Source organism: Haliotis rufescens, unplaced genomic scaffold (genome assembly GCF_023055435.1).
Source record: "Haliotis rufescens isolate VD_foot unplaced genomic scaffold, xgHalRufe1.0.p SCAF_15, whole genome shotgun sequence".
NCBI classification, from domain to species: Eukaryota; Metazoa; Mollusca; class Gastropoda; order Lepetellida; family Haliotidae; genus Haliotis; species Haliotis rufescens.
The window spans coordinates 20,331,004-20,391,951 of record NW_025963835.1 but is presented as its reverse complement, the minus strand read 5'-3'; the positions used below and the strand labels follow the sequence as shown (position 1 = coordinate 20,391,951).

At 39.5% G+C, this 60,948-nt stretch overlaps 3 protein-coding genes across 6 annotated transcripts in view; all 3 read right to left on the bottom strand.

Annotated features, from left to right (window-relative positions):
- Nucleotides 1-236: 236 nt before the first annotated feature.
- LOC124135169 (coronin-1C-like) lies at nt 237-35,903 on the bottom strand. 4 transcript variants are annotated; one of them, XM_046500395.2, is made up of 13 exons: nt 35,540-35,903; nt 35,121-35,309; nt 20,928-21,180; nt 19,834-20,009; nt 18,923-19,039; nt 18,406-18,510; nt 16,643-16,788; nt 15,308-15,368; nt 13,903-14,004; nt 12,607-12,753; nt 12,405-12,440; nt 10,374-10,518; nt 237-5,007 (listed from the first exon to the last, which is right to left on the bottom strand). In XM_046500395.2, the coding sequence occupies exons 2-12, from the start codon at nt 35,307-35,309 to the stop codon at nt 10,375-10,377; spliced, it is 1,476 nt and encodes a 491-aa protein (XP_046356351.1). In that variant the 5' UTR covers nt 35,540-35,903; the 3' UTR covers nt 237-5,007; nt 10,374. The 4 variants fall into 4 exon arrangements, with proteins under 4 accessions (XP_046356351.1, XP_046356353.1, XP_046356350.1 ...); XM_046500397.2 differs by lacking the exon at nt 12,405-12,440; XM_046500394.2 differs by lacking the exon at nt 10,374-10,518 and having other exon boundaries at nt 35,540-35,902.
- An 8,880-nt stretch (nt 35,904-44,783) lies between these two features.
- LOC124135168 lies at nt 44,784-45,101 on the bottom strand. Its single transcript, XM_048395846.1, has one exon. It carries the CDS (start codon nt 45,099-45,101, stop codon nt 44,784-44,786), a length of 318 nt encoding a protein of 105 aa, XP_048251803.1.
- Nucleotides 45,102-51,772: 6,671 nt separating this feature from the next.
- The window catches only part of LOC124135240 (nascent polypeptide-associated complex subunit alpha, muscle-specific form-like), a 13,488-nt gene continuing 4,312 nt past the window's right edge, over nt 51,773-60,948 (bottom strand). The window contains exons 3-7 of the mRNA XM_046500507.2: nt 60,228-60,948; nt 59,605-59,782; nt 58,278-58,370; nt 53,138-53,248; nt 51,773-52,761 (exon numbers count right to left, since the gene is read on the bottom strand). The exon at nt 60,228-60,948 is cut by the window's right edge and continues 1,942 nt beyond it. Of these exons, the coding sequence (XP_046356463.2) occupies nt 52,685-52,761; nt 53,138-53,248; nt 58,278-58,370; nt 59,605-59,782; nt 60,228-60,948 (1,180 nt within the window). The 3' untranslated portion in view covers nt 51,773-52,684. The remainder of the gene's footprint in view (nt 52,762-53,137; nt 53,249-58,277; nt 58,371-59,604; nt 59,783-60,227) is intronic.

Here is a 60,948-nt window from a genome sequence, read left to right as displayed (position 1 = left end):
CAACTGTGATGTGTACCAGTCCACTACAACTGTAATGTGAACAAGGCTGCTACAACTGTGATGTGTACTAGGCTGCTACAACTGTGATGTGTACTAGGCTGCTACAACTGTGATGTGTACTAGGCTGCTACAACTGTGATGTGTACTAGGCTGCTACCCCATCTCGGACACACAGAAGCAGCACATCATCATAAACAGTATATTTATTGATATCAAAATAATCTGAGCAGAACGGATTAAGATGGAAATCTACAGCAGTTTATTGCCATACTTGTGATCATGAAAATTTACATCATTAGAAATAAAATAGCGGCAGAGTATTCGTCAAGTAACGTGGACAAGCAGCTGTACATTTGTCCTTACATTTATGCAGCAAAGGCGCAGTCTAAGATATCTATGCCAACAAGCAAAGTTAGTTAACATCAATTCTCATCTGGGGATATTGTCTAATGATACACTGTAATCTGATTGCACATGTTCAACACAGAAGTACATGAACATGTACATCAAGCACTACTTAACAAAAAAATCCAAACAATGGTTTACACTTCATTTTATCGTTTGCCTTGTAGGAGAAAATAACACTGAAATAAACAAATTTAATGACAGGGTTTCCATGGATAAAATACATCAGTAATAATTCTGAATGATTCCCTTCTTTCCAAAAAAGTATGCTCTCAATAGCATTTTTTCAAACCAAAGTGGCAACATGTATACCATTCACAGAAAATTGCACTTGGCTGTCTATTGTTGGTGAGTTTTCAGGAACATTGTCAAAGGGTTTTTAAGGCTGAGTACCTTACCATCACATGTGACATGACAACCAATTCCTGTAAATTTTATTTACCAGAACTTAAGTTATTAGTGATTACCTCGATTTTATTCTTTTTCTTACAAATACTTCTTGTGAAAACAGAATATGAGCACCAGGAAACATGTGGCTGTGATGATCGACGACTTTGACAATAAAGTCTAATGTTACATGAACATGTTTGTGATCACAAGACATGGATAATGCAAAAAGCCATGACAAATAGTGACACAGTTCGCTGCTCCATTAAACTCCAATCCTGGAAAATAGTGTAAACATTCAATTGTGGCTTGTTTGTTCCCTGTGGGATAGCAATGTTACATGAGAAGATGACATGATGACATTCTGGAACGCAACGTTCCACTATGTTCATACCAGAACCTTTCACTCTCTGTTCAATGCTAATTGCCTGTCTCAGAAACTCTTACTCAAGCACTTAATACCAGGTGCACTTCTGTTTGGCCTCATTTGAGAGATAATTTCCAGAATATTTACCCAGATTTCAAGAAATGTAAGAAGTCAAAATATAGAATTACTTTTACTTTCAATCCAAAAAACATTTATTAAATAAAAAAAAAATATTTTAAAAACCCAATGTGTTTCATTATTTGAAATTTTAAAACGGATCTGTGCTTCACTTTTTTACCTTGGCTAAATGGAAAATGAAAAACCTGTCAATCCATTCCCAATGAGACCTTACATTAACAATGGGCATGCTGCAAAATAAACTGCTAAGAAGCAAATTAAACATTAGCAAAAACATGCATCTGTAGCATGATAAGAGATCACTTCATATGAGCGTCCACTTCCACACTGACCATGTCCACACTCCCTGGTCCAAGCTCCACACATCCACGTCACCTACAGCAGCACACTGTTTCAACCTAAGACACAACACCTGCTGCCCTATTACAATTATCACATGACATCCTTCTGACAGATTTCATTGCAACCAGTTGAAAGACTGAACTGTCATGTATCATGGAGACCTACTACTTATAGGAATTCTAACCACCAAACAATGTAAATATCCTTTCACAAAGAAACAAGTAATCATTTTGTTGATTTTCCATGGAATGATCGTTTGAACAGAGTTAATTAAACGATTATTGTTGAACAGTGTTAACCCAACAATCAAAGGATTAATCTCAAGTCATCACAAGTTTCTTTTGAGTATTTCTTTCTAATTAAATTAATACAAAACAACAAGTTTTAAAATGAGGAAAATGAGTCATTTAAGTTTAATTAAATATGAAATGCACTGAATTAAAATCTCCATGAACTGTCTACTTACAAATTTTCAGATTTTCTAGCTTTTATCAGTCTCAGCAATGTTTGGTAAGCATATCTAAGCGTTATGGTACAAACCTCATACAAGGCAAGAATACTAAGCAAAAAGGCATACATGAACACATTAAACAGGCAACCGGTCCTGACGTGCTGAGGTATTATCTGTCTCATATGCATTCAAATAACATGCCTATGCATGAAAACAAAGCAGGACAAAACGATAAGCGACATGTTACTGTTAACACTGTGGCACATAGGAAGTAAAAGGATGGTTGGCATTGAGTTTTCCAAAATAGCTATCCCCTATGGTATATACACTGATCCCCACGACAACGTCAAAAATGGACATATTGGCATTCAGACAAGAAGTAGAAGGGATCATACTGTATTTTAAGATAATCTTATCTGTAGCATTGATTTGGAGTAGTTCCTTTAGGTTGAAGAACAGGGATTTAGCCATCATTCCAAACTGATTGTCCTTGGCAGGCAATTATATTTTTTGGAAAAGATATATTTTGATCAAATTGGTCAGAGAAATACAAGTCACTTCTGCAAAGCCATAACATGAATTGGGACATCTTGTAAATCCAATTTGAGAACTTTTACTGAAATTTGCTGCAGACCTTGGGCCGAACATCAGCCTCTAAGCAGGTCTAGCTAAATCCCTGAAATATCAGTAAAACTGTGTTCCAACTAAAAACCACATGCAGCTATCAACTATAGTATAACCAATGCTTGCCTTAAAAAGGATTTCATTTAACTGGGATAGGATCAGGGTGTTAGTGAAACTGCTGAAAACTACCAATAGTGACTAACTTGAGAAAAGGTGTTAATAGAAAATACACGGTGTTATAAATAAGTGTATATGATAAACAATGGCTGAATCATAGTGAAAGGTGCTTGATCTTTTTGACTATCAATAATTGTCACAAAATTACATTAATCCTCACGGAAGTATTTGAATGAGGGTAGATATTTACAATCATGAAAGATTCATTTAGTGGCAATCTGACATTGTTCTGGGTGCGATTAGCACTAATGATGAAAGGCACTTGGAAACAAAATCTGAGTGAAGTAGTCATAAAATCATAGTGAATAAACAAGTGAAAATGATACAATGTGCAAGAACAAAGGAAAAACAAAAACAGAGCATTAATAACATATGCAGACTGGCAACTTGGTATCGAGAACTGAGAAGTAGCAGAGAAGCATCATGTTACCCACTTGCATAGACAATGACACTGTCGTGTGGTACATCTCTGTCAAATATGCTGCCATACACACAACTGGGTAGTAGATATTATGAACGGTGACCTTCTCAAATGTGGCAACACAGCTACACATGCAGTCAGGCTGCTACAGGAATGATCAAACTCACGTTGTATCACTAAAACTCAATATAAATAAAAAAGACAAACAAAACAAACCTTTTTGGAAGGTATTGAATATGTGCTGTCAGTTCTTTTAACAGGATCCAATTAATCAGACCATACTTGCACAAAAATTCTATATGAAATATAAAATTTATTATCTAAATTACACTTCAAAAAGATTTCCATTACTTTTCCCATATACCAAAATAGACACTTTTTTTGCATGTTTTTTGTCTACCTAAATTAACCATGACCTCAATAGAAGCATTGTTAGGTCATAAATTGATCACTGTTCTTCGTGGTCTTGCACATCTGTTTCCCACTGGGGTGTGTAGTGATAGATGAAATCTAAGGATGATATCTCTATTTGATTTTGGTATACCAGAGTACAACATACAGGTTATATCTCACACAAACTATAAACATGCACCTTGTATATCTAGCATGTGAGGCTGACTTGACCGCGAACAGCACTGCCTAGGACTGTCAAGATAAAAGTGAAATCGAAAGACAAAACACGGGTTGCTGAATCAAACATACAGTCAGTTTGCAGCAAATATTGCAGGTTGCTGACGGACATGTTTGAGGCACCGGAGTTCTGTTCAAAACAAAATCAAACGATAACTTTAATTTGGGTCTAACCCCAAAACCTCCACTTAAAAATAATATTTGAAGTTTCAGGATTAATCGTTAAAAAATATTTTAATATGACAAAAATATCTTTTTTAGTTTGCAGCTCAAAATAACAAGGGAGATAATCAATGGCTATATACAGAGTTACCTCCCCTGGTAGTGATCCAGCACGTGTCTGGTTGTGTTTCTCCAATGGAAAGAGTAAGCAGTGGCAGTTGGTACATTTGCAGACCTAATCAGTCCATATTTAAACACTGTGTGTCCACTATAGAGTACAGGTTAATGGAAAAGATTGACCATTGGTCAATATATGATAAAATAGGCAATGAAGGATCTCGAGAAGCAACTGGATTTTTCACCTAAACATGAAGAGACTAAACCATATTCATTTCATCTTTCAAATTCCAATTAACAAATGAGTTCATAAACATGACAACTAGTCAAAAATGTCATAGAATCTCAAACAATTATACGAACATATGTATAGAGTTGTTCGGAAAGTAGGAGACGAAGCATGTCTCAGACTTGCAACATATTCATTTACATTTTAATTTCAATCAACAATTTACCTCAACATGACAAAAGGTCAAACATGTTGTCAAATATACACAGAAATGTGTAAAGAGTTTGAAAAGAAGTTAATGCTCGTGTCCATGTTTAGAGTACATCCACCAGTTGAAGTGAGTGTCCTCGTGGCCAGTAATGGAAGAAGCTGTGTTATGCTGCTGCTGATGCTGCTGCTAGTTAATCATCCTTGACCTCCTCCTCACTTGTCTGCGTCTCCAGCGTGGCAACCCGTTTTTCAAGACCACAAATTAGCTTCTCCTGACTCTTGACAGTTGCTTTCAGCTTCTTTAATTCTTCCATTACTTCCTTGGGGTCAAATCCTTCAGGCAGACTCTGCAACAAGATTTAGAATGATGATTAAAAATAAGATAAAAATAATTATTATACCCATTTATGATCTGTATTTTTAAGAGTTTTTATTTAAGGAAGGTGATGCTTATTACTGTCTGCGTATGTGGTGTATGATGACGACTTGATTTTCCTTGTAAACATTTAACAGAGAGACTTGTAGCAACTATTTAATGAAGTAAGTATGACCCCAAACCAAGCATTACCAGCCAGACTTAGCATGCTAAGCATGTGTTTGCCTTTACCATACATTTACATTAGTAATACAAAAGAATGAATTAAATATCTACTGAAGTAAATAAACAACAAAAACTTCAACTCTATGGAGCATAACTAAAACTATAAAGAATTACCAGAAACAAGAGACTCATCATTGCTCAAAGTCTTGTATTTATATCAAATACACATCACATTTCTTTTGGATGTGTACAAAAATGGAAAAAGGAATAAATAATAATAAAGTTTAAAAAAGATAATTACGTTTGTCTGAACTTTATGATTCACAAACGGTAAAAAATAATCCATAAATCATGTTTCATTTATAAACTTATAATTAAAATTAAAAAGTAAATTTTCATCTTCGTGACATGCAAACTTCCACAACAAAGGCTTCCTTTTTAACATATGTTCATGCAAGACTCAACAAAAATATATAAACATGCCACAATGTGATATAGGAAAAACCCTTTTGTAGCTTCTATGAGTAACAAACAGTTGAATGTCATGACTATTTAAAACAATGTGATGAGTAATTCAACTCGAAATCATATCATGCCAGCATTAATATTTCAATAAACAATATTGTATCAGTTCTACACTATTATATACTTCATTACATTTTCAAACGGAAGTATTTTAATTGACATCACGAAACACAAGACAGTTTCCCACAGTTCTATTTAACTCATTAGATACACTCAGCTAATTAAAATTAACAGTGATCAATATAAAGCATCACATTGGGTGACCAACACTCATTCTGAAAACAAACTACATGTAGTGTAGTTTAGGGTGAATCTATTGCGATGTTTTAGCCATTGACTTGTAGTGGTGAGTAGTTGGTTCAACGATGGTGGAAATCTGTCTTCCTTTATCGAAGAACCAGTGCAGGATATTGTGTCTACTATGGTGTCACGTCTCAGGAATGGCATGCCGCTCGTCTTGGAGTGAATGTGTCCTGATGAGTTGCCATAGTAACAGGTGAGTTTGCAACAGGGTCAGCTGCCCTCATGTCATCCGACTAGCCTTGCAAAAAATCAACCGAACTGTGGCCAGGAACAAAATACAACACTATGTCAACCTTCACTGGAAACACAATTTCTTTTTAAACTGCCATAAACTCTGCCTATGCCTACTGTTGTCACAAGATCTATATGTGAAATGAAGTAACGCTTTGACTTGTCCAACATATATATCCTGTATATATTTCACTACCCCTGTTGTCATATAAGGCTTTACTGACTTATCATATCCCACAGACACATGCACCAAATCAATGGCTAACTTCAAATACCTGTTTAACAATATCTAGGGATATTTATAAAGATGACATTTAGACAAACTGTTGATGTTCATAATAGTTTCCTGACTTTCACTGCTCAAGAATGATAGTTCTGAACAGAATCTGCCATGTCTTTGTCTAATAATGACGTAAGACCCCACCAGATCATAACCAATAATAATCCATATTGAGAATCATCTACACTTACTATTTGAAGATGTGTAAAATAATGTTAGGAAACTAGGCATTTTATACAAATGTAAGAACATCCGGATAACATTTCAGCAAACTCAAAGTGCCACCATCCACCGCCTTCTTCATCGGTACTGTGTTGGAAGTGCAAAGGAACAAAATTCAACCATCAAATTACGAAGGAAGAGGTGTACAAAGGAAAACGTACGATGACGACACTGCAGCAAGAGTTGGAATCACTGCATGAAAAGATGTGCAGTGGACACAGGTGCATCCAGTAGTGACAGAGATCACAAAGATCACAGTCTATCCAGAAACAGAACCACTTCTCATGCACTAAGGAAGTCAATGAACATGTCAGTCATGAAATTATCCAAATACTTCATTTTGTTTTTCCCCTTACATTTAGAGAGCATTACATGCAGCATTGGAGGACCAACTGTTTCATGAGGGTATAACATCCCAACACCATGCTGTCTGCCTACAGGAGCAGGGAACCATCAACCGACATGATGACGTTATGGACAGCAGTCCCTGTTTATTGTCCTTCAAGCAGAGCAGAACCAACTAAGCAGCAGACAAACGCAAACATGCAGAATTCAAACATACCCAGGAACAAACAGACAAAGCATGAAATCAAACAAACGGATATGATGAAAGCAAACAGAATTTCTTAAGTTCAAAGACTAAGGCTAAAAAATCAAAGGAAAATTTAATGCGAAACTTAAAGTAGAAATAAGGATTAAGGAGAAATAATGCTTTCAAATTCATTTACTGACTCTGCAAATACCGTGATAGTAAAGCCAACAAAAGGGACAGACTTCAGCAGATAACTAACAACTGTTTCAGTTCCTGGTATGCCTAAACTGTCTGACTGTCTGACTGACTGACTGACTTCCCAGTTCTTCTACAACACTAATCCAGGAGATTGATAGAAATATGAAAGCGAAAAAAATCTCACGAGAAAAGTCTTCATAGAGGCGCAGCTTAGAAGAAGCCTGCTTGAGAATTACGAAGCAGCAGTTTTCTCCCCTACACTGGATGTAAGTGCCTTCAGTGGCTGGGGTCTCTGTAGCTCACTTGATATATACAGACTTTCAACAACAAAGTGGTATCAGAATAAGCGCTGAAATATAGTGCTGAGTTAGGTACAGTCAAGTCTCGTTAATCCGACTCCGACACACCTAATTTGCAAGGAATTACCAAAATCACTCATTTATCTGTCTCATTAATCCGACACAGTGATCAGCGTACTCCGTGGTCATCTGCCTGCGAGTACACAGCCCTGTTTTTTGATGCAAGACGAGTCGGCTGGTAGCTGCATATTACAATGGCTGCAGAGATAAACTTGCTTAACAATAAACAATTACTGCTTTAAATAAAGAAAACAGGATTATTCACATGCCTAGATTACCTCCAACTCATAAAATCGGATGCAGGTTTTCGCTACTGGTGAGGATATCCCATTACAGGTCACGTCAGAACGACCTTTCCCGAACTTTGACCGACTAATGAAATTACTGACAGGAAGTCAACATTAGCCACTAAGAAAGCAGCTTTCTTAAGCATGGCGGCACTTGTTTCAAATTGGCGACTTCCATTCCAGACTGTGCTTTAAAAAGTATTTTGAATCAGTCATACATAGTGTTAAACTTTAGAGGTTGCATGATTAGAAAACATATTCCACTAACAATGTAACATTACAAAATGAATATTGCCTTTTTCCTCTTATTTATTACATGTTTGAATCGTTTTCTATCGTGTAGTTGTCTGATTTTCGATCACGAACGTTGATACTACCTAATTTCGTTTAACTGACATACTTGTTAATCCGACATAATCATTTGCAACCAACCATGTCGGATTAACGAGACTTGACTCTAGTTGTCCCAATACATTAATTTCATCAAAGATTGCATCATCATCACTTCACAGGTTTGTATACACTATGTTCTTTCATCATCTATGATTACATAGGGTTGTGTTGTGGTTTCAAGCAACGACTGCTTGGATTCAGTTTCTAATCAGGGAATGAATCCTGAAATCTGTCATTGAATATTATCATAGTTTGTTAATGAACTAGAGCTTTGCTATAAATGCAGCAATAGAAACTAACATTTTTAATCAACTAGTCCTCATAATGATAACATATGGCAACAAAACCTTAAAAATGGCACATTTCTACTAGCCCCATGAAAGCTTAAAACTTGGGCAGTTTGGCATGGACTATAGGACCTGTGCCATTTTCTATCGCTGTAAACGTATGTCAAACAAGAATAAAACAAGGGTTCTTTAATATTGTGCTCTTACTGAGGAGTTACATATCATTACAGGTTTTAAGTTTTTGTATTTCATAACTTACTCTACATAAAGAATAACAAATAAGAAAGAAAGCTTAAATTGAACATCGTTTCTATTCTTTTAATGAACCGTAGACAAAAGGTTATTGATGACCTTACTTTATTATCCCTCATGGAAGTAATTTACTTTTAGAAGTATAGACAGCATTACTACAGGTTTATAATTCCTTTACCATTTTACAACAATAAACACGATAAACTATAGCTAACCGTTTCTCTAAATGTTATTCTAAGTTTGTTGTTCTTATAAGTCCTGAATCTCGTCACATTATGTAGAAACAATAGTCAACTAGACATCTCTGGTCAGCCCTTGCTAAGTTCTGTACATATCATAATACATTCCTGATTAATAGAATCACTAAAGTCAGATTTTCTACCCACGTTCAGAGCCTCTTCAGGCTCTTCAGAGCCTCTTCAGACACGTTACATAGAAAACTTGATAGTACATAATTATAGCTAAGATGATTGGTCCCTTGAACATCTACTTGATGAAATTCTGATGAAAGATAAACAAAATTATATTATCAACATGGCTTCCATAACAGCCAAGTTGTATGTCTGCTAAATGTAGGAGGAAAGTCCAAAGTAATATAAGTCTCAGACGCTTACCACTTTGGTGAAACCATGAGCACATTTATGGCACTGACAAACCTAGAAACAGAATCTGTGCGAAATGGTATTCAAACCCACAATAAAAGGGTCCAAGTGTGCAGAAGGGACTTAACTCTAAATTGTTTGATAGGCATCACTTAGAAGTTGACGGATGACAAGGAAGACACGATCTTATGGATAACAACTTCTTTAATACTGTAAAAAGTGACATTTCGGTATAGATCCTTATACCATTGTCAAATAAGACTGAATGAGGGACATAGTACAGAACCTACTATAAATATATATATTCTGTACATTGTCCCTCATTCAGTCTTGTTTGACAACGGAATAAGGATCTATACCGAAATGCCCCTTTTTACAGTATTAAAGTTGTTATCCATATAATTGTGTCTACCTGGACTTAACTCTGCATATGAAAATGCAGCAACTTAGACGACTGGGCCATGTGCTCCCAGTAGATTCAGAGATCATATTGACATTTAGGACAGACAACAGACAACACACCATCTCACAAGCTGACATGAACCTTCAGTTCAGTTAGCCCAGAACACCATCCCCGGTTGAGTAGGATTAATGACAAGTTAGGCAACAATACAGCCATGCACATTCAACAAACGAGTAACACAAAAGAAAGCCATGAAACTGAACTAGCATGACAAAGTGAGAGGCTGAGACCGAAATACATTAAGCTTTTCCTTCATCCTCTTCCGACGTATTAACTTCATATTGGGACAGTTTCTCCTCTAGCGTTTTTATTCGTCGTTCATGAGCTTTCACTATCAGTTTGAGTTTGCGCATATCATCCAGAATGCCTTGGGGGTCAAATCCCTGTTCAGAGATAGAAACATAATAAACACATGCACAAAAAATAAACAACCATAATCACCAAAGCGAAACCAATATTCCCACACGAAGAATCATCTACGCCCTGGGAAATGTCTTGTGATCTTTAGATTCGGTTTTGATATTACCTTCTCAAATTCAAAATGAATTCACTGAACTTGTAATAAAGTAAACAAAAATGCATTCAGATAATGCAATCACGTAAAAAAATATACAACACAATATCCATTTCACACTGAAAAATAATCACACAGTTAAAGATACATAACATATTGTGTACATTGTATACTGGTATATATGCTGCTGGGAATATACATAATCACGGGAGGTTAGATCGGTGAAGGTTTAAATACTTGTGAGGGTTAAAGGGTTGGCAAAAAGGACACCACAATCCCTTAGTTGGTGAATAAAACATTTTAATTCAATGAGCATGCACATTTCTCCCTCCTGGTTGAGGAAAACATCCATAAAAATCACCAGAAAATTGGAACTTATCAGTGAAACCTGGCCTCGAACCATGCTAACGTGATGAATGCTGCTTCATATATCTCTCTGTGTTAATAGTTGGTGTATTACATCAATCTTATTGACATCAGATCTTAGTGCTCACACTGCTACACAAATATTTCAGGACATTCCATTAAGGCCACGCCAGAACTATCTTTCGCGAACTTTGACCAACCAATGAAACGACTAACAGGCAGTCGACATTAGCCAATCAGAAAGAAGTTCTCTGGAGCTTTATGACACTAGTTTCAAACTTTCGGTCCATTTAAGACTACGCCTTGAAAAATATTTTGACAAAGTTCTCCATTCAAATTGAAAAACTGAGCAAAAGAAAATTCAGGTATGTCTAATAGATGTCTGAGATTGTATGGCAGTACTTACCAGCGTTTGTGGAAAGTGTCTTTTGTTATAAATGTTTACCCAATTGAAGCATTAGATTTTGATGGAATTCTTTTCGAGGTTGCATTGCTAGAAAATACATTCAGACTTTCACTTTCTCGATCTCGTAAGTTATGCTCTGATTGGTTGGATGTAGGGTCATTCTGACGTGACCTGTAATGGGGTGTCCTTTAGATCAATGTGTAGCAGCAGCAAGTATCAAGATCTGATTTTAATGAGACTGACATCCTGAAAAAGTACACATTTCTCAGTCCTGTTAATACCGACATTTACTGTGCCCTATTCAAGACCCTTGCGAGTATTACTTACCTTGTCATACAATGTTCATGTCTTAATCCAATACGTATATTGTTGGATAAATCTTCATTAAGTCATCTATGATGACGAACTTGAGCTGTCGCTACATCGCTAAACCAGCATTGTTACTGGAAGTATTATCTATCTCAACATGAGTAAACAAGGAGTGGGTTGTTATTAAAGGTGACATAATAAAGATTACAATTTGATACAGATAGGATCATGAGGACAGGAAGTGTTATTAACCATATTATTCATGGAATCCATTACATTAACAATTATCTATCAATAATGACACTATTTTGAACTACCTTCAGTAGAAGCATTACAAAAAAAAGACTACATAGAAATTTCTTAAAACTGCTTTCCTGCACTCTGGCAAAACGTGCAATACTGATCAAGAAAATGAATTAAATGTTGAATAAACTTGAAACTTATTTCTCTTTAGTTTATTATACCCTAATCCAAAGTTAACAACTTTACCCTAGTTCATAGTTAACAACTTTACCTTAATTAACATCTTTACCCTACAGTAGGTTCAAAATGTGCCCAGCATTGCAGTAGGTGCAAAGGAAAACTGGAGGCAATTTTGTGAGGCATTTGGTTAGGCAAGGTTGTGAAGCGCTTCTTATTGAAAAAAGCATAATTTTCTTAAAAATTGTATCTACCACATGTTCATCTGGAGGAGTAGACGTGGTAGAAATCTAAAAAACAACAACAATTAAATGAGCTTATTCCACTTCCTAAACAAAGACTTCAACATTTCCTTATTTGCTACCTGTGCTCTTTGTAATTAGTCTTTCTGCTGAAACACACAGTGAATGTTAATATGGAACGCGAGGGCTGAACACGGAAGACCGGTCCACTCACCGGGGGGAGGACAGCAGCTGCTGCAGCCTCCGAGTTGGTCGACTGAGCCTGGGACGTTCTGGATGGCATCTTGTCCAAAACATTAGACCTGCGCACCACCTTCAAGGCATCCTTTCTTGTGGAAACAAAGCCTCCCTTCAGAGACACCTGAAACATCCATGGGGAACATTCTTAGTTAAAACAAAAAGAGGTTCATGTGAAGTTTAGGGTCGAGTTCAAGAATACTGTACTTAAAGCAATATCCACGCAGGTGTGGACCCCACTCTAACAGTATACTGACTAAGCCGACCAGTCCTTGTTTTATCCCCTTCATCAGCGATAGAAACTAACAGTTTCAGTCCATTAGTCCTTACAATAATAACATATAGCAAAACCCTTAAAAAGGGCGAATGTCTCCCAGTCCTTATGATACCTTAACTATTGGGTGAGGTGAAATGGGGTTTAGCGTCGCGATTATTGCACTTATTTAGCGACGTGCATGTACATGTTTGTGTGGTTGCTTGTATTGGTCCGGACTGATGCCGATTTATAGTGCTAGCTCACTGAGATACCATGCCGCAGTTTAACATGAATACCCCACTCAGACACAGTATACTGACTCCGAGCCGACCAGTCCTTGTTTTAGCCCCTTAATGCCGAGCGCCAGACAGGGTAACAACAACTACCATCTGATCTTTTAACGTCTCTTGGTATGACGCGGTCGGGGATCGAACACCGGACCTTCCGCTCTCCGGGCGGACGCTCTACCACTAGACCACGGAGGCGGTCCCTTAACTATTGGGAAGCTTGGCAAGGACTACAGGACTAGTGCCAATTTCTAACACTAACGCAATTTAATGCTAAATGTCGGGCAATTGTAACTACAAGATCGATCTTTTAACATCTCTTAATATCGAATCACTGACCTTCCGCTTTCCAGGAAGATGCAACATGCACAAGGCTACAGAGGCGGTCTTCAAAATTACAATAAGAGACGATCAGATTGACCCATCAGAATAAAATGCTTTCAAACTTCATGGCAGAATTGGGGATTAAATTGACAAAGAAAACAGCACATCGGGGAATAACAAAAAAAATAGATGAGCATTATCACCCTCATCAGAATCAAGTATTTCCAAATTAATGGTAGAATAAGGGATTAAATTGAAATAGTGAACAGCATGAACAATATACCGGTGAAGAATAACAAAACATATGTGCATTGTCACCCTCAGGCCCCTCCCTCACTACAATTGTACACAGTGCACATAAAGTCTCTCTATCAAAATACTATTGGTTACTGAGGGAATACTGTACCATTATAGGGTCAGCATCTTTGCCGGCAAACCAATCTTCTGCTGATAAAGCAGGCGTGTCAGATGGTGTGTCTGGGTACAGGTCATCCTGGAACAGCTCGGACTGCAAAAGGAAACAGTATTAATTATCCATTAAGGTCAATAAAGATGACCATTGCTGATATTAACACATTTGCAAATTACCAATTTTTGAAGTTTAACTGGAACAGTTCTTGCAAAAACAGAAGCAGCACCTTCATCATGTTCATGGCAATTTGGGGAAAATACCTGTCATTACAGTACAACATTAAAACAGAAAGTCCCATGCCACAAACTACCTCAATAACATAGCAATAGGCACTTCCAGTTAAATGATATCGCTTCCAGTTTCCGAAAACACAAGTCTTATCCAAGACAACTCTAAAACAGTAAGTCTTATGTTTCTAGCTACCCCAATAAGAGAGTTATTCTCACTTCTGGTTGAATGATGTCATATGCGATGTGCCTTTAATACAGAAAGTCACATGCCTCTAGCTACAGCAATAAGAAAGTTAAATGTACTTCCAGTATTATGACATCACTTCTGGTTTAGGAAAACAGGTCTAAAGAATAATTGATGAAGCACGGCTTTAAGACCGAAAGTCCCACGCCTACCTACCTCAAGGAGGTTTAAATGCACTTCCAGTTTAATCAAATGATCTTGACAATCAATTTCAGCCCCAAAAATGCATGGTTAACAAGGGTGAACTGAAATGTTTAACAACAGTTGTAAGTGTTTCAAAAAATTTCTAGTGCTATTCAACATATTACCCAAATTTTATGTCCCCAGCTGGAATTGAACGTAACAATGTAAAAATTGTACATGCTACTTATTGAAAGTCAGTAGCCAATGAACGGAGAGTAGGATCAAAACAAAGTTCATGGGACCTGTCAATCAAGACAAGAGGCGAGAAGAACTGCAACAGTCAGACTGTAACGAACCGGCACAATTATGTTCAGGAGAAGGCGGCTGTTTCAAATGATTGGTCAGATTCAAACCGTCAGATTCAAACATTAGTTCCCTGAGAATGGGAATACATAGTTGGAAAAAAGCGCATAAGAAATGAAACCCGAAGACATGAAATTTGTGGAACCCAGGCAAGCGGGTAAAATTATGTTAGCGAGCCTGCACACTTGCTGTTTCATTCCTTCTTGGCTTTTTGTCTCAAAGGGTAGTTTGGACAATGAATATTCATGAATGCCCTGTGCATGATGATACACGTGAGAAGAATGGGAATTGCTCGACTGTAATATTGTTATTCCTCAACATTCCGTAGTAATAAAAGTACACCTTGGTGGGCGTGACCAATTGAGCTAATCACAATGCAGGAATTACAATGAACGAAAATTTAATTATTTTCAAAACAGCATGGTGTTGGTGACATTACCTTTCTTGGTACTGTGAAGGGTATGACCTCGCAGAGACCACTGTTGTGTAGCTTGTATATCCTGACAAAACAAAACAATGACACAAAATTTACAGGAAATATGTCAAACTATGAAAAGGCAGGAAAGACTGATGATGATGCTGTAGCAGTCAGTGCTAAAACATTTGATTCTACAAACTAATATTTGGTATTATTTTCAGTATATTTTAGTTATCGAATAAGGACAAGACAAGAAGAAATACTAGACTCATGTTTCGAGCTAGTGGTTGGAGTTGCAGACTGCTATTGGAAAACATGACCCAAAAAACATTCATGGTTGCAGCTGTTTGTGTGACTTAAATTAAACAAAGACACATCAATACTCGAACATGCAACATGCTGAGTATAATACAATGGATTTAATACTACAATAAAATAGTATTGATCTTTGTTATATACAGAGATGAAGTTTTTTTACAATTTAGTCCTGCATGATGCACTCCCTCAGGGTATGATGAGACACAATCAGACCAAACATTGTAACTCACCAGATCCTCAATGATCAGTGACACAAGGAACTCAGCAAGCTAGGGCCAGACAAACCAGAGGTTGACAGCATGATGCTCTCCCTCAGGGTATGATGAGCTCACCAGATCCTCAATGATCAGTGACACAAGGAACTCATCAAGCTAGGGCCAGACAAACCAGAGGTTGACAGCATGATGCACTCCCTTAGAGTATGATGAACTCACCAGATCCTCAATGATCAGTGACACAAGGAACTGTTTGTTCAAGCTATATCATGTCAGCATGTAACTCATCAAGCTAGGGCCAGACAAACCAGAGGTTGACAGCATGATGCACTCCCTCAGGGTATGATGAGCTCACCAGATCCTCAATGATCAGGGACACAAGGAACTGTTTGTTCAAGCTATATCATGGCAGCATGTAACTATAAAGCTTGGGCCAGACAAACCAGAGGTTGACAGCATGATGCACTCCCTCAGGGTATGATGAGCTCACCAGATCCTCAATGATCAGGGACACAAGGAACTGTTTGTTCCAGCTATATCATGGCAGCATGTAACTATAAAGCGTGGGCCAGACAAACCAGTGGAGAGTTCATGAGATATGCCCCAAGAAGTTGTGGTATGACGACATGGAATAATCCAAGTCAGCAAATCTGACCACTTGACTGGCACTTGCCCCCATGGGACCGCAAAGATGTAAAGATTACTGTCAACACAGTGATTTTACACTTGTCTCAAGAGCATGAGTGAATCCAAAGGATTAGTAAAAATTACTTAATTTTGGACGGTTTACATCAACAACAAGAGACTGTATCAGTAAATATACCTGGCTATTTCACAGTTATTAACATTAAGTCCTCTCTTCGACATGAAGCCAACACCTCTACCGGCCTCCTTTGACTGGTATGTATTCAGGTAATGCACGTAAGGCTCTTCATCAGTCACCTCGAAATACCGGATCTGACTGTCCCCCTGTCAACATACAACTTTCCATTAACTATTGATGATTATTACCCACATGGGCAATCACATCAGGGAAATTGTTTCCATTAAGACTCACTGAGAAAAATAATTCACGCTTCATGCTGATTTGATGCCTTGTTTCATTGATTTAATTGTTTGCAACCCAGAATGCAGCTGTTTCAGTTCATTGGTGCAAATGATTAAACATTAAAATTATAAATTGCAAAATGGATAGGAAATGCTACAATCTGGTTGGCTGAAAAACATTCTACTTTGAGTTTGTTTCAAAATGGGGATTGAGAAAAAACAACCTATCAATCAGAATGACGAAATGAATACCACATTAAAAACCAGGGTTAGAAATAAACTCAAACGCTTTACGAGCCCAGGTAAATATAAAATGCCCTTGTAATGTTACAACAATGGGAACATAGGGAAATCAGAAAGCTCTAGGGAATTTTAACTAGCCTCGGACTAGCGGGCTTGTGTTAATTTCCAACCCTAAACTATTATAAGAAATCAATATATATCAGAACAATTTAAATTTATATTTCTCCCACAATCAACTAACCAGTTCAGTTGCAATGGAAGCATACAATATCAATGATTGTATTATGCTATTCCAGTGTGACAGAATAACATTTTAGAGTGATGTCAATGCTCTAACCACTAAGTTACCCCATCGACCTCACAAGTTCAAGACTCCACAAAGAAAGAGCATGAGAAGCCAATGCTCTAACCACTAAGTTACCCCATCAGCCCCACAAGTTCAGGACTCCACAAAGAAAGAGCATGAGAAGCCAATGTTCTAACCACTAAGTTACCCAACCAGCCTCACAAGTTCAAGACTCCACAAAGAAAGAGCATGAGAAGCCAATGCTCTCACATCTAAGTGACCCCATCGACCTCACAAGTTCAAGACCGCTCAAAGAAGTCGCAAAAGAAGCCAACGCTCTAACCACTAAGTTACCCCATCAGCCCCACAAGTTCAGGACTCCACAAAAGAAAGAGCATGAGAAGCCAATGCTCTAACCACTAAGTTACCCCATCAACCTCACAAGTTCCAGACTCCACAAAGAAAGAGCATGAGCATGATGAGAAGCCAATGTTCTAACCACTAAGTTACCCCATCACCATCACAAGTTAAAGACTCCTAAAATAAATATGCATAAGATGCCAATGCTCTAACCACTAAGTTACCCCATCGACCTCACAACTTCAAGACTCCTCACAGAAAGAGCATAAGAAGCCAACGCTCTAACCACTAAGTTACCTCATCGACCTTACAATTTCATTACTCCTCAAAGAAATCGCAACAGTGACCACTAACACTCACAAATACCGTCTTCTCTTTCTCATTTATTAGCCACAGAATACAGCGTTAGAAATTGGCACTAGTCCTGTAGTCCTTGCCAAACTTCCCAATAGTTATCAGAAGGAATAGTAAATATTTGCCCTTCTAAAAGGTTTTGCTATATGTTATCATTATAAGGACTAGTGGACTAAAACTGTTAGTTTCTACTGCTGGGATGTTAATGTGGCATCCATTTTACACATGTTCTTTATTTTGACAAAAAAACAACATGTATGTGAATCTTTGAAGATAAAGATAACAAGCATATTTACCTTTCCACAGAGATAAACCATGTTGACATCTGCATCGTACAAGGGAAACATCACTCCATTGCTGTTGTCAAGCTCATTGATTTCCTTTGGCTTACTCATGTCTTTCTATAAAAAAATGTAAACACAGAATTATCTATCATAAACATCATTATTTACCATGATGCAGATTCTTGCCTCGACATATTTGTTAGGCCAATATGTAAGGGCAACACGTGGTCTAAGCTCCACACATTCATAATGTGACACTAATAAATGTTTTTCAGAAACACAATAGCTTCAATATCATATGACATCAGCATAATCCCACTGTAAAATGCTTCATGTCAGCGTGGTATTAACAAGTTGCTCTCCATGCAAAGATTTGAGTCTGTACCAGACAATCCAATGATTGATAATATGAGCGGCATTCCTTACAATCGGGGTACGGTGACACGCAATCAACCATGTCACCTCTGGTGGGGACCAATTCTAACCTGGAATCCCCATGGGGTACTATGTATGTGAAGGAGACACCTACCTCGTCCCACAATGCATACTGTCTCTCACTCATTCTGGAGAAGCCAGTGCTGAAGATGTGGCCATCCTTCAGGTACACCACCTGTGCAGGTTTGGCTCCAGCATGACCAGCCCCTTCCTACAACAAACACCTCAGATACAGTTCAACCTCATTTACTTGAACTCCAATAATGGAGTCAGCCTGGAAGCAAAATTTATCAGGTTTTCCTGTTGCTGAAAACCCTGTTTTAACTTTGTAAATGTCACGCAAGAAAAAATACTGAACAACCTAAGATCATGGACGCATCAGAATCACAGACAAAACACAAGATCTTTTCTCTTAGGAACTGGTCACATATTTTATATCGAGAGATAATAATTTCTTTTTTGTTCAGGTGTTCATTTTGCTGTGAACACTGCCCTGTTCTTGGGTTGCCTTGACCTGTAAGTATTGCAATGATCTTGGGTTGCATTGACCTCTAAGTATTGCCTTGATCTTGGGTCGTATTTAGCTGTAAGCATTGCCCTGATCTTGGGTTGCATTTAGATGTTAGCATTGCCCAGGTCTTGTGTTGCATTTAGCCCAAAGCATTGCCCACGTGTTGAGTTGCATTCACCTGAAAGCATTGCCCTGATCTTGGGATGCATTAAGCTGTAAGTATTGCCCTGATCTTGGGTTGCAATTACCTGTAAGCATTGCTCTGATCTTGTGTTGCATTTAGCTCAAAGCATTGCCCACGTGTTGAGTTGCATTTACCTGTAAGCATTGCCCTGATCTTGGGTTGCAATTACCTGTAAGCATTGCTCTGATCTTGTGTTGCATTTAGCTCAAAGCATTGCCCACGTGTTGAGTTGCATTTACCTGTAAGCACTGCCCTGATCTTGGGTTGCATTTCAAAGTTAGCATTTACCCTGGTATTGGGTTGCATTTACCTGTAAGCAATCCCCTGTTCTTGCGTTGAAAACTCGAAGTTTTTTGTCCTTGCAGGTGCAGGCAAATTTGCTGCCATTAAAGTTGAAGGAAGCACAGAGTGGCAGATCAGGAAGATCTATCTCATTTAACACCTCTCCAGTTCCAACATTCCAGATGTAGATCTTGTTGTCTGAACCTGAAAGTCACATTATTGTTGAATAGCTTGAGAACCAACAGTAATTGGATCTGCTGCAACTGCCTACTTTTACTATTTTAAATATCTTCAGAATATTAGCATCTGAAAGAGTCACAGCTCAAAGTATTTGATGGATAGGTAACTGAAACAGCTAGGATTAGCATCAAGCCATGTAAGGCCTGTTCGATTCAATTTCTTGTTCTTATTTACCCGCCTGCCAATACAATTGCCACTGCCCTTAATATTAAAAGCACTACTATTCAATATGTTCAAATCAAATTTCCAGACTGTGCCAAACACTCCTCTGTCTACATGTCGAAATTATCTCTTGGCATCATTTTCAGTAGATTTTAGTAAATAATGGACTGTCTTAACTGAGCCTAGTATACCCAGCTATAGGCTCAAATATTTGGCTTCCTGCAAATTGCTTAAGTCGCTGACAGAATTTATTTTTTTGTTCTGGATTCTACTTTTCGCACACAGCATGTCATTGCACTCAGATTTGAAAGGAGTGAGTGAGTGAGTGAGTGAGTGAGTGAGTGAGTGAGTGAGTGAGTGAGTGAGTATGGTTTTATGCCGCTTTTAGCAATATTCCAACAATATCATGGTGGGGGACACAAGAAATGGGCTTCACACATTTTACCCATGTCAGGAATCGAAACCCGGGTCTTTGGCGTGACGAGCGAACGCTTTACCCACAAGGCTACCCGACCGCCCCAAGATTTGTAAGGAGACCTTGCTGTCGACACCATAACCCATATCTTAATACTCTGAGCCACAATGTACATAAGAATCCAGTCTACTCTCATAGATTCCTCACCCCTCAAAAAAGTGAACCAAAAAATAATTTTGAAAACAGTCAAACAAGAATATTATTTTTCACTGGTCAAAGTGAGACCGGATGTGTTGACACCTTACCTGCACTAAGCAGCACATTGTGTGCAGTAGGGTGCCACTTCACACAGCTGACCCTACGCTGGTGGGCTACCAGGTCCACCACTGGCTCGGTCAGCGCCTTGGTCAAACCACCCTCTGGTATCTGCCAGATCTTGATTGTACAATCCTCAGATGCACTGGCAATGACGTCATCGTTGTGTGGACACCAAGATATGTCCAGCACAGCTGCCTTGTGACCAGAAACGAGCGGGCTATCTCTTTCTACTCTGCCAACCTGAAATAATAAGGATTGTATTCACTGAACATGAAGATCAAGAATAAGACTGAATCCTCTAGTTTGCACAGAAAGATTAGGCACTCTACCATGTCTACTAAGCCAATCTGTCAAATACTATCTGCACTTAGAGCATGTGCTCTGTGACGTGGAAATAAAGCGCTATATGGTGCATTCTAAGATGCTTTGCTATAACATCAAAGGTGATGTTGTTTGTTTGTTGTTTAGCACCGCACTCAGCAGTATTCCAGCTATATGACGGCGGTCTGTAAATAATCAAATCTGGACCAGACAATCCAGACATCATGAGAACCGATCTACGCAAGTGGGATATGATGAAATGCATCAATCAAGTTAGCGAGCCTGACTACCCGATCCCGTTAGTCGCCTCTTACAACAAGCACAGTCACCTTTTACAGCAAGCATGGGTTGCTGAAGGCCTATTCTACCCCGGATCTTCACGGGTCATCAAAGGTGATGAATGTACCTTATCCTGCGCTAAAGTACACTTTGTGAGCTATGTCATAAAGGCTATGTCATGACGCTGTTTAAATAACCGTCCCTCGTGATCTAAAGAATCTGTGATAACACCATTCTTTCATTACTGTCAAGCAAGATAGCGCACTCATCAATTGTCCATCAGTGAAATCATCCTGGATAACCCCCGTGTTTCTCAGACTTTTTCAAAACCTTTAACACACTTTTATACACTTTTCACATTGTTCTAAACTAAACATTTCGTATACACGGTTTAATCTGATGGATGAAAAAACAGAAACAAAACTCCTCCTAATTGCTTTATCAAATAAGTAATTGAAAATAAATGCAGAATGCACTACTAATTCAAGCATTTGAACTTCCTCAGAAGCAGCTACTTCTTCATGGCTGTCATGCCATCAGGAACACAACTTGTCAGGCACTGATTATTTAATGCAACAACATGGCACACTTGCCAATCAATTTCATCACTGGTGATACCGACGGACAGTTGTTAGTTGGTTTGTTGTTTAACGCCGCACTCAGTAATATTCCAGCTATATGACGGCGGTCTGTAAATAATCAAATTTGGACCAGACAATCCAGTGATTGATATCATGAGCATTGATCCACGCAATTGGGATCGATGTCATGCATCAACCAAGTCAGTGAGTCTGACCACCCGATCCTGTAAGTCACCTTTTACGACAAGCATCGTCACCATGGATTCAGATGAAATAAAATAACCTAACAGGGAAGACACAGGAATAACTTGAAATGTCAAGATATGGTCAAATGTTTCAAACTGGCGACTTCCATTCCAGACAACACTTTGAAAAACATTCATAGTTCTTAATTCACAATTTGAAAACTGTTCAAAGAAACGTAAAATACAAGAATGTCTAACAGATGGTTGAGATTGTATGGCAGCACAACCACGGGCTATGAAAAGTCCTTTCCATTACGAATGATTATCTTGATTATTCCATTGAAACTAAGATAGACAGTAATTTTAACAGTCAGTAATACAGTCCATGACTGTTGTTTTGAAAGCCATGTTTCAACACTTTTGAGGGTGCATGATTAGAAAACACATTTGCACTTTCAGCTTTGGCGATCTTGTAAGTGACACACTGATTGGTCGGATGAAATTGAAAGGTCATTTTGACATGACCTATAATGGGATGTCTTCAGATCAATGTGTGCAGGTAGCGAACACTTAGATTTCATTTTAATGAGACCGGAATATATCTGACTGTATAACAGTGTATAATGGGACGTCCTCAGATCAATGTGTAGAGGTAGTGAACACTTAGATTTGATATTAATGAGACCGAAATATTGCTGACTGTATAATGGGACGTCCTCAGATCAATGTGTAGAGGTAGCGAACATTTAGATTTCATTTTAATGAGACCGGAATATTGCTGACTGTAGAATGGGACGTCCTCAGATCAATGTGTAGAGGTAGTGAACACTTAGATTTGATATTAATGAGACCGGAATATGCTGACTGTATAATGGGACGTCCTCAGATCAATGTGTAGAGATTGGGAACACTTAGATTTGGTATTAATGAGACCGGAATATTGCTGACTGTATAATGGGACGTCCTCAGATCAATGTGTAGAGGTAGCGAACACTTAGATCTGATATCAATGAAACTGGAATACTGCTGACTTTGTAAAACAGCAAATAAAGCAATCACGTGGTTCGACAAGGAACAGTGTGATGATAATTTCCTGCTACTGATAAAAATTAGAAACTCTCCTTGTGTGATGGTTTCACTTTCAGGTTTCATTCAGGTCGGAGGAAGCTTCCCCAAGGATGTCACTTGGTGTACTCAGGTATGTTGTAGGTACTCATTTGGGGTTTAAAATGAGTCATAATATCAACAAATTAGTAATCATTATTAGCGTGACTGACTGTTTGATGACAATAATTCATCTTTTCCATTTATATTTATCATCTCGTCAAAATCTGTAACCTGTCCATCGCAAGCTTAAACAAGTGCTTATTCATTGATTATTAATTACTTGAATATGTCACAATGTGTGTAGTTAATTAGTAGCCTAAATTGATGGTGATTTATTTGTGCCAAACTCTTAAATTAATTGTACTTCATCATATTCATGGAATTTGGTTCAAAATATGCAATGACTCTGTTAAAATTGTAATGGTTGGCATATCTACACCAGGTGTAATTACTGGGAACTTTACAATAGAGGCAGTCAGTTACCATAGACAACTACAGCCCATAACAGCTGTGCCGAAACAAGAGCCTCATCTTTGATTTTTCGTTACCAATCACAATCCCAAGCCTTAAAAAAGAAAGAACATTTTTTGCAGTGTTTTTATATTTCTATATTGCAACCCTCCAAACAATACAGTATAAATGTACACAGATGCTATGGACTAACTACTAGATACTGTGAGTACCAGTCAGCATCCCTGCCTCCAACCGCCTGCAGTACACACTCAGTAATTAGCCAGGTTATGACTCATAGCTTCACTGGCTGCAGCAGTACTAACAATAGACAAGTCGCCACTTAATCCTTCCTTCTCTTCACGTCCATCTGCTGCAGCTACTACAGAGCTGTCTACATCAAATGTAGTGACCCACACTAGGAGATACTGAAGACCGAATAGTGCTTCCAGCCTCATCAGCCATCTTGCAGCTATATGCAATTAATAAAACATTGTGAATATCTATTTGTTGATGAAGTTTCACATTCTCATCAGCTAACATTTAGATTCAGAAATGAAAAATATTCATTTTTGTCAATTTGTCTTTTAATATATATACATATAAAACAAACAAATCATGTGAAAAGATAGGATCCCAGAGAATCGGGAAAAAATTACACTTATTAGACTACAGAGTCTGTAGCAGACACACTTGAATACAGAGGTGCAGACACATAGATGACATAGACAGGATAGTCTGTCTCATGCTTGTTTGTATTTTCCATATACTTAGTACAAAGGGATTGTTCTGTGAGATAACAAGGATTTTCAATCATTTCAACAGCCATTTCATCAGGGCATGGCAACCTGTGGGTTATCAATCACTTCATCAGGGCATGGCAACCTGAGGGTTATCAATCACTTCATCAGGGCATGGGAACCTGAGGGTTATCAATCACTTCATCGGGGCATGGCAACCTGAGGGTTATCAATCACTTCATCGGGGCATGGCAACCTGAGGGTTATCAATCACTTCATCAGGGCATGGCAACCTGAGGGTTATCAATCACTTCATCAGGGCATGGCAACCTGAGGGTTATCAATCACTTCATCGGGGCATGGCAACCTGAGGGTTATCAATCACTTCATCGGGGCATGGCAACCTGAGGGTTATCAATCACTTCATCAAGGCACGGTAACCAGGGTTATCAATCACTTTATCAGGGCATGGTAACCAGGGTATTTTGGTATGCTTCCTGAAACCTCAGGTTACAGCACTTCTAAGTGTCACAAGCATTGTCATCATAATGATATTGTTGAAGTACTGAGTCATAATAGTAATCTCAGCACTCAGAGGGAAACCCCTTTACTGTGTGTCAGTAGGCCAAATACAGCTAACGAATCTACAACCAGTACAACATCTTATCTTGTGAAGATGGTGATATGTCAGTGTTCGAAAAAATGTTTTAATCTTACTGTCCAAAGCAGTGAATATTCAAGACCCTCAAACCTTCTCAAGACACATTAGCTATTTTCATTGCCTATTTAAGACATTATCTACATTCAAGGACTTTTAGAGATTTCAAGATTTAAAGACTTTTCAACATGTTTCAAGTGAGTGAGAGAGGCAGGTCATATGCCCCATTCAGCAATATTCCAGCAAATATGTTGGGGGACACCGGAAATGACATGACAACACTTCATCTAACTATTAAGCATCTCAATTTCAGGCTTCTTTGTAAACAAAAAAAACCCATGTTTTAAAGATGAGACATTCAGACATTTAAACACCCATATACAAACCCTGAAAAAAGACATACATTTGTGGAGAAGTTGGAAAGGCAGTTCCTTATGGTATACCACGGCATGGTATTTGTAATGCAGTTACCAATTCTGTTACTTCATGTAAATCATTACATAATGACTTAATAGTTTCCAAGAGAGTTGACATGACAGCGTTAGAAATTGACACTAGTCCTATTGTCCTTGCCAAACAGCCCAATAGTTAAGATATCAAAAGGACCAGTAGGAATTTGCCATTTTTAAGAGTTTTGCTATACGTCATCATTATAAGGACCAGTGGACTAAAACTGTTAGTTTTCACTGCTGCATGATAGACAAGCTAAGAGTGAGTGCCCAAGGGACGTAATTCTGCACAGCGAATTGCGGCGCCTTAGACGACTTGGCCACCCGTGTCCCCGACAAGCGAAGAAATAGCTCAGATCTGTAGACCGATGATAGGTGTTATATTGGCTTTACTGTACTCATTGTTGGAAAAGGATTTTGAATACTTTCAACAAGGACAGAAATAAACCTTGACAGTCTACCCACAAAAATAGAAAGAATAGGGAAAGGCTAAAAATATAGGAAATGTTTCTCAGGTATCAGTGCATCACTAAAATCCTGCTTGTCGGTAATTTTTCTGTGGTATATCATTTGGCTAGCTCTATAAAAGCAGCATTAGTCTGGACAAGTACAATTATGCAGACACAATTACACACATGTGCATGCACGCCACTGTATAAAAGCAACAATCTTGAACCTGATGTTAAACCCCATTTCATATCACTTTCTATGACTTAAGAACGTGAGACACACCTATCACATAAAGCCTCAAAATATGAACATCAACTTGCCTGAGGACATGCTGGATATCTCAACAGGAACAAGGCAATGGGCATGGACTTGTGTAAATCTATATCCCTATGGGTGGGAGTGGTTACCTTCAAGATACTTGCATGCTGACATTTGCCCTGAAGAACATTGTCCCACCACCACACACTAAAAAATGCTGTCACACTATGCTACAGTTGTGACGTAAGTAGTATATTTGTATCGTGTAGCAATTCAAAACTTGCAAACTGCTGCCTGTCAATGACTGCATCACAGCTTCGTCTTACTTAGTCTTTTCAACAACACAATCTGCATTTGGTTCATTTTGTTTGTTTAACCCTGCACTCAGCAATATTCCGGCTATATGACAGCAGTCTGTAAATAATTGAGTCTGGACCAGACAATCCATTTGACATCATGAGCGTCGATCTACACAATTGGGATATAACATGCATCAACCATGTCAGCAAGTCTGACTACTCGATCTCGATAGTTGCCTCTTACGACAAGCATGGGTTGCTGAAGACCAATTCTAACCCGGATCTTCAAAGGTTCATATGGTTTTCAGTAGCTTTTGATACTGTAACAGGGCTCGGATTAGCTATACAAAACATGCACCCGTGCAACCAATTACTGAAATATGCAACCAACAATTTATGTCTACAAACACCAAGTGCATGTAAAAAAAATAATATGTGTCTGAATATAACCCTTTCTTGTCAACATGATCTGTGAACGCAGTGAGTATCTCTAAGCTTTATTTACCATTCAACATCACTAATCCCCATGTATTATTAATGACCATGATGACACATGACCTAATCAAGTTCCTTAAATCAAGCTCAGTGTAAGGCTGAATAACAGCATGCTTCACCAACATGCATCACCTCTACTTAACCCTCTAATAACTTCCAATATCAACTGGCAAGATATATCAGAGCCAGGGCTAGACACCTGGGGTAGTGTCCAACTAGTCCAAAACTTATTTCGCACAAGAAGGTCATGTAACATATTATAGGGAGAAAATAATCAGTCCCTCTTGATTTTCACTAGTCTAGGACTTATGGACAAGTGGGCATGTTGCATGGCTATGTGAGCTGGGCAGATGAAATGCTTTATTTCAGTGATGTATTTAATGCTTTATTTAAGTCTAAAATCTCAACTATGATTTTCTCAAATTAAGGCATCACATACATGTTGTTTGCCATTGCTAGAATTAAAACTGAGCTTAAATTAAGGGAAAGTCATTAGCACTTATGCCTGAAGCATTTTTGTGTCAAGCTGAAGCATGTTAAGGTATCCCTGGATGATTAAGACTGACCCATCCTCAACAGAATTCATATATCATGTACCATATGTATATGTATATTGCTGTAAAAAAGAAAATTGTTTGTTACCATTTTGTTTGTTTGTGTTTGTTTATTGTTTAACAGTGAGTGAGTTAAAATTTGAAATCGGCATTATTTCAGCCATATAGCAACATTGTTTGACAATGAACAATATTCCAGCTATATGACCACAGCTTGTAAATAATCGAGTCTGGATCAGACATTGCAGTGATCAATATTGTGAGCAACGATCCACACTGTCTCCTACAACCAGCATAGGTTGCTAGGGACCAATTCTAACCCGGAATCTTCATGAGGTGCTGAGAAATATTAGCTGCTTCAGAACACATTAAACCTCAGAGAGAACCATTACCAGTACATCACAGAAACTCATTCGTGACCTCACTGCCCAACTCTGTCGTTTATTGGGGTGCTATTAATGACATGATTTCAGCTAATAAATAATATAATTAGACAATAAAATGTTTTGCAATCCTCAATACCCCTTCAACCAGTGTTGGAAATGTAGAAGGGTCCTTGAAGTTTCCTGCCATAGCATTTGAATCTAGGGTTTCTAAAGCACAGATTCTTAACATCAAGGACAGTTGACGTTTATTATTAAGCCGTAACAGTGAAATTAAGACACGTCAAGGAATCCTTGAAATGTGATTGTATTTTAACCAAGAGATGGTATCTTAACCACGAGACCCTTAGAATGTTTAATTTCTACCAATACTGTTATGATACATGATGACTCCTCGAATTTCATCCCAATTTTTATAACAGGACAATGTCAAAGTTAGGCAATTTACAAGTGGAACAGGAAATAATTATGGCAGTAATAAATCAGCACTCAGTAAATCCCCCCCATTACGATGTCCACATGATCCACTTGGCAATACACCATATTAATACTGCACCAGCATACTCTTGTTGTCTCCCCAAATATTGACATTCTCTGCATGTTATGAACAGTATGTGGTCAATCACCACCAGTGGGAGGTTAATCACAAGCCATCAGTACCAGAGAGGCAGGAATGTTGATATACCATCCAAACAACTGTGTTACTGTCCTGCAAGGTGCTCGGTGGTGGTGTGGGTGAAGAGATTACAAGATTAGGACATGGTGGAGGGATTAGCACAGATTATGTTGAATAATCTCTTGACACCTGGTTGCAGGTGTGGTGTGGGATTCAACTGTAGCAACAGTGAACGAGGACATCCCCAACCGCAGCTAACTCCCATAACTCCACATGCTTGCATTGCTTCTGTGTCTTAGTGAACGATGTCCTTATGGATGCTGTTGTTGTAATAGGATTAAGTGAGACCACATTCATATCATGTAGCATCTCACCAGCCATAGCAAGGTCTATGGTCAAGTTCAACAACCCAACACTCCTTTATTATCACTATTTAGTCATGCATGCATTTTTTACACCTAAACTAGCTCAAACAGCCACTTGCTCTGTTGAAGGAAGCCAACAAATATTTGACAGGGAGCCAGCAAATTTAACAACTTGAAGCAGTTTCATTAGCAGATAACTGACTTGCACTATTAAGGTAACTGATCAATCTTACATAAACAGAACTTCTGATTTGATAAGTGGGAAAGTTGCATAAGGTAGATCACTCTAACCCCATGTGGGTGATACTGACATGATGTATGAAGCATGGATCAAGGAAGCAGATGACCATCACGGCCTCGTCACTGCCTGTCACAACTCCATCAATCATCCACAAAAGCAGGAAGTTTGTCCTACAGAAGGACAGGATTTCACTTCAACTGGTTTAGCTCATGCTACTATCACAGTGGGACCGACCGATGGGACACAAACATTATGGTTGTAGTAACTAATACATTTGGACAAAACTTGACATGTTTTTTTGCACCCTAACACTCCAGTTACGACACTTTATCAACAAAACCTATTGTCTGCACCTCCTATGATGTTAAATATGTTTCAAACAGGGATGGAAATTAGCACTAGCCTGCTATCCTGCATCAGTTTTGTTTATTGCAAAGTTATACCACAGGCTAGTTGAATTTCAAGTATTTTAAGGGGATTATTGCTTTAAATGTTATCACTATTTAGGCTAGTATACACTATCTTTTAATTTCCATCCCTGGTTTCTTAAAAGTGATCCAAACGACAATTGTCTGAGTGGTTATACTTATAGTGTCAATTCAGTTCAAAAGGTCAACACTTCCATCTACAAGCTTGATAAGGTCACTGGGACCTTTCAATAGAATAAATTCAATAATCCCAGCTGAACGGGGAAGTTATAATCTGATAATATCATATTTATTCCTGACGTAGTAGTTACAATATTTATCAATTCTGATTTTTTATACTACACTGATACTAGTGATGAGCTTGCCACATATGTTTGTTTTTTCAGACACATGATCATGATAAGCTGGATACATCAACATGAGGAAGTAGTGTCTGACTAAGCCCCTTGAACTTAAGTGAGAGAGCTGAATGCGAGATGGACCTGTGAAGATCCGGGTTAGATTTGGTCTTCAGCAACCCATACTTGCTGTAACAAGCAACTATGCTTGTTGTAAGAGGCGACTAATGGGATCGGGTGGTCAGGCTCGCTGACTTGGTTGATGCATGTGATTGTATCCCAATTGTGTGCATTGATGCTCATGATATCAACCACTGGATTGTCTGGTCCAGACTTGACTATTTACAGACCGCAGTCATACAGCTAGAATATTGCTGAGTGTGGCGTTAAACAACAAACAAATGACACAAAGAAACAAATGTGAGAGGATTAAGCAAGTGATGCATGTCGATGCTGACCACTTCCGTGAAACCCACAGGCATGGACATAATGCTTACAAACCAAAAATCACTTTTGGGGAAAAGTCTGGTATTTAAACCTGTGGTCACAGAATTCTGTCATGACTAGGGACACAACTCCCCATTGCAAATTGTGACACCAAAAGCATGCAAGTACCAGAGTGTACACTTCAGACTAGTCATCGACATGACCTAGGAAGGGCCACAAAATCAGGTTATTGATAGGCGGGAGAAAGCAAACATACGACTGACCTATTATATTAATATAGTGAATGCAACGGTACACAATCTGCTCAGCAATTCAGTGTTATCACCTCTGTTATCACCCAGCAGTACTTGTCTGTAACACATGACACTACTGTGGTGGCATGTGACACTGAGCACAACTCCCAGCAGTAATAAAATACCAAGGATAAGATGTCAGCTATGCAGTCATTTCACACAGTGTGCTACCAATGAAACTAAGATCCCTGTCAACCATTAGCAGCTTTTACAATCACAAATCACATAACTGAAAAATAACCTATGACCTATGAGGAATTACAGAAAATCTGTCCAGAGTGGTTCAGTTTCGTAAGTTCTAAGGAGGAATTTTAACATTAATTCACGAGGGAAAAATAATATGCAATTCCGAGTTGTACTACTCTTCATATTAACTGGTCTTTTTTTTTTCTATCAAAAAATGGAATTTCCATATTCTAATAAGTTTCTGTCATTATTTTCTTAAATAATTCTGTGGAAAACCACTGACATATGAAACCAAACAAACAGCATTTTTTATTTATTCTTTTCGTATAGCTTTAGACACAAATAGTATTTTTGAATCTACATGTTACAGCATGGTAAAACCATCCCATCAGTGTGATCACCTATCAACATGAATCAGTAAGCAGGGCAAGGGCACTTGAGTTACATCACTCCTAGTCCTACATTGATGATGAATCACGACAAGCAATGCCAGTGATACTGATGCCAATACTATAAGGAACATGATGAAAGTGCTGTTTTAAGGCAGTGATTTTGATAGACACAAATTGCATTAAGGCATTTTCATGACAGTACCAACTTTTGATAGGGCATTGTCAGTGTCATTAACAAATTCTTTAAGACATGAATCAAGATAAGTTTGAACTCGGCTCTTAACTTCATTTTTATCAGAATTTAGTGTTATTATGTGGACTAAAATTATCCATCAATTACTCTGTAAACAAGCTGACAATTACCATTACTAATATGGATTTATGTTTACATTGATAATATGACGCTATGCAGTACTACCCTGAGTTCCATTCTCTTTTTTCGCTATCAGGGATCCAAAATATTTACTGACAAAAATATATAAAAAATGTAAAAACAAAGTTAAGCAACCTAATTCCTTAAACAGTTACCTAAATAACAAACAGACAGAGTCAAAAACTTCTTTTCACCTTATGCAAAGTTTTAATCTAGTTATAAAATACAGTACGCTGAACTTAAAATTTCCTTATTAGTTAAAAGAAACCACAAATAATCTTCAATTCATCTCAATTTCATTTTCAAATACGGTAGAATGTACTGAACTATGCCCTCATGCTTGTGTTGACCTCCTCTAGACAGGCACATGTACTTCCTGTATTGGTGAAGTCAAACCATGTTTCTCAAGGACAGTCCACACATTGCTCATAATAGCACTATCACAATATAATGTCTATTTAGTGCACTTTTCAGTGCAGGGAACTGTATACAATTTCAAGACTGATAGTTCGTCTGTAGACTTATCAATCAATTTACGATCTATCGTGAGAATAGAAAAAGCACCCATGAACATTCTTTCCCAGCATTCCTCATGTATACAATATAAAATGAAATAGCAAATCTTAGGCTTGTGAAACAAAAACATTTACTTGGAAGCACTGAAACAATAGGCTTAGAAACCTTAAACATTTGCGCATGATTTTTCCCCAGGAATTGTATGATCATATCAGTTATGACATGTTGGAGGAAGTGTCAATAAGGAAACACACATTCATGCCATTGCCGTGGTAACTAAATGCATAAAACATGTTAAATATTTGCCCACCAACTATAACATGTATTCTACTATCACAACAACGTCTGATTGAAACAGCCTAAACGCTAATATTTATTGAAAAGTACCAAACCTCAGTCGTTATAAATAATTATGTACAATAATAGGTTACCATGGTTACAAAATGTAGTTGTGGCTGCTACAAAATTCAAAGTATGTGCGGCCACACGTTTTGGACAGAAAGCATGAATCGAAAGATGTTTAGTGAGTATAGGAAGCTTGAAATTTGGAGCGTTGCTAAAATCGTCTGTGATGTCACGTCATACTTTCTGCATCACAATGAGCAGTGTGACGTAATAATATATGTAGTTACATGTGGTGTAGAACCAAACCTTTAGAGGCTTGCTTAACGTTCTCTGGGTGCCCACTTCAAGTTGGTTTATGAAGTTGCTGTGCTACACACTTTCAATGTGTGTGTTATTCAAGAAATAAACGACAAGTGGGAGTTGTTTATCATACAATAAAACACTGCAGGGAGAATAAACCATGAGGGGCACAGCGTTTGTGTTTTATTGTATGAGAAACAACAACTAGGTGTCCCTTATTTCTTATAAGGATCGATTACCTGTACCTTTCCTCCCAATGCCGATTGTCATATCTATCTGACTTTGGGATGCAATCGCGTTTATCTGTGTTACCTAGCTACATCTAACTGGAACAACTCACTCGTCACTCCCCTCTAAAATATAACGTCCAATATAGGGGCATCAAGTTTGAATCTCCAGAAATGATGTCATGATAAGAGATGTTTATCGTGAAATAAACCACACTCCATTCATTATTGTTTTTTTGTGATTTATCACATAGCTATCTTATATATGATAGTAAAGTATAATGATTTTATTAAATAATGTTTGAGCTTATACAACATCTACTAAATGGTTAGCATCAGTGTATTCATATTTCAAATTGATAACCCACTGAAAACACTGGATTTTACCCTTAACTCAAACATGTCAATACTTTGGCTAATACAACAGAGTTTCGTGTCTTATTTTGTCATGACAAAATGGAGATTTAACTCCACAAAATTTAACATTTGAAACCTAACATTGTGCATTCAGTTCTTGAAATCTGTGAGACAATACAAAATACATTAATGTAGGAGCTGTTTACATGACATATCTGGACAATGGTACCAATTTCTGCCAACAAGCATCAACACTGTACTGTATTTAACAGAGGTAGACTCAACAAATTGGATATTTGTACCCCACAGCTTATTTTTTATCCTGTTTTTATCCTTGTCCGTAGAGTCAATATTCCTCTGAGCTTAGTACATAGCAAACTTATACCTGCAAAGAATCAGTATCACAGTAATTATTGTAATAACTAAAAATTGCCCGAGCTTCCAAATTAGTAAAGTTTTGACATGAAAACAAAAACTGGAAATGAGTGTCAAGTAAACCATTAGCATATTAAGTAGAGGATGAAACTAAAAGAGTGAAGCTTATTTGTTTAATGCCACAGAGGCATGATCAATGCAAACATGAATTAACCACGTTAACCAAGCACCCTACATACTTGATTGTATCTTTAGCTTGACAAAACTGTCCTCTGGCCCTTTCTTAAGCACCACGGCTACTCATATGTTAATTATGGTGTTTTGGTTATATTATCATTTGGATATTAGTAACTAGGGCTTGGACAATACACCAACTATGCGATCCGATATGTAGCACTATACCTTGTTCATGATCTGATAAGCCATCTTTTTCATAGACAGAATAGTACATGTATATACCTGGCACACTGATGATTTACAGTTGGCAGTGTCAAGTATGTCACAATGGATGAAAATATTTACTTTTTCTCTACTAATTTACACTACTAATTAGTGTTTGGTGTAACAGCCATTAACCTCAAGTTATGAATCGCGAAAAAGTAAAATATTGAGATCCACCAATCGTCGTCCCAGCACTATTAGTAACAGTGGCCGTCATGGAGCAAATGAAAATTCATGTGCTGGAAACCTATGGTAACCTGACAGATGTCAATCCACAAACAAATGTCGCTTGTTCTTCATGATGTTTAATAGTCACTCACTAGGTGACAAAGGATAAGTTTCAAACCTGCAATGATCTCTCTCTCCATAACAACCATTAATAGGATATTCATAAAATAATACATTATGAGGAAGTTCTACAATCTGAGTGGCAACTAGATCATGTAGATATTATATACTAGATAAGCATACATTTCCCCATGTCATGTGTCATGCCAGCATAACTCATATTCATAGTCGTTGAAAGAGGCATATTAAAATTAATGACCTCGAGTTTCAGAAAGGAAAACCATTGATAAAAAGTAATGGGGTTAAGTAATCACCCAGATGATAGCCAAATTTGGATTTGACCACACTGAAATAGTGCATAAATATGGATTTATCACTCAACAAGGAAGTATTTACTATGATACCATGCAATACAATCTAACAGGAAAGAATTATACACGTACCTTAGAAAGTGGCACCACAAGGAACGAGCCTCCACCAGCAGCTTCTGTGATGACAGCGACGTACTTTGGATTGACATCGCAGTACCGAGAGTCCCAGGAACTCTTCGTGATTCTGATGTTGTCATAACACTGATCTCTTTTTAAGGCTTGTCCAAAAACATGCCGAAATTTACTTTTCCTCATAAACATCTGCAAAAGTAATCGATATCTTATAATATGTTGATGTGCAGTATAGTGTTGACTCACCCGCGAACCCGATTGAATCAGACGGTCTGTATTCGATATCGTAAAGTGAACGAGACGCCGGTTTGACACCGTTGATGATTAACACTAAAGCGCGGAAAGTTTGCTTATTAAATACATATCCGGTTTGTCAACGCTTGTGTGTTGTAAATGATTTCAATCTTAAACCTCTTTACCTTGTCTTTTTACTGTTTTCCAGTCACTTTTTGTTGTTCTGCTCACAGGGGTGGAAGTCAAAACGCCCTACGGCTTCCCACGCGGAACAGGAAGATGTGTCAGCGCATGCGTCCAGGGTGAATACACTTCCGGTATCGTAAAATCTCCAAAAATGGAAAACGAAGTTTACGCGAGGCCCGAGGAATGTCAATTTTCTTTTGTGTATTTTGGTGTTTTAACACACCGTATTTGTTAAATGGTCGAATAAACTTGTCTTTCTCGCCCCAGCAAAAGTCTTATGTGCTTGATTTGAACACTGCACACTAAAATCGATCACGTGTCGGTTAAACCCGCACCTTCCCAGAGCGGCCCAGACGATTCAGTGCATATTGAAAGGGAGATAATTATATAAGATACATGAGTCACTGAAAGGCGTCTGACGAAATGCATGTTCGAGTCCATGTACACGATAACATTATGGCCGGCAAAACGATCTTTTGGCAGTTTCCATTTTATATACGACCAACTAAGATGCACTGTAAGTGAAAGTTATAAGGAAATCTAATTCTGAATTTGTATAATGAAAAACTTTTAACGAATTAATAGGTCCGTGTTATAACCAAATGTGTCGAAAAGGCCTAATAAACTTGTCAGAGGTATAGGTACATAAAATAACGGTTGCGTAAAAAGATTATTTTTAGAAATGCCGTCACCTTGTAATTGACTTGTCAATGATCGAATATGAGGTTTGAGTGACCAAATACGGTCATTTATACCACCTTTATATGTTGGCTGTGCCTTGACCAGGTCTTGTCGCCGAATGTAACTATCGCATCATACATATTCCAACGGCTGGATTGTTTGTTGTTTTACGCCGCACTCAGCAATATTCCAGCTATTTGTCGGCGGTCTGTATTAATAATCGAGTTTGGACCAGATAATCCAGTGATTGATATCATGAGCATCGATCATGCAATCACCTATATGTCCAGTCTGTTTCACTATAGGTATGGCGTTTGTTGTTTCACGCCGCACTCAGCAATATTTCAGCTATATGACGGCGGTTTGTAAATAATTGAGTCTGGACCAGACAATCCAGTGATTGATATCATGAGCATCGATCCATGCAATTGGGATACGATGACATGCATCAACCAAATATGCGAGCCTGACCACCCGATCCCGTTAGTCGCCTCTTACAAGCATAGTCGCCTTTTACGGCAAGCATTGGTTGCTGAAGACCTATTCTACCCCGGATCTTCACGGGTCTTTCCCGTTAGTAGCCTCTTACGACAAGCAGTCGCCTTTTACGGCAAGCATGGGTTGCTGAAGACCTATTCTACCCCGGATCTTCACGGGTCATCGCAGAAAGTATATGTGCAATCTAAAACCCCATGTCTTCGCCAGTGCCCGCCACAGTCCATTAGGCAGCAGGTCACTGTTAACCAATAGTAGATTTTTAAGGGGAATCCTATATGTTTGTGATGCAAACTGCGTATCAGATTTGTTTGTTTCCAGTTATACGATATACTGCCCTGTGGCAAGCTCGCCAATGGCCGAGGAACTCTGGAATGTGTGACGACCACAGGTTACTGACCTGCTGACACTTTTATTACCAAACAAGATCCTTCTAGACATATGCTGCGAGGTCCACTGGAGTATCACCCAATACCTGCTCTCAGAAAGCGGAATTTGTGAGCCCTTGACGACCAGGGTGCCGTTGTACAAAACAACCGTAGCGCTCCGACTGTCGCAAGTCTATGTTAAGGTATGGGAGTTACGATCACCTTAGCTCTGAGATCGCTTTGTACAACGAAACCCAGAACCTTGTCTGCTGGGTTCAAGTCGCACTCAAAACACATATTACTCCTGTTTGAGAGGGTTGGCTATGTTGAAGTATATATGGGACCTGAAACAAATGTCGAACTTGAAAATATCTTAATTGCCATGGTTATCAACAGATTATAGTAAGCGGTCATGGTTATTGATAGATGCTAGTTAATTGTCATGGTTATTGATAAATTCTATAGCTGGTTACCATGGTTATTGATGGACTATAGTCAGTGGCCATGGTTATTGCTATATTATATTTACTTATCAAGACTTGATTTTTCATTTGATTAGTCATGGCGTAAACCGTATTTTGAATTAGCATACTATTAGATCACTCATATAAACAGCTGTCATTTAAGAAGAAAATCGTTCGTCGCCTATCCTATCCTGGGTACATAATTATTGCCAAAACGACACGCTTCAAAAAGAGGTATAAAACTTTGACTCATTAAATTAACATTGCGTCTTATCTACGTTCTAAAGATTTCTTATGGAGCTCCACAATTATTACCCCGGTCAGCTGACTTATAAGCGTGCACTTAAACTGCACCCTCAGCTCCCTGGGAAGTCTAATCACATGACATCATCCAGACGTACTTACAATCTCACTGACTGGAGAGAGATTTAAGAAAATAATCTGATCACACACGGAGGTAACGTTCCCTCCAGTTACATCATGTTTTTAGTGATGTATTGATTGCCGCCCGGACCGTACTTGTAAGCTGATTACCGTCGAGGGGATTCAGGGTTAGAATTCTATTGTTGTCGTACACAAATCGACGTGATGGATCGCTAGTCAGACTCTGTGACTTGGTTGATAGTGTGACATCGTACCTCGGGGGGGGGGGGGGGGGGGGGGGGGGGGTTATCGTTTATCGTTTATCGTAGACTTGCCCATTAAAAGCATAGAATTACTATACAGTAGTATACGTTTATAACAAACACTCTTATAACGAACTGATTTTTTGTCCATGCAAATTGCTGTCTATATGTTCCGTATATGCTAATAACGAACAACGGTTATAACGAACTAAAATTAGTTGTCCCTTTGAGTTCGTTATAACCGTAGTTTACTATACATCCATGGCCTTACCATTCAGTACAGCCTTTGAGCAAGGCTATTGTATTGTAAACGTAATTAAATTGGGTTTAACGCCGCTTTTAACAGTATTCCAGTTATATCACGCGTGTCAGCTTAATGTGGGAGGAAAGCCCAAGTGATCCAGGTCTCAGACGTTTGCCACTTCGGTGAAACTCACGAGCACGGGTATGGTGCTGACAAACCTAGAAACATATTCGGGGCAAACCAGGAATCGAACCCACAATCATAGGTTTCTGGCGTGCCCAAGGGACGCAACTCTGCACAGCGAATCGCGGCGCCTTAGACGACTGAGCCACCCGTGCCCCCTTGGACACGTAAAATAGCATTACATTAAAAGTATTGGTTTCACTGGTGATAATTCAAACTTGTGTTGTTATGGTTGCAAAAATATATGTTATAATATGATAACAAAACTTCATTATGTCTTGGAAATGTATACGTTTCCGAGTAAGATTTTATGGATTGTATAATGAGGGTACGAGAAGGTAAACCAAATAACGTGTACTGTCCCAATTCCTTGTTTTAGCCCTTACTTCTGACTGCCAGGCAAGGTAATAACAAGTACCACCATTTAGCGTGTTTTGGGCATGAGGCGGCCGAGGATCAAAACCCGTATCTTCCGCCCCCCGGCCTCCTTCCACTCGACCACGGAGGCGGTGTTTACGTGGTAGAGATACTGATACGACCCACTACGTGTATCGACCATGTAAATCCGACAGGAGAAAATCTGCACAGGCCACGGAAAAGGAGGTCTTGTCTCAATGTCTATTGTCTTGCCATCCAGGCTTCCGTTGGTTTTGTTGGTTGGTTTGTTGTTTAACGCCGCACTCAGCAATATTCCAGCTATATGACGGCGGTCTGTAAATAATCGAGTCTGGACCAGACAATCCAGTGATTAACATCATGAGCATCGATCCACGCAATTGGGATCGATGACATGTATCAACCAAGTCAGCGAGCCTGACCACCCTATCCCGTTAGTCGCCTTTTACGACAAGCATAGTCACCTTTTATGGCAAGCATGGGTTGCTGAAGACCTATTCTACCCCGGAATCTTCACGGGCTTCCGACACCGTTGTCAATCTAGAATCACCATATGGAATTTCAACATCGTATCATTCCTTGGAGGAAACAGGCTTTTATTGTATAATAAAAGTTTATATCTCCTCGATTAACACGACGCAATTGCTACTTTCTTTGGTGGCACAGGCCACAAGATGAGATTATGTTGTGTGATAAGAAAAGTCAAATGTACTATTTGATATACATTTTCTTACTGTAGTGTTTATATTTATTATACAAAATTATACTGTTGTTAATAGTTCTCAGTTTCATAAGAACTGCAGAAAACTCTGAGTGAGTGAGTGAGTTGGGTTTACGCCGCTTTGAACAGTATCCCAGTTATATCACAGTGTGTCAACTGAATGTGGGAGGAAAGCCCGAAGTTATGCAGGTCTCATACACTTCCCACTTGGTGAAACCCGAGAGCACGGGTATGGTGCTGACAAACCTGGAAACATAATCGGGGCGAATCGGGATTCGAACCCTCGATCATATTTTTCTGGTGTGCCCAAGGGATGCAACTCTGCACAGCGAATAACGATATGTTGAGAACCTGCAGTAATGTCAGTATTGTCCACGAAACTCTACTCTGTGCTATTTCGACAATTCCTCTCCAACAGGAATTAATTTATCTTATTTGCATTGTCTATACTTGATCAACGTCCAGGGTTTCAGAACGGTTCACATTCAAGGAAATTAATGCTATTGTCACATGTCCTTAACATTATTTAAAAAATGTTCATGATACTAAAGAATGCCATATCAATAGTTGGTAAAATCATGTTAAGTCTAATTCCAATTTGTGTCTTGCAAAGTCATCGAATGTCCAGTCGTCACTGAATGTTTATTAGTCACACGTAGTGAGTGAGTTTGGTTTTACGCTGCTTTTAGCAATATTTCAGCAATATCACCGCGGGGGACACCAGAAATGGACATCACACATTGTACTCATGTCGGCAATCGATTCCGGGTATTCGATTCCGGGTATTCGGCGTGAAGAGCGACCCTACCGTGCTAGTCACAACTATTTTCTGTTTATTTTTACTTTCTTCAACCAATGATATCTGAGAACCATAAATTATTGCCCATCAATACTGCGCGGTTTTTATAGTTGGAGTGAGTAAAAATTTAAAGTCACATGGGCAATATATGGGCCAAATATCGAAGGAAGTTAGGTGAAATGGGGCTTAACGTCGCGTCCAAGATTATTGCACTTATATTGGGACGTGCATGCACGTTTGTGTGTGGCTGCTTGTACATGTCCAGATTGATGCAGATTTATAGTGCTAGCTCACTGAGATACCATGTCGCAGTTTAACATGAATACCCCACCCAGACACAGTATACTGACTCCGAGCCGACCAGTTCTTGTTTTAGCCCCTTAATGCCGAGCGCCAGACCGGGTAACAACAAGTACCATCTTTTAACGTCTTTTGGTATGACGCGGCCGGGGATCGAATCCCGGACCGTGCGCTCTCGGCGGATGTTCTACCGCAGGACCACGGAGGCAGTCAAATAAATATCAAAGGAAAGTATAATAACCAGCAACATATTTTTCATTAATAACTAGTTGAAGAATGATATAAATAGTTTAAAGGTTCCAAATGGTGTTCGCGAAAAGGTGAACGTATCCTGTGCCACATGTGTCATGAACACATGCACAGGCAAGTTAATTGTTAATATGAAATAACTCCGGCATCGGACATTACGTTTTTCAGTGACGCGTCAATTTCGGCTTGTCCTCTACCTGTATACCATCAAACTTAATGAAAGCTTTTCTGAGGCCTTGAATGTTGTATCCGTGAATATCCGGGGTCTTCAGCAACCCATGCTTGCCGTAAAAGGCGACTATGCTTGTCGTAAGAGGCGACTATCAGGATGGGGTGGTCAGTCTCGCTGACTTGGTTGATGCATGTCATTGATTCCAATTGCGCGGATCGATGCTCATGATGTCAATCACTGGATTGTCTGATCCAGATTCGATTTCGATCGATGGCATGCATCAACCAAGTCAGCGAACCTGACCACCGGATCCTGTTAGTCGCCTCTTATGACAAGCATAGTCGCCTTTTACGGAAAGCATGGGTTGCTGAAGACCTATTCTACCCCGGATCTTAGCGGGTCAAGACGTCTGACGATAACACTTTCACCCAGCTGACCCTTGTTGCCTTTCCTCCTCCTGAAAACCGTGAACTGACAATCGCCTTGGTCAACTGAAGGATCTTCTTGCCCAATGACTAAAGATCCCACTCCTGTATTTACACACAGCTGGACATCTGGGATGGGAATTGTCATACATATACCTACTGCAGAAAACTTGGAGAATGTTGTTACGCTTATATTTTATGTGCGTGTGGAAACCTTGTGAAAATTGTAGTGGTACATGAAAGACAATGTACTGATATGGATAATAAATAAACAAACAACGGTTTATGATAGAAGTTTTATGGTCTCCTAAATTGTAAACTATTTAATTCGATAGGCATCAGGCAGTGACTTAGTAAACAACTCAACCGAGAACATTGTCACTTTAAGCTGTCTGACAAATGGGGAGACACCGTCCCATTCAGCAGTCGGGGAGACAGGATGTTTTTTGTGAATACCTCATGCCCCATTTGAAATATAGTGAAACACTCATAATTTCTTTCACCTGACACTTGAAGAAGCTGACAAACCTGGAAACATAGTCAGGCGAACCAAGATTCGAACCTACGATAATGTTTCTGGCATCCCCAAGGGACGCAACTCTGCACAGTGGAGTTGCAGTGCCTTCGACTTCTGGGCCACCCATGCCCCCACTAGTCTTCAGAGGGTAAACATACCAAAGACAGAACATAATCTTTTGGCGGCAAGGATGTCCACTAGCCTATACCAAAGTCTAGTTTTTTTTAATTAAGGCCAGTTGAGGCGAGGAGAAATGTGGTTTAACGTCATGTTCAAGACTATTGCACTTATATAGCAAATGTGCATGCACGGTGTGTGTGTGTGTGTGTGTGTGTGTGTGGCTGTATGTACTAGTCCAGACTGATGCCGATTTATAGTGCTAGCCCACTGAGATACCATGCTGCAGTTTAACACTCAGTATACTGACTCCCAGCTGACCAGTCCTTGTTTTACCCCCTTAATGCCGAGCACCAGGCAGGGTAACAACAAGTACCACCTTTTAATGTCTAATGGTATGACGTGTTTGGGGATCAAACCCCCGACCTTCTGATCTCTTGGCAGACGCTCTACCACTAGATCAAAGAGGCAGTCTTAGGCCAGTGGATGTTGGAAAGATGGGGAGATGGGAAGATGAAACGTGTGGTAACCACTCTCCACTAATTACTGATTATCTTATGCAGTAAATTTATAAACAAAGAACACAGTTTCAATATTTATCCTATTTATACTTTATTGTCATCAACATTCAAAATAAAACATAATCACATTATGCATATTCACAAAAATAATTCATTCAAATTTGTACAAGTAATATACATATTATATTGTCAGATATATGATAAAAGGCAAATATTTAACAAAGCATTGAAAGACAGCCCTTCAGCACCTACACAAAAATTATTTTAAAAAATCCAAAATAATTCCTGAAAATTTCCAGCAAACCATGGACACAGAACACTCTGTAAAAGACAAGGTGAGGGGTATGCCTGACTTAAAGGCTAAATGTAAGAAGTAATCAAACCTTTTTGAAAATATAGTATTAGTTATAAGATGCGTTCATATGAATGAGGACTCGACACTTCAATGCATATTTTGGAATTATAACAGCACTAATTGAACACCTACAGATACAAGATATGTAAAAAGGCTGATTGTAAGAAGTTTTCAAAATGCATTTCTAAGTATTCAAACATGAACAAATCTTTGACCAAGCTAATTTTTTACGTGGTAAAAAGTTATCTTGGGTCATGGAGTTAAAACCTTATAGTAAGGTTCTTGTTTTTAAGTTGACCTTTTCACTCATCTTTGCCATGTGCATGTACTTTATCATGCTTGAACAAAAACTTGAAAGTGTTAGATAGAAAGTCTAACTGTCAAGCATTCAAACAAATCTTCAAACTATTCATTAAATTTAGAATCTGACATTCTGGGGGGCCAAATAGGGCCCATATCATACCTTGTCCTTTTACCTCCAATTTGACCTCCATATCACGCATGCGACCCATGAAGGTCGGGGTAGAATAGGTCTTCAGCAACCCATGCTTGTCGTAAAAGGCGACTAAAATGATCGGGTGGTCAGGCTTGCTGACTTGGTTGATGCATGTCATCGATCCCAATTGCGTGGATCGATGCTCATGATGTCAATCACTGGATTGTCTGGTCCAGACTTGATTATTTACAGACTGCCATCATATAGCTGGAATATTGCAGAGTGCAGCATTAAACAACAAACAAACCAAACCATATCACATATGCAGTCCTCTGAATCACCAAAGTCCATTATTTTAGACAGAAGTGTTTATTCCATCCAAAATACTTGATATGTCAGCAAAGGTTGATAGTCTAATTTAACTGTACATTAACATGTGCGGCTGTGGGACAATGTTATGCAACAGCAGTCCACCAAAAAGTTTGAACCTGGTACCTGGTACAGGGAAACCATTGAAACAGGGAATGTTGTTCGATTATGATACATCATATGCCATACTGAACTCAAATTCCCTGGGTATTGAGGTTTAATCCCCTTGTTTCACTCACATGTTAGAGGGGGGGCAGGGGTGGTGGCCCAGTTGGCTAAGACGCTGTGATTCGCTGGGCAGCGTTGCATCCCTTGGGCATGCAAGAAACCTATGATTGTGGCTTTGCCCCGATTATGTTTCTAGGTTTGTCAGCACAGAAGTGGTAAACGTCTGAGGCCTGCATCACTTCGGGCTTTCCTCCCACATTAAGCTGACATGCCGTGATATAACAGGAATACTGTTAAAAGCAGTGTTAAACCCAACTCACTCACTCACATGTTAGAGTAGACTTGTTTTCAAGCTTCAACAAGATGTGCTGCATTCCATAATGACATTTTAAGATGAATGAGTAAGTTTGGTCTAACACTGTTCTTAACAATATGCAAGCAATATCATGGCAGGGTAAACCAGAAATCCGCTTCACACATTTGGCAATTTTTAGGAATCAAACCTCTGCCTTAAATAAAGACAAATTAAAATTGCCAAAAATAACTTGAGAAATCCCCTTAACAAATTATTTCTTGATTAAATATGGCCTGCACATTTATATCATTAACCTTTGAGCTAAAACAAGCAACACTTCAGTTACTTAGTGGCATCAAAGAATACCACAGACTTGGAACCAACAACAGAGGCGTTATGAACCGTATTGGCCGGCACATCGATCATATCACCTGGTTCTAGAATAACAGTCTGACCGTACATTGTGAACTGGAACTGACCACAGGTGATGGAGTCCTTCTTGGACACTGCATGGGTGTGGTCAGGGAAGTCTGTCCCTGGGGGGAATGTATACTGGATGCAGTTGTAGCTTTGTGACTTCAGCTTCTTCTTCATGTTGGGCACATTGAGTTCCCCATCACGGTCTGGGTTCCACTTCTCGATCGTCAATAGATTGGCCATGGTCTCTCCTTCAAGCAGATGCCTGAATACAGGTGACATATAGCATACATTAGGCTTAAAGAAAATAAATGAGTTGGTTCTCAGGCAATGACTTTTGAAAATATAGTGTGATAGGGTGGTGGTTGTTTTTAACCAAATAAACAGTTGTGTACCATCAACCTGGGAAAGGGCCTCCCTACATAAACAAGCATACAAACACCTACTGATGCCATGACCATAACACAAGATGCGCAGTAAAGGGAAGTAACTGTGTTCTATAATTGGATCTCATTGTTATTAAGTATTAGGATTTTTTATAAATTTTGTGAAAAGGACATAAGATGAAATGAAGGGCTGACTTTATGATGATGCGGGCGGTGGCTGAGAAACAAGACTATTATTTTTTTTGGCCTCACAATTTTTTAAATCGAATACCAAGTCTGGGGATTTCATTATTTTCTGTTTTATGGTCTGCCTTACAGGGATGAGAATGTTTGTTTAAAAAAACACCCTGACAGTTGGCCTGGGGTGTGCGGGCCTATGTATGATTGATGGGTACATTATATGGCATGTATCACAAAAGTGACCCTTGGCCTAACGTAACCTGCAGAAATTGTCATCTCTGGTTTTATCAGCTTCATGTGGCGATGGGGTATGTTGGTTCTTGACATGGTCGCTCCTCATGATGATAGGAGGCCCGGGTTTGAATCCCAACACATGTAAAATTTGCGAAGCTAATTTGTGTCTTCAACTGTGATATTGATGGAAGAAGGGGGTTGGGTGTTATGATTAAAAGTGCACAATTCAATGTGTGAAAATGCAAACATGCAAATGCAAGCACATGTAGATATGAATATTCATTAGAGCTGGGACGAGTCCAAATTTTCTACCCAGGCACCAATCCCCCTATTACCCGACCCTACCCGGGTACCCGCTGTAGGTCTCAAGAGATAGGTTCAAATGTCCGACTGGGAATAGTTTGACAGTAGCCCTGGCAAAATGTATGTAGATACTCGTGTAAAACGATCTGGTCATGCATACACTGAAGCTGACTGATGCAAACATATAAAGTCAGAAGGAATGCAAACATTCTAGAGTTCTAGATACTTTTTGTCATTCAACAATATATCACGTGATTAACCACGGGTCCGGGTAGTCCTATGGGTATCCGGATCCTACTCAGTACCCACCCGACCCGAGTACCCGAGTTACCCTAATATACATGTATTGCAAATGATTCTGTGGCATTTGATTGGCAATGCACTGAATGACTGCACTGATTTGGTACTGTTGTCTACAGTTTTGTTAATGAATAAATAAGCAGTCTATTAATGTTGACATATTTCTTAGTAAGAACTGACTTCAAAATATTTTTGAGTTTATGGATTTATAACGTAAAAACTGGTGTGCATGTATGATTTTACAAAGTATGCACACCGGTTTTTATGCATAAACCTCTATAAACCAATAAAATAAGCAAGTCAATTTTTAAATATATGTCCAACTGTAACCAGAGTACAAAATGATAAGGGGCCCAGTTGGGGTGTCACAGTATACGTTGTTTCCTGATATACAGGACGCATGGTAATTTGAACGCAAGTTAAATTGATATCAGGCCAAGTAATGCCTTGTAAACATTACTCTGAAAATTGATATGGATTCAAAACATGAAGTGAATGAGTGAGTTGGGTTTAACGCCGCTTTTAACAGTGTTCCAGTTATATCACGGCGTGCCAGCTTAATGTGGGAGGAAAGCCCGAAGTGATGCAGGTCTCAGACGTTTACCACTTCGGCGAAATCCACGAGCATGGGTATGGTGCTGAAAAACCTAGAAACATAATTGAGGTGAACCGGGATTTTAACCCACAATCATAGGTTTTTGGCGTGCCCAAGGGACACAACTCTGCACAGCGAATTGCAGTGCCTTAGACAACTGGGCCACCAGTGCCCCTATAAATTTGTGATCCATCGGCACGCGTGATTGATGAGAGCCTGATACTACCCAGGTCGAGAGCTACTCAATGAACAAAATGACCCCAGGCTTAAATAAGTACACTTGCACTCATTAAAATATGCCCTGCTTCTTGTGATGGGACAGGTAACTCAGGGACTCGGGCAGGGTGGGTACTGAGTTGGATCCGGGTACCCACATGACTACCTGGACCCGTGGTTAGTCACATGAAATATCCTTTAATGACCAAAATTATCTAGAACTCCATGGTTACACTACAAGCCGCTAATCTTGGCAGTTCTTTCTGATAAGGCATGCATTCCTTCTGACTTTTATATGTTTGAATAAAGATAAAGCTTCAGTAAACTTCAGTGTATACGTGACCAGATGGTATTATACATGTAGATCTATCTAAATACTTTTTGCAAGAGCTCCGTTCAAGCAATTCCCATTTGGACATTTTTATACCCAACTCTTAAGACCTTCAGCGGGTACCCGGGGAGGGTCGGGTAATGGGGTTTTGGGTACCTGGGTAGTAGGGCTGGGACGAGTCCAAATTGACTACCCGGGTACCAACCTCCCTATTACCCGACCCTACCCGGGTACCCACTGTAGGTCTCAGGAGATGTCTCAAAATGTCCAATTGGGAACATTTTTAGCATAGCCCTGGCAAAACGTATTCAGATGCATGTATTAAACAATCTGGTCATTCATGCACTGAAGTTGAATTAAGTTATATCTTTATTCAATCATATGAAAAGTCAGAAGGAATCGGAGCAAAGTGAGAAAGAAATGCGAACATTATTGACTTGTAGTGTCACCATAGAGTTATAGATATTCTTGTCATTAAACAATATATCACATGACTAACCACGGGTCCGGGTAGACCTGGGTACCTGAGTTACCCGTCCCAGCTCTACTTGGTAGTAAATTTGGACTCATCCAACCCCTACTTTCTTCTGTATCAAATGATAAGCCAATGTAACAAGGGCATCCCATTATTGTAACACACTAAGAGTAAAAACTACAACAACCTATAGATCGATAGATATTGAATTTCTTTTCTATACTATGAATACACAAAAACAATGACGCCTACATTTAAACAGAAATGTATTTGTTTTAGAACAACAAAAGACAGACACAAGGTGACAACAAGCATTAGTGTTTGTTTGTTTGTTAGTTTGTCGTTTAACGCCGCTCTCAGCAATATTCCAGCTATTTAACCCCGGTCTGTAAAATAATCGAGTCTGGACCAGACAATCCAGTGATTGACATCATGAGCATCGATCCACGCAAGTGGGATCGATGACATGCATCAACCAAGTCAGCGAACCTGACCACCCGATCCCGTTAGCCGCCTTTAACGACAAGCATAGTCACCTTTTACGGCAAGCATGGGTTACTGAAGACCTTTTCTACCCCGGAATCTTCACGGGTCACAAGCATTAGTGAATATCTCTGGAGCTTAAAAAAAGTCCAGAACAAATAACGTTGCGAAGTTGTGTGGCAGCGAGTTACCACCACTGAATAACAGTGACATCTTGAGGAATATATTGTCTTACAAAGACCACAAACCACTGATGTTGACGGGGTTCTTACGCGAACAATCAGCTGATGGCAGCCTAGACCGAGAACGGTGTTTTGTCAGCGGGTCACCCCACTGCTGTAACTTGGGTAAAGGGAGGTAATTATAACAAGCATAACGATTACCTCCCCTTGACACAGACTCACATCATGACGTTTGTGAGATCTATTATTAAAACACTATTTTGCAAAGATATTTAAGTCACGTTTTTAAATATATCTCTTTACAATTATTAATTTGCGTGTAGTTATAGACCACATAGTGTCAGAAAATGACTGGAAATTATTATTGCTTTAGATCTCGATTTTGTTGAAGACAAAGATCTAAAGCTTTAGGTGTAGAGCTAAAGCTTTAACAATTATCTTCGAATTAAAAAAAGATGAAAACAAATCAGCGTTTGAATTTTTTAAAAGTCACAAGGGAGCAACCATTTGTCAAAATGTCATTGATCACCCAACCAAAAATCCATTTTGATCTCAAACCAAAATCTCAGATAATATTGCGTGTCAGCTTGACTTTAGAGGGAAGCTCGAGCTGATTCAGGTTTAACCTTATATTAATGAAGCTCACACGGCGAGTGCCTGCCTGATTCACGCGCATGCGTGATGATGGCACTTCCACGTCATCCTGTCGTCTTGTGTTGTGTGACTTGCGTCTCTGTGTGTCAGAGAGAAACACAAATATGCCGTTGTATTCTTAGAGCAAACACACCAAACCTGGCGACCTGTGTGTAATTCGGTACAATTTCCTGACATTTATTATCACCATGACCATATATAATGTGCTTCATGGCCCGTAACCATAGAAACCACGATGCTCCTACAATATCAGATTGGGCTTCCAGTTCTGCGTTCTTGCGAATATTCTTGGGACGAACATCAAACATTTATTGCAAGGTCCAGGAGATTATTTTTGTATTTTCCCAAGTAAAAAAAAAGTCTTTGACCACGTGGACCATTTAGTCAGAAGTTTACCCCGTGATAGATTAGACTATACAGTAAAGTACTGCAACTTTCTGTGAAATGAACGATGTATGTGTATGTTATGCAAGGTGCTGATGGAGCCGTTTGCTAGCCTAGTGGTTAAAGCGTTCGCCTGTCACGCCGGAGACCCGGGTTCGATTCCTCACATGCATTGGTACAATGTGTGAAACCCATTTCTGGTGCTCCTCGCCGTGATATTGCTGAACTATTGCTAAAAGTGGCATATAATAATAATGATGATGATGATGATGATGATGATGATGATGTTCGACGATGAGAGTAGTGGGTTGTATGCCACTTTTAACAGTACTTCAGTTAAGTGTGAAGCCTGGTAACGAGGTCAGTGTTGTCAACCATCTGTAACATCATGGCAAATATACGCCGTCGGCGACGAGGCCCCATGTCGACATATAACAACACAATGCATACACGAAACTGCATGCATATTTTACTTGAGGTAAAACTCAGTAAAAACATTTCGATCCATTTTAAACAATATCTAGAGGTTTTCCCACAAATGATATCAGTGCCGTAGCCAGCCGGGGGGACAAGTGATACTTCTACAAATATTTGAACCCTCTGTCAAAAAAAAGTTAACTACGGCCTTGGATATTGCTTGTAAAGGTACACAAAACCACCTCTTGATTATTCATTTGTCCAGACCAGCGGATTATCACCAAGAACTGGTTACTCACAATGTATTCAGGAATCAACTGAACCGTTCCCATCTCTTCTGTTAAGATGCAAGGTATTTCGTACCAGTTTTCCTGAAGGACGGTCGCTATTTGTTTAAAAAAAAAAGGAGAAACAGAAAGTGCAATATTCTTGACAATGTAGTTAAAGGAAGCGCACGTAAAATACTCTAGCTTAGTATCAGACCAGCTTTCACGACCAGCTTCAGAAGCGCACATACTGTAGTGAGTGAGTTGGGTTTTACCCATTTTGTTGTACGGCTCGGCAATATGGGGCATTAAATATTTTGAATCCATTGAGAAAGTTCACACTTTGTATTTTAAGCAGTTTTTTATGCATTGGTAAATAAGTACTTGGTGAAACTGGTCGCTGTAGTATATATGCACAAAGCCAGCTGCGTGTTATTAAATATTGGATAAAATTATTAAAAATGGAAGCTCACAGGTACCCATTTCAATGTTACAAAATGCGAAAGCAATTAGATGGTGAAGGGAAAACGAACTGGGTGTCAGGTGTAAGAAGCATATTATTTAATACTGGATTTTCCTTTGTATGGATCTCACAAGACACTGGTGATGAAAAATTATTTTTGCTCAAATTTAAACATATTTGACATATTTCAGCAAAACTGCAACCAATAAGTTTCCTCTTCACACATTCTCAAGCATTATGCTGGTATTAAATCCTTGTTACAACCAGAAAAATATTTAAGCATATTACGAGATAAAACTCAATTGAGAGCTCTTTGTAAATTTAGAATATCTCTCCATAACTTCCTTGTCAATAAATTTCGTAGAATCAAGGATAGTGATTTTGAAAATAATATATGTTCTAATCATACCAACCAGGAAAATTATAAAACGTTGAGATTAAAGTTTCTACCTAATTTAGATATTACACACAAAGATAATCAATTGATGATCAATTTGTTGAATTCGACCAATGAAGAAGTTATCAAATCTTTAAGCAATATTTTGAAACATGTATTTAGACTCAGGTGATTATATTATTCTATGTTCAAAATCCCGTTGATTTTTATGTGTTTGTTAAAACTGAACTGTACTATGGGTCATATGGCCTTGAATACTGAATAAACTGTCTGTCTGTGAGTTGGGTTTAACGCCGCTTTTAACAGTTTTCCAGTTATATCACGGCGTGTAAGCTAAATTTGGGGGATAAGCCCGAAGTGGTGCAGGTCTCAGACGTTTACCACTTCGGTGAAACCCACGAGCACGGGTATGGTGCTGACAAACCTAGAAACATAATCGGGTCGAACCGGGATTCGAACAATCATAGGTTTCTGGTGTGCCCAAGGGACGTAACTCTGCACAGCGAATCGCGGCGCGTTAGACGACTTGGCCACCAGCGCCCCCGCACATACTGTATATACTACGACATTGTACTGCGGGTCACGAGGTTTACACTACTGTCTCATTTCTAATGATACACGGAAATAAAAATAAAAAAGTCAGCGACGTATTGTTGGAAGGTAGTTTATTCACAACATCAAATTTACACCTAGCGTCTGTCGAGTGATTTCTTTAAACGCTGCTTTGAACAGTATTTCAGTCATATCACAGCGTGTCAGTTTAATGTGGGAGGTAAACCAATGGAGACTAGGCAAGATCATCTTTATCACTGAGGTGAAACCCGTCGTCCGGGCCTGACAGACCAAGAGTCATAATCGGGCAGAAATCAGCGGATTCTGGCATATAAGGGAAGCAACTCAACATAGCGTACACCACCAGGCCTTCGTCCTCACGTACCAAGGGTACAGTGCCCCCAATCTATTAATATATATACCCTGGACCCACTTGCACAAAGCGATCTTAGCGCTAAGATACTTTAACATAGGCTTACAATAGTCTTAGCGCTAAGATCGCTTTGTGCAAGTGGGCCCTGGACCCATTCGTCAACATACCCTCGTTCCGGAAGTGACGTAATCGTCTCTCGCTCCTGTCTCTAACGTGGTTTCTCTGGCTCATGAGAATAATTTGACTTGACGGCTATTTATAGCGCCATGTCTTTCGTATCGGGATAAAAGGAAGCAAAGGTAACGAATGAGTCCAGGGTATTTATCACAATAGAATGGAGATAAAATACCCTAGATCATCAAGGATGGGAGTCTTAGAAAGTAAAGCTATTTTCAATATTTATTATAACCAGTCACTTGCACTGTTTGCCTGGAACGTAAACAACAAACCACATAAAAGATTATGCACATATGGACAAAATATTGCTACCCCTACACTTTAAACAGAAACAGTTTTCTCATGTATATGTAACACAGTATAATGGTGGATCAGAAAAAAATATATACAAATCCAATGGTTTAATTCATTTTCCATTTCGTTGTAGTAGTGGTGCGTTCGAGTGGGTGCAGTTTCTTCTAACGCCGACGTCCCATGAAGTCGAAGAGGTCGTTACTGAAGATGTTGTTCTTGGAGACTGGCTGTTGTTTGTTTCCTGAGGGGGCATAAGACAACAAACATTGAGTGAGTGAGTGACAATGTAGACTGCTGTAGCAGAACATCTAAAGCATGGCGTCCTGCACTGGGGCATGCAAATCAGTCTGTTGAATAACAGCCAAACCCGGGACCTATTCTAAACCGGAATCCCCAACCTGGATATAATAGTGAGTAAGTTACTATGGGTTTACGCCGCTTTTATAAAATATTCCAACAAAATCACGGCGAGCGACGCCAGAAAATGGGCCCATGTGGGGAATCGCACCCTGGCCTTCGGCGTGACGAGCGAACGCCTTAACTACCAGGCTACCCGACCGCCCCTGGATATAATTAAGGTCAGAATGAACAGAAAACGCTTCCTGGTATTGTTGTACCTTGTTTGGGTGGGGCCACGAAGTTGTTGAATGGCTGGAACCCCTGGAAGTACCCCTGGTGATTGCTCAGCTGGTTGAACATGGCGTGTGACACCGGGTTGGCGTGGAACCCTGTAGACGTTAAACAACACATTTCAGCAAAAAAGCTTTGTTTATCGTCATTGTCAATGGCCTTTTCCGGATTTTAAACCATGTACCGTCAACTCCCATTTGCCGCCAACCAGAAAGCTAAACAGTACCAATTGCTTTGCTATTTATACCACAAATGACAAACCTGCCCCAACCCCTACCCAAAACAAACCCCACAAAACAAACGAAACAAACAAAAACAACAAAAAGACAACTACAATACAAAAAACAAAAAACAAAAAAACCCGACACGCAACAAAAACAAAAACAACACAAAAGAACCAAACAGCCCCCAAAAGAAGAAGAAACAAACCAAAAAACATCAAAGAAAACAAAAAACAAAACAAAAGGAAAATAAATGCAAAGAATTAAACATACCCCCTCCCAAAAAGGGAAAAGAATTTAAAAAAAAAAATTGAAAACGTAAACAAAACAAGATAAAAACAACAACAACCCCCAATATATATAAATACAATAGAAAATATAAATAAGAAAATAAAACTTTCCGGGGACCTTTCGTGAATGATTGGTTGAATTAAACAAGACATGAAGAGTACATGTTTTTCAGTTTTATCCGACCTTACCAATATCAAAATCAGTAAGAATTTGCTATTCGAACCCGCGATCAGGGGGGTCCTTGCAGTAGAGGACGCAACTCTTGAGAACGGATTGTGGCACCACAAGCCACTGTGCCTCTCATTCCATGAGTAAAGCCGTGAAGTAAAATGATACAGTGAATTTCATGTCTTTACAAATTCGGAAGTGTATGATTTACAAGAAAAAGAAAATACAAAAACAGCGAGTTCTCGATAACTCGAAGACCCGGATATATCGAATATATATTGAGTTACTCGTGGCTGGATATTCTATTGAAACCCATATTCACATCGTCTTTGTTTATGTCTGTCGACATAAGCGAGTTCAAGTTGACGATCGTTACTGCAGTTTTGATAACCCTTTATCATTGTAAAGTATAATGAGTGAGGGAGTGAGTGAGTGAGTGAGTGAGTTGGGTTTAACGCCGCTTTTAACATTATTCCAGTTATATCACGGCGTGTCAGCTTAATGTGGGAGGAAAGCCTGAAGTGATGCAGGTCTCAGATGTTTACCACTTTGGTGAAACCCACGAGCACGGGTATGGTGCTGACAAACCTAGAAACATAATCGAGGCGAATCGGGATTCGAGCCCACAATCATAGGTTTCTGGCGTGCCCAAGGGACGCAACTCTGCACAGCGAATCGCGGCGGTAAAGTATAATACTACATGCCTCGTGACATCGTTCCAGGAATTACAAACTCTATTCGAACGGATAGCTGGATGGACATTTGTGATGATAAAACATTCGGACGTACTAATTGCATTAATAAGCATATAAGTGAGGAAGGTTTTGCGCCACTTCGAACAATATTTAATGATTTTGTGGACAATTTCGGACAATTCACATCATTCGACACTTTTAAAACTGTTTCAATATGAAACCAATTTTTTAACCGAAATAGGTGTTCACGCTACATTCGAATGTTACCAAACTTTTTTTATACAATCTCCCTCTTTGCCATTTCATACGTATCATCTGAACAAATCTAAAAAAGGTTCAAGTATTTCTATATTTACTATAACAAACTATACGGAGGAATATTCTCTTTGCTAAATATTGAAAACACAGTCATGAAGAATATCAATTCTGTCTTGATACTGCAAGGGTTCCAGTATAAGATTTTACATAATATATTATCAACAACTTTTCTTCTGAATGATATGAGATACGTAGACAGTAAAACATGTAGTTGTTGTTCTAATGAAACCGAAAATGATGTACTTATATTCAGGGAATGCAACAAAGCGAGCTCCGTCTGGCGATACATGGAAACAAACACGTAATTTAGTTTAGTCAGGACGTGCCAGTTTCACATAGAGTGGCGCCCAGAATCAAACAGATCGAAGACGTGTACAGCTTTGACGAAACCATGGATCATAACTGATCATAATAAGAATTCGAAACCACAGTCAGCGGATCCTGGCACACCAAAGAAAGGCAACTCCGCATAATATGCGACTGGACCATTTTGCCCCGAGAAACACAAAGCGGAAGACGGGGGAGACAAGGTACTCTAGTGGGAAGGATTGTTACTAGTATATGGTTTATAGACTTAACAGCTGAAGGTAAATGTCAGTTTAAAATTAGTCTTAGAAGAGAATCACATAAGTTGATAATGGAGTATAATATTTTTAGAATGATTTAAGGCTGAAGCGTCGATGTTATCGCGGCATTGACAGAGTGAGAAGAGGTAATGTATTCAGTGAAACCCCGTTAATCAGGTAGGAACCTTTCAATATGAAATCCCAGTGAATGAAGTCCGGATAAGACACGAAGAAATGATTCGTCAGTAATATATAGCCATCCTGCAAAAGCCCGGAAGGTAGGTGATGGTGATGGTGATGGTGATGGTGTTGATGGTTGTGATGGTGATGGTGATGGTGATGGTGTTGGTGTTGGTGTTGGTGATGGTGATGGTGATGGTGTTGGTGTTGGTGTTGGTGTTGGTGTTGTGTTGGTGATGATGTTGCGTTGGTGATGGTGTTGGTAATGGTGATGGTGTTGTGTTGGTGTTGGTGGTGGTGATGGTGTTGGTGATGTGATGGTGATGGAGTTGGTGATGGTGATGGTGTTGGTGTTGGTGATGGTGATGGTGATGGTGTTGGTCATCATGTTGCGTTGGTGATGGTGTTGGTGGTGGTGATGGTGATGATGTTGGTGATGGTGTTGGTGGTGGTGATGGTGTTGGTGATGGTGATGATGATGGTGATGGTGTTGCGTTGGTATTGGTGATGGTTATGATGGTGGTGGTGATGGTGTTGGTGATGGTGATGGCGTTGCGTTGGTGTTGGTGATGTGTTGGTGATGGTGATGATGGTGATGGTGATGGTGATGGTGATGGTGTTGCGTTGGTGTTGGTGTTGGTGATGGTGTTGATGACGGTGATGGTGATGGTGATGGTGATGGTGTTGCGTTGGTGTTGGTGATGGTGATGGTGTTGATGATGATGATGGTGATGGTGATGTGATGGTGTTGGTGATGGTGATGGTGATGGTGATGGTAGGATGGTAGACGAAATTTGGAGTTACAAATTCTTTTGTTGGCGTGACAAGTATTTTGGGATGGGTCATGGATAATGAACATTGCTACCTACTTGTACGCTGTAGATGCAGATTGCTTATTGATGGAATTCATAGTCTAGGCAACATGCATAACTACTCCACACTTTAACATCGACATGCTGTCGTAGCGCTATGCTCTCTTTGTGTTAGTAGTGTTAATTTCAGCTGAAGATGAATGTAAATTTTTTAAAGATTCATTTATAATAAATTCAGATTTAGTTGTTCAAATTTACATACTGGACACGCGCAATAACATTCCTTTACTCCTATTTACCGATATACAGCACTTTGAATTAGATATATTCATTTATGAGCGTGGCATTTTTATCACAATATTCACCCAAAAGTCCGGACAAGGGGTTTTCTAAACACACTATGGGGGATTGACCGGTCGGTATATCTTTCACATAATCAAAAATATAATTTATTAACCTACAGTAAGCTACGGTTATAACAAACTCAAAGGGACCATTAATTTTAGTTCGTAATAACCATAGTTCGTTATAAGCATATATACAACATATATGCAACCAATGGCCGGGACTAAAAAATACGTTCGTTATACCGGTCAGTTCGTTATAAGCGTGTTCGTTATAAACGTAGTTTACTGTATATGCTATTGTTCCCGACAGTGCATGTATTGGTGAAAATAACTCTTAGTAATGGATACTCGTGTATATAAACAATTTCTTGCCAGGTATGTTTTGTTGAAACTGTAGGTGTATTGGTCGACATGGCATTTCAGATGTTGGTTTACGCTAATACTCATATAATTTTATTCCAACATTATGCTGACAAAGTGTGATTGTCAGTTCAATGAAATCACCGCTCTGCGTCGGGTGCAGCCATTAGTAACCACTCGCCCCTTTCCGTAACCCGCTTGACCTGTAATACCACGAGTTGGTCACGAATGCACGAGAAGGGCACGAGTCGATATTCGGCTTGTCCCGGAATAACACCAGTTCGTCACGAATGCATGAGAAGGGCACGAGTCGCTATTAGGCTTGTCCCGGAATGACACGAGTTCGTCACGAATGCATGAGAAGGGCACGAGTCGCTATTCGGCTTGTCCCGGAATAACACGGGAGTTCGTCACGAATGCGGGTGCAGCATTGGGATGAAGTTAAACGTCAATGTAGGTTTCAAAGGGCGTAAAGTTTTGAATATTTTACGCCCGTTTCAGTAAGCTTCGCTCTGTAAACATTACGAGGATAATTGGCAAATTGGGTTTAACGCCGCTTATAAATATCTACATAAAGTGAGGTTTCTTCCAACGAGCCATTGTAACAGAACTTAGTGAAGATAAAGTGAGTGAGTGAGTTGGGTTTAACGCCGCTTTTAACAGTATTCCAGTTTTATCACGGCGTGCCAGCTTAATGTGGAAGGAAGTGATGCAGGTCTCAGACGTTTACCACTTCGATGAAACCTGCGAGCTCGGATATGGTGCTGACAAACCTTGAAATATAATCGTGGCGAACCGAATTGCGGGGTCTGAGACCACAGGGCCACCCGTGCCCCTACAAGAGCAAAAGGTGTTTGCTCGAACGGAGTATTGTAAGGTATTGTATGCATTTAGTCACATGCAAAGCTAGTACTACCACGTGGTGTGGTTATGGTTAATAATTCTTGAAGTTAATGGTAGTTGTGTCAATATCAAGGATGCAGTTGGTTAGTCTGACAGATAAAGCGTTCGCCTGCTATGCCGAATGTTCGGGTTCTCCTCCGTTAGATTGGCTGGAGTATTGACGAACCCTACATATTCACATCAACCAAGGCTGTTGTTAACGATGTTGTTAGAAAGCCACGCAATACAGATTAGGATGTTTTTCATTAGTTATGAGTGACACTTACCGTTGCCATGGTTACCAGATCTGGATCCACCTTGGCCACTAAACATGTTACCAAAGCCAGTAAAAAGGTCATTGTCGTTGGTCATGTCGTGACCTTGGAAAAGGAAAATCACCTTGAATTCCCCCTTTGTATTGCGTTCACAATTGTATCTAATTACATGTTGTGTTGTTGCAATGACAATAACTAGGATTCTTAATACGTTTGTTTGTTTTGTTTGTTTGTTTGTTTGTTTGTTGTTTAACGCCGCACTCAGCAATATTCCAGCTACATGACGGCGGTCTGTAAATAATCGAGTCTGGACCAGACAATCCAGTGACTGATATCATGAGCATTGATCTACGCAATTGGGACATGGTGACATGCATCAACCAAGTCAGCGAGTCTGACCACCCGATCCCGTTAGTCGCCTCTTACGACAAGCATAATCGCCTCTTACGGCAAGCAAGAGTTGCTGAAGACCTATTCTACCCCGGATGTTCACGGATCTCCTAATACGTAAGACATTAGGAAGTACAATGAAAATGGGTCATTTCACTCCACTGCCTACTAATTTGCCTAATTCTCTGCTGCATATGATGGGAAGAGACATTTAGATATTGGTTTGATTCTAAAGTAACTTTAAACTGGACATAAACAATGCTAGGCCATGCCTGGGAGTCTCTGAACCATTGTATTTCCCCTTTCACACAGCCTTTACTGTTATTCTTCCTCGATACTACATAGGCTTAGAATGTCATGTCACTCCTTTTGAATTTAAATGTAGCTGCATTTTTTTTATCGAAGTTATATATTTTGAGAGATTAAACTTCAGTATACCAGCCTGGCAGCAATGGTGTTTAAGATGAAGCTGTATTCGAAATTACGATGTTCGACCTTGAGCCTGAATACACGTTCGAAGGTGTAAACTGCCGGGCAAACACGTCACCGTTTTTGCCGTTTACTCTTGAAAATTGGATTGGACAAAATAATTACAAACGTTATATCAACGTTACAAGGCTGAAAACAGTCGCCGAAACACTGCAAGCTTAAAGCACAAGACACAACTATGATATCCGTATTAAACACATCACCAACGAAAACAAACCATTTCTTGTTTGTTTCATTACAGCCGCCATCAAACATTGGTGTGTACTTTCTCTTGCCCAGCAGTTTAGTGCGGTCAAATTTACCATTACAGTTTCAACCATCCTTAAGTCAACAACCGACACTAAATTTCGATAAAGATATGTTTTGATGTTTACTTCTGAAATACGTCATTCAATAATGAGAACTAACAATCCTAAATGCAGTGTTCACCAACACCACAAGGGTGAGCCTTGTGACTGACCTGCATTGACAGCTCCAAGGTCGTGAGTAGAATCGCCACCGGACGTGGAGCCGGCGTTGCTGGAGCCGGTGTTGTAGGAGTTGATGTTGGAGGAGGAGGATGTCTTGCCGGTGTTGGTGGAGCTGGACGTCCCGTGAGATTTAGCTCCAGACGCTGAGGTATCTTTGAGGTCATTCATCTGGAAGACGTGGAATTGTATACCATGTAATGCGTGTGTCTACCGTCCAGGAAGTCATGTTAAATGGAATAAAAAGGTAATTGCTATCCCTTTGGCCACAGGGTCATTTTGAACACTGGAAAAATATTTTGAAGTCATATTTTGGAATTATAAATTATTATTGGCAGTGTGTGATACAATATGTTGTTGCTTGTTTCTAAATTGATATGTGCAATAACACCTGGACGATTGAAATAGTTGAGCGCGATGCTGTGAGAAAGTTGTGTTAGACGTTGAGCTTTACATAGTCTGTATAAGGGGAGACAACTCCATGTTCGACCAGTGCATGCTTCTTCATTGTATTCTGGCGACCGTCGTCCGTTTACTTAAATGTGTAGCGCAAACGTAGGTATCACAATGCCTGAATAATACACTTCCTCTTTTTTTTTTTGTAGCTGCAACGAACCTGATTGTGTAGGCTGTCTGTGAGCTGTCCAAGCTGGTTGTTTGTGCTGCCGTAGTTGCCATTGTTGCCATTGTTGCCATTGTTGAAGCCACCGAGGTTCTGGTAACCACTGTTATCCCCATAGTTATCAAAGCCAAATCCGAAGAAGGGATCACCACTCTGTTGAGAACCAGCACTGGGATGATGGCTCTGAGGCCTAACATTGCCATGGATGCTGTTGTATGCTGGCACGTTTGGGAGACTGAGGGCTGGGAGGGTGGGGACTTGGGGTGCAGGGTGGCCTTTGGCAGTGTTGAAGTTTGAGGGGTCAGGGAAAGGAGCAAAGCCTGTGAATCCAGTATACGACCCTTTGGCATTATGAGTGTCAACAGGGCTTGAAACAAGAGGACCGAACTCTGAACCAGGAACTGAACCTAAAACAGGATGAGAAGCAGGACCGGAGCCAGTGGAGGAAAGAAGACCGGAAGTAGGACCAGAAACGGGGGAGGAGGCAAGACCGGAAGTAGGACCAGAAGCGGGGGAGGAGGCAAGACCGGAAGCAGTGCCACCGTGGGTGTTGCTGGGAAGAGAAGGTAGGATGGAGTAGGTGGCTTGACCGTTGTTGGCTGGTCCACTGAGAAGGCTAGGTTTATCCACAGCATTTTGGGGGACGGCAGGGTTGGATCCGGAGTTTGTGGGGAGAGCACTGATGACTGAGGGATTCGGTACAACTGGTAAGCTT

What these genes read in the sequence shown, in the direction of transcription:
- LOC124135168 (XM_048395846.1), bottom strand. Translation starts at nt 45,101, where the DNA reads ATGGCCAATCTATTGACGATCGAGAAGTGGAACCCAGACCGTGATGGG.
- LOC124135169 (XM_046500394.2), bottom strand. Translation starts at nt 35,309, where the DNA reads ATGTTTATGAGGAAAAGTAAATTTCGGCATGTTTTTGGACAAGCCTTA. An exon ending in CAATGTGCTGCTTAGTGCAG is followed by an intron (nt 20,010 to 20,927) that starts GTAAGGTGTCAA and finishes TGTGACTTTCAG; the next exon opens with GTTCAGACAACAAGATCTAC. An exon ending in GAACAGGGGATTGCTTACAG is followed by an intron (nt 19,040 to 19,833) that starts GTAAATGCAACC and finishes TGTTTGTTGTAG; the next exon opens with GAAGGGGCTGGTCATGCTGG.